The sequence below is a fragment of the Melanostigma gelatinosum genome, assembly GCF_949748355.1.
Source record: "Melanostigma gelatinosum genome assembly, chromosome: 10".
In the NCBI taxonomy this organism is placed as follows: Eukaryota; Metazoa; Chordata; class Actinopteri; order Perciformes; family Zoarcidae; genus Melanostigma; species Melanostigma gelatinosum.
The window spans coordinates 7718024-7790112 of record NC_136643.1 but is presented as its reverse complement, the minus strand read 5'-3'; the positions used below and the strand labels follow the sequence as shown (position 1 = coordinate 7790112).

The 72089-nt window shown below is 41.9% G+C and overlaps 3 protein-coding genes across 4 annotated transcripts; 1 reads left to right on the top strand and 2 right to left on the bottom strand.

Annotated features, from left to right (window-relative positions):
• Positions 1 to 23429: 23429 nt before the first annotated feature.
• asb1 (ankyrin repeat and SOCS box containing 1) lies at positions 23430 to 30132 on the bottom strand (the record flags this gene model as incomplete). Its single annotated transcript, XM_079276724.1, is given in 7 exon segments — positions 23430 to 25600; positions 25602 to 25645; positions 27118 to 27500; positions 28109 to 28423; positions 29309 to 29409; positions 29413 to 29447; positions 30036 to 30132. Coding segments are annotated over 7 exon segments (1062 nt in total). The 3' UTR covers positions 23430 to 25513.
• Positions 30133 to 32341: 2209 nt separating this feature from the next.
• On the bottom strand, positions 32342 to 58486 carry traf3ip1 (TNF receptor-associated factor 3 interacting protein 1). Its single transcript, XM_079276664.1, has 16 exons — positions 58061 to 58486; positions 56710 to 56778; positions 54014 to 54175; positions 52421 to 52549; positions 51839 to 52207; positions 51696 to 51767; positions 51229 to 51252; positions 50654 to 50729; positions 50198 to 50218; positions 42901 to 42988; positions 41887 to 41973; positions 41452 to 41587; positions 41332 to 41362; positions 41154 to 41230; positions 35061 to 35278; positions 32342 to 34641 (listed from the first exon to the last, which is right to left on the bottom strand). The coding sequence occupies exons 1-16, from the start codon at positions 58241 to 58243 to the stop codon at positions 34476 to 34478; spliced, it is 1908 nt and encodes a 635-aa protein (XP_079132790.1). The 5' UTR covers positions 58244 to 58486; the 3' UTR covers positions 32342 to 34475.
• On the top strand, positions 57494 to 64853 carry LOC306783138 (anterior gradient protein 2 homolog). 2 transcript variants are annotated; one of them, XM_079276665.1, is made up of 8 exons: positions 57494 to 57631; positions 59702 to 59817; positions 60050 to 60113; positions 60448 to 60500; positions 61239 to 61315; positions 61733 to 61796; positions 62954 to 63037; positions 64152 to 64853. In XM_079276665.1, exons 2-8 carry the CDS (start codon positions 59724 to 59726, stop codon positions 64199 to 64201), a joined length of 486 nt encoding a protein of 161 aa, XP_079132791.1. In that variant the 5' UTR covers positions 57494 to 57631; positions 59702 to 59723; the 3' UTR covers positions 64202 to 64853. The 2 variants fall into 2 exon arrangements, with proteins under 2 accessions (XP_079132791.1, XP_079132792.1); XM_079276666.1 differs by lacking the exon at positions 57494 to 57631 and adding an exon at positions 59053 to 59123.
• The last annotated feature ends 7236 nt before the right edge of the window (positions 64854 to 72089 follow it).

The following is a 72089-nucleotide window of genomic DNA, read 5'->3' as shown; positions in this document are numbered from 1 at the left end:
AGCCTGGAAAAAAAAAAGGCCAAGATGGAAAATCCTCCTCCTTGAACCCATCCATTTGTTTCCATTGAGGAGACAATGGTTGGTATTTTTACAGAGCATCCACTGGTGTTCTCTAAGTGATTTCAGCAGTATAGGCATTAATTACCGCCTAAAACAAAACACAGGAAAGGATGTCAAATACAGAAGATTTGTTGTTCAAATTGAGCTGCAAAATGTGTTCCCATCTGTTCTCACACAGGGACACATACTACATTAGTAGTTGCACTATCCACTCATTTGGTGGATGGTGCTTTATTTCTGACGGGGGAGACAAGACACCATAAGACGCAGCCAGGTCACGACCCTTACAGAAGCCAGCACTCTGCTGTAATTGTGTGTAGAGTTTTTCACTTTCCCAGGCGCTTGTTTCAATACCCAGACTTCAAAGAGCACTTGAAAAGGTAGAGATATCTACGCAACCCCACATCCACTCCCCATTCATGTAGGGTGAAAGCGGAGCAATGTGGTTCACATTATTTGATAAGCATCCCATATTCTCAAAGGTATTTTAATGACCTGCGGCGAGTGCTTTCATGGTCTTGCTGCAAACTCTCCAAAGACACTTATGGAGCCTGCGCATGGAAGAGTCTTTGGGTGAGAATGACACCGTGTTTCACAGTGATAGAATGCGACTTTGCAGATTCCACCGACACAATGACACCCGGCACGAAGACATCATTCCGTGTCAAGGAGAAGAAGATCGGTTTTCCTTTTCTTCCAGACCACTGGTATTCATTATGTATCTTCTTTTTCCGTCTGTCCGTTTATTTTTCGCTGTCTGGAGATGTCAGGGCAAGCGTGTGTTCTTCCCCTGCCGTGACTGTGCTAGTGTGTACCGATGGCCGTCAGGAGGGACACGTTGTGTATTGTTTTAGGCCATGCGGCGAGCCAGCTGTCACGGATGGCCTTGACCAGGTTTTCCTCCGGCCTCAGAGTTTCTCAGACGTTACAAGTGCAGCCTGTGAGGTCTCTGGCAGCCGCGTCAAACCGTACACTGATAAGTTTAGACCGAAAACAGGGGTCCAACACAACATCAGCATAAGGATTCATCTGAGCCCTGACGTCGGCCACCCAAGCACTGCTGGCAGCATGTTAGGAGTGAGTCAGTGAATAGATTTTTAAACGTTTATGTCTCATATATACGGTATAGCTAAAGTCATTCTAATGGTGTTAAAACTTCATATTACTTACTTTAATTTTTGTAGAAATAGAATTTATCCACCTATCAGCAGACAGGTTTTTCATAGAGATTGTCCATGTTGATCGTCAACAGATTGCTTCTATGGACAGTCCTTAAATGAAGCCAAGTGATCTAAATAACATCCCTCAGCTTTCAAACTGACAACCAGTGGCGGCTGGTGGATTTTTTTTGGGTAGGGCCATCCAATCAATTTCAGCAAACAGTATACTTCAATGCAAAAAAAAAAAAAGGTATCAAAAATGCATTAGTACTTTGCAGTTACATTGTTATCATTTATTCCAACACTGACATAATAAGGACATCTTATTCATACAATTCAGTATATTAATATATATATATATATATATATATATATATATATATCATATAACAATAATATTCAGTATAATATGATATATAAATACCATATAATCATAAATATACAATATAAATATCATGAATATATTAAAATAAAATATAAATATCATATATCATGTTTTTATGACAGTAAAGGAACTTTGCTCTTCTGAGTGGCAAACCTCTCAATGACCTTCTTATTGAAGTCAGGCATGTCCCTGACAAGTTCCTTCTCCATGGAGAGCATAGCCAGAGCATTAAAACACTCTTGTACGTTACCGTTAGCATCGAGTGGGTGGAAATGTCCGTCGTCTCGTCTGCTTGAATCGATCTGGCCCCAGCACGTGCACGCGCAGTAGAGACTTGCACGGGGACAGCTGAGAGGTGCACCAGCGGAGAGGACAAGCAGGGAAAAGCATTTATTTTGCACAGATATCCTATTTTACAAATATTACTGGGTATATTACATAGCTCAAAAACACAAATATTGACAATTTGTATAATTTATTAATATTATTTTTAATTTTTTTTTACAATATTATAATTCTTTTTTCTTTTTTTTGTGGCTCAAGGTGGGTGGGGCCAGGCCCCGTGGCCCTCTATTGACCGGCCGCCACTGCTGACAACCATCCTAAACTTGTGTCATCACCTTCGAGTTACACCAAAGTGATTGCACAAATACCCAGGGGCAGCAATGGCATATGACGAATAAAATGTACCATAAAACAAATGAATCTAGACATTTGACCTCGATGGAGCGTTGATGGGAAGTTTCCCAGCTACAATGTCTGGCTTGGACAAAAATTCTTGCCACTTTCCAAATCTCCTGTCCCGTCCTCTCGTCAGCATACAGCTGCATTGTTTGCCTTCATCAAGCTTAACCACAAAAGCCAAGTCTCACCCTTCGGGGGTTGGAGTTCGGCCTCATTTACCGACATCAGAGTTTGTTTGTGTGGATGAGTTATGGACTTACTCTGCTGGTATGTTCTTCTGTGGTGATTACAAAGGCCCATACAGTGACTGGGAAGCTTCCACTAAACTGTCACACAGCGACTTCTTTGTTTGAGAAAGACTTGCAGGAGGTGGCACTTTACACAGTAAACACCCGATGTCCCGACGGCTCCACTTACCCCCTTACTGTAAACCTGCCAATCCCTCAGGGCCACCTGACACCTCAACAGAGTCAAACAAACGGGCCTGCATCAAAACATGAGGGTTTTGCTGATAGATCTGGAATATGTATTTCTCACTCTTGTTCGTAGTGTGTATATTTTTTTGGGAATGGAATAATACTTCTGAGAATCCACATTTTCCTTTCCTCCAGGGAACTGCAAGGGCGGGGGAGCAGGAGGGGATACCGGTCACGTTGTGGTTTTTCAGGCAAAATTCTAAATTTTCTCTGCTCTGTTTCGAAACAGTGACAGTGCCCCATGTCTTTGCATGATTCCCTTCCTTCTTTCATGTCTGGGAAAATGTGTTGTGGGTTCCCCAGCTTCAACATATTTTAAATTGAGTGTAAAATGACAGAACCATGTGAATTGCGATGATCGATGCATCATGATCTAAATATGCATTTCGTGCAGAGTGCAGATTTGACTTGCTCTGTTTTTTTTAATGAGGAAATCTCTGTTCTAGTTTGAGGGAGATGAAACAGGGAAAGAATAGCAGTGCCGGAGCTGTAACCAGACATTCATTAGGCAAGGCAAGGCAAGGCAAGTTTATTTGTATAGCACATTTCAACAACAAGGTAATTCAAAGTGCTTCACATAAAACCATTAAAAGCATCAAAACATAAGGCAAAAGAAAAGGAGATTTAAAAACAATTAAGAACATTCATTAAAACATTAAAAAACAGTGCAAGAATTAAAATGCAGTAGTAAAATGCAGAAATGCAGGAAATTGATTAATATATGAATTGAATGTGGTTCAATTAAAGGCAGCAGCAAACAGAAAGGTCTTCAATCTTGATTTAAATGAGCTGAGGGTCTCAGCAGACCTGCAGCTTTCTGGGACTTTGTTCCAGATATGTGGAGCAGAAAAACTAAACGCTCCTTCTCCATGTTTAGTTCTGACTCTGGGAACAGAAAGTAGACCGGTCCCAGACGACCTAAGGGGTCGGGATGGTTCATAAGGTAGTAGCAGATTGGAGATGTATTTTGGTCCCAAACCATTCAGTGCTTTGTAAACCAACAGCAGGATTTTAAAGTCAATTCTTTGTTGGACAGGAAGCCAGTGCAAAGACCTCAGAACTGGAGTGATGTGGTCCACCCTGCTGGTCTTAGTGAGGACTCGAGCTGCAGCGTTCTGAATCAGCTGCAGCTTTCTGATGGATTTTTTACAGAGACCTGTAAACACACCGTTACAGTAGTCCAGTCTGCTGAAGATAAATGCATGGACAAGTTTTTCCAAATCCTGTTGAGACATAAGTCCTCTAATCCTTGATATATTCTTCAGGTGATAGTAGGCTGATTTTGTAATTGTCTTGATATGGCTGTTCAGGTTGAGGTCTGAATCCATAACTACACCTAGATTTCTGGCTTGGTTTGTGGGTTTTAACATCAGTGACTGAAGCTGAGCGGTGAGTTTCAATTGTTCGTCCTTGGTACCAAAAACAATTACTTCTGTTTTATCTTTGTTTAATTGAAGAAAAGTCTGGCACATCCAGTTGTTGATTTGTTCAATGCATTTACCCAGCCCTTGTATGGGATTATAGTCCCCTGGTGACATAGTTATGTAGATTTGTGTGTCGTCTGCATAATTATGATAACACACTTTGTTGTTTTCCATAATCTGAGCAAGTGGAAGCATGTAGATGTTGAACAGAAGAGGCCCCAGTATTGAACCTTGGGGAACACCACATGTCATTTTAGTCAGCTCTGATGTGTAATCAGCTACATACACAAAGTATTCTCGGCCCTTCAAGTAGGATTCAAACCAGTTAAGTGCTGTGCCAGAGAGTCCCACCCAGATTTTTAGTCTTTCTAGGAGTATGGCATGGTTGACCGTGTCGAATGCAGCACTGAGATCTAGTAACACTAAGACTGAACTTCTGCCATTGTCTATGTTCAAGTGGATGTCATTGAAGACCTTAACAAGAGCAGTTTCAGTGCTGTGGTGCTGTCGAAAGCCTGACTGGAAAACATCAAAGCAGTTATTTACGGCCAAGAAGTCGGTCAGCTGTTGGAAAACCGTTTTTTCAATTATTTTACTTAAAAATGGGAGGTTTGATATTGGCCTATCATTTTTCATCATTGCGGAGTCTAAACTAGCTTTCTTTAGGAGTGGTTTAATAACTGCAGTTTTTATGGCTTGTGGGAAGACACCTGAGAGAAGGGATGTGTTTACAATTTGTAAAAGATCAGTGCTCATGCAGTTTGAAATATTTTTGAAAAAGTGTGTTGGTAGAATATCCAAGCAGCAGGAGGATGACTTCAGATGTTGTATGATGTCTTCTAGGCTTCTAAGGTTGATTGAATGAAATTGTGTCATGATATTTGAATGGATGTTAGATCGGGACAACACATATCCTGTGGTTGATGTGGAGGCACTGACTGCTTGTCTAATTTTCAGAATTTTGTCAGTAAAAAAGGTGGCAAATTGATTGCATGCCCAGGTGGATTGGAGTTCAGTAGCTACCGACACTGGAGGGTTTGTTAGCCTGTCGACGGTAGCAAATAAGGCGCGTGTATTGTTCTTGTTTTTGGTTATGATGTCAGAGAAGAATGACTGCCTTGCCTGGAGATTAGTTTTTCGCCACCTGTGAAAAATATAATCACAAGAGATTTATTTTGAACATTAAAATAGACAGTATTACAATTCTACTACTCAATTTTTTCTGCTGTATGAATAAAAGTGAACCAATATTTTTTTTTACCTTGAACTGTTTTGTAGTGACATTTAGAGTGATTAGCACTTAAGATTTGTAAAATGTCTCATTTTACTTGGGTTTCTGGCAGCATTGTATATATTGCTATATATAGCCGAATTTGTTCTGAAAGAAAGAAAAACACTATCATGCATTGAGGACAGTTTAAAGGAAGCTAAACAAAAACAAAAGTATAGAAAGTCACCAAAATGAACCAAAATTACTTTAGAGGGTTAAAAAAAGTCCATGTCTAACTTGTATACTCATATAAATACAGATCCAGCGTACGAACAAAAAACAGAACCATACTCATGCAACTATGATGACAATACAAACATGAAAATAATCTCACTGACATCAAATTCTGAAGATTTGGTGGAGCAACCTACTCTGACCTAATGGCAGCTTACTGGTTCATTTTGTGCAGTGCTGTTTTTCAGCTTTCTATCAAACACTGGTGTGTGACATATTGAGTTGGAATATGCAAGGCAGTATGACTAGTTTGAGCAATGCACAAGTCTCAACACAGCTGTTTGATCATTACGCGCAGAAAGAGAGTAGGTGTGATCGACATTTGGAAGAGTGAGAGACATAAAGAAGCTGGAATGGAGGAGCAGGGCATCAATCAAACAGCAGCACGAGAGATGACCTTCACCATGAGATACAGAGTTCAGGCCTTTCTTCTGCTCCTCCTCTCCTCTTTTCTTTCTTTCTATCCCTTTCCTTTCTCTGCATCACCCTCTCTGTCTTGTCTTTGACCCTCTTTGTTTCATGCAAAAGCCGGCTTGTCCAGAAGGAATAGATTTGGAGGGCCGCTTTGATCCTTTTGTTATGATCCTTTTATTTGCCTCAGCCACATCCTTCTCTCTGCTGCAGCCACCCCACAATATGCTTTGAATTAGGCCGGAGGATGGGATGGTGGGAGAGGAGGTGGGGAGGGGAATGAGGGGTGAGTGATGCTCATGTCCAGTCCTGAGGACGGGACCTGATCGTCCTTAGTTTAACCTGGAATGAACCGGGGCACACAAGAGTCCAGTCAAAATTGTTCTCTGCCTTCTTACCGTTGCTCTTATTTGTCTTACAAAGTTTTCTATGTACTGTAAGCATGAACTAGATTGCCTCAAAATATATTGATTAATATGTGCTGATATGAAATAACATGCTGTGTGATGAGACATAGTCATTGTGCTGTTTGGATTTCTGAAGAAGTCAGTGAAGCTGAGGTGAAGATGTTCTTCTCTGTTGTGGTCACGTCCTACAGGGTTACCAGCCTTCTTGTCTATTTTATATTGTCTATTGCAACAAACAATACAACAAACACAGGACTTTCATGCAGGACACCACTGTTCATGTCCAATGCAACACTTAAAGTAAATGCTAGTCACGTTAGTCGCTAGTCATGTGAGTTGTTAGTCAAGTTTAGGTCTACCAGGCCCTTTCCTCAACCTATAGCAAAGTTCAGAACAGAGTTCCTCAACCTAACTTCCTGTGAAAACTGAATTTTATTTTGAAAAAACACGATGCAGGTAATGGTATAAATTGACACTCCGCCCCTGCCACATTACGCTAGAGGGGAACCTAGAGCGTCATAGTTTGAAGCTCAGGTCCACTGACCAAGCGTCGGTATTTGAAAAATTTGGAGTTACAATGTCTTGATAATTTATGTGGATGTAAGTTTTTTTCATCCTTCCCGAGTGCACGAGACTCTAAAGTGCTGCTCGGGGATAGTTAAATATTACATTTTTTTTAAGTTAGTCTCTTTCTCCTCATACATATCTTTTAGAGACATTTAATTAGGTGTGCTTTGTTGACAAACTTGGCAAAGAGCATCAGAGAAAAGGATTTGAGACATTGATGGAATATTAACAACACACATTGTTTCCTTTCAAACACCTGCTGCATGGACCTTTTCATGAGAATGTACTTTACAACGCTGTGAAAAGCACTGGACCATTCAGTGTCATGGTTCAACTAGAATGATTTAGATTGGCTTGAGATAATATGTGTCTGCCCTGGTCTGAAGGAGATACATGACTGTTGACTTGCACTGATACAGAGAGCAGTCTGTGATGGTGCAAACACTAATTACATGATGCAGATCTGCAGTAAAACAGAAAACCTGGATTATAGTGACATCATAATAATCAGATTAAGTGATTTATCCAGCCATGGCATATACAGTGTAAAACATCTGGAATTTCAAAAAACTTGCTTATTCACAGCAATCCGCCCTCAAAATTAATTTACCATTGCAGTTATTTTAGCAACTTGTATCCAAATAAAAAGCTGCACCTTCACCTCACAGTGAACAAGTCAGTGTCTCACTGGGTAAAGATACAATGTGAGAGAAGCAATGAACATGGCTCTGAGAAAATGTCTCCGTATGAAGGAGCCGCGGGGGCATTCAATTAAAATATTGTCGACAGAAATCCCAAAAGATTTTGCTGACATGGGGTGGTTGTTTGATTCCTTAAAACTGGGATGGGTACAGACAGGGCAGGAAGTATAAAACAACAATCCACAACCAAATGAGGTTTTATTTGTAGAGTTTTATGAATGTGTTTTTTTTTTATTTGGTGATGTTTTATCCAAGCAGTAATATAAATATTCACGTAGTAAATATATAGCATGCAGAAAATATATATCACAACTAAGACTTTCAGTAATTTTCACTTGTATTATTGTTGTCACAAAGTCAAATTTACCCAGCATACTGTCCTGTGATACCTCATCATCACTTACAGAGGAATGAGAAGGTTAAATCGGTATGAAGAGAGCATTTTAAGCGCTGAGTAGTTAAATTGGAGTTTTTTAAAGAGGAATTAGACATTTTAAAAGCTTAGAAAAATCATGCCACCACTTCTTAAGACTTTTGTTTGCACTTCAAATATGGGTATACCATTGTGAGATATTACTGATACTAAAATGTAGACATTATTTTACACGTTTCTAATCATAATTACAACGGTTTACATAATGCATCCATTTTAAACGCTTATATAAGCAGCCATATGACAATTATAATGGATATTTTCAGCTGCTATTATCTTTTGAAATAAAAAATCAAAGCAGTAGAAAATACATGCAGAAAAACAATATATGCTAGGCTATCACTTATCATGTCAGAACAAATACCTTTTGTCATGTTGTTTGTATTGAATTTTGTGCATGTAAAAAATGCAATCATACAATTCAATCATCTCAAAATGTATTTGGCAAAGACTATTTAGCTCCATTGCGGTGGTGGCAGGCATTAGTGCAGAGGAGAGGAAGTGTGCACGAGCTTAAGACCTTCACCCACATGTGGGACACATTTGACAGGGTAAACACACACATGCACGCGCACACACACACACACACACACACACACGCACACACACATATACATACACGTATCTGGCAGCACTACTGTCCATCAAAGACAGTGTCAGGAAAAAAAGAGCTTGCCACATTGCATGTGAAACAGCCATACACAGACCAAAGCACATAGTATACCCTCTACAAACAATCTACATAGACTCATACTGTACACACACTCCATCTGACACCTTTCCTATTTCTTTGTACAAACACACATTCACCCTATCAACAACTTCCTCGCACATGCAAACACGTCATACCCTTTCATCCAAGAAATGTGGCGGCTATTACCATAGGATGCGGATGTGAGCTGTGATAAATAAAACAGGATCAGAATCTGAAATGTTTATGTGGTACGTTTACTGTTATAAAAAACAACAGGCCTGTTTCCTACCTCCCGCTTCCAACGAAGACCAAACTAAATGTACACAAAAACAATCAGCAGCAAATCTTACTGTACCATGGAAGGCTGATAATAATCAGCCTTCACACACATGCTCCCACAGAACCACATGTACACACATTTGAACACCTGCAGCAGATTCAAACCTTACCCTGTGATCTCTAGCTGTGAATTCATAATCTTCATCACAACATTTCCATTGACAATCATAATATCCACGAGGTAAAACTTAGAGAAATCCAATCTCAGTGTCACTGCAGGCAAATCACTTTCACAGTCAGTCCTGCGGCAAACAGTGTTTTCAGTTCATGAAAGTTAATTGTTACATTTCTTCTTATTCAGCGTTCGCTTGTACTTTGCTCCCCCCTCTCGTGGCAATACTGGTTGCAAAAAGCAAAGGCGACAGCCAAACTCGAGGCTTCAAAACAGCAGGCCACAAACCAATTGGTGACCTCACGGTGACTACGTTCACTTCTGATATACAGTCTATCGTCTGAACTATGGTGTAGCTGCAGACCAGGGCTGGTTCTTGTCCCTTTAATAAAATAAGCTGTTTGCTGGCATTTACTTCGGTAAAGAATGAAAAGCATCTCTTACAGATCCTGCAACTGCACAGACTTGATGATCTTCACAGTAAACATTAAGCTTTAATTTTAAAATCCTAGTGTTTATTTCATGTTTCTTATACGCTGCGTAGTGATTATTGTATCTGTGGAGAGGTTTTAATTTTGTGTTGTCTTCCTGGCCTTTTCTCAGATTTGTTGTTGTGCCTCTGGACTCACATTTTAATGTTCAACTAGAGATTCTATTTGCACCCAATATCCCCAAGAGGACCGACACCAGAAATATGAACCAATAGAAAATGGTGATTACTAATATATTGATGCAAAAATATTGTTGCAGGGTAAAGATTATAAATACAAGCATTGTTTAATCACATGAATGCAGCATTTTACATTTTCATCCTTTGACTGCATTGGTGGTGGCTCCCCACATATTTTTAGTTGCACAGCAGCCACGGGGCCCCCGAGGCTCCCACTTGCGTTCTTGAACCACCTGTCCACCTGTCACTGACTCACAGATGCTTTGATGCACCGCAGGACTCTCCCACAGAGCGGGCGTGCCAGTGGGTGAGAAAATAAGAGAGGAGGCATACTGCGGTCAACAGAGCATCCTTCAGTACCTCCTCCAGCGGCTTGATTAAAGAGACGGGTTGTGCTAATGGCTGCCTGGCTCTCAGACCACAGGAGAGGACACATCACAGATAACTCAGCCCAGAGAGGGGAGATGAACTCTGCCTGTCTAAACCCCATCTTTAAGGTCTGTTTTGGGCTTGGTCTCCCTTCGATCGGATCCACTTCCAGGTCAATCAACTCCAGGGGTTGATTCTTTTCAAAACCTTTAACGTTGATACATTCCTATATCCCCCTCCCTCTGGAACTCCCTCGCCAAACACATCGGAGACTGCACTGCACTTTCCATATTCAAATCAAATCAAAACCCACGTATTCAGAATGGCTTTTAATGTGTGACCGATATTATGTGTATAGCTTTCTTTTATATGATGATTTTAATGTAAAGTGTCTTTGAGAATCACGAAAAGCATTCAATAAATAAAATGTATTATTAGGGCCCGAGCACCGACGTAGTCGGCGCGGAGGACCTATTGTTTTTGTAATGTTTTTTCTTATTAGGGCCCGAGCACCGACGTAGTCGGAGCGGAGGACCTATTGTTTTTCTTATGTTTATTAGGGCCCAAGCACCGACGGAGTCGGAACGTAGGACCTATTGTTTTTGTAATGTTTTTTCTTATTAGGGCCCGAGCACCGACGTAGTCGGAGCGGAGGACCAATTGTTTTTCTTATGTTTATTAGGGCCCGAGCACCGACGTAGTCGGAGCGGAGGACCTATTGTATTTAGATTGTTTATTATTATTAGGGCCCGAGCACCGACGTAGTCGGAGCGGAGGACCTATTGTATTTCTAATGTTTATTAGGGCCCGAGCACCGACGTAGTCGGAGCGGAGGACCGATTGTATTTCTAATGTTTATTATTCTTCTTCTTATTTTTCCTCTTTCATGGCAAAAATTGGGAATTTTGTGAAATTTGGCACGCAAGCCAGAATTTGCGAAAATTGCAGTCTGATTGGGGTGTCCAGCTGCGGTATGAAATATTGGCTCGCTAGCGCCCCCTATTGAGTAGCCCCAACATCAGGTTTCACCCAGCTGTATGAAATTTGGTAGGTATGTGGAACGTGATGAGACGCACAAAAAATCCTCTTGGAAGTTTTCTCTAAACCAAACAGGAAGTCGGCCATTTTTACTTTTATGACGTTTTTTGACCGTTTCAAGGCGTCATACTTTAACGAACTCCTCCCAGAGATTGACTTCAGATTCAGCTAGTCTGCTCTTGAGACCTTGGCAGTGAAAAGTTACTCAAAGATCAAAAAGTTATCGAACTATGTGGCCGTGGCGTCAAAGAAACACCATTCGCCACGAAACAGGAAGTTGTTGTAACTCGGCCGTACATTGTCGAATCTGCTCCAAATCTCTCATATGTCATAACATCCTGACCCGGAACACATCTATATGATAATTTAGAATCATAGTGATAGCGCCACCTAGTGGCAACCGGAAGTTGTACGCTGTGTACTTTGACATCCTGCTCCTCACAGATTAATCAGATCCCTCTCAAATGTTGTCAAACAAGCCTTAAGACCTTGATAATGCTTCATTGTGAAGATTGTAAGAAGTTACTGAAGGGCCTTCGCCATGAACGAATAAACTGATGTATCTCGACTCCACAGCATCAGATCTTTACCAGATGTCACGTGTTTGATTAGACTCCAGGCCTGAAGACATCTGCAGGCCAATTTGGAATCATAGTCATAGCGCCACCTACTGGTAACAGGAAGTTAAAGTCTTTATACTTTGGCTTGTTTCTCTTAGTAGGTAAATCAAATCAATGTCAAATTTGTTCCACACAAATACAAGAAGTTCATAATGCCAGATCATGAAGCTTTTGATGTTTCGTCGAACGCCGTTGCCGTGGCGATGCAGTCTTCGCCGTTAACAACGAAGGTCATTTTGAGAGGCTAAAAATGCTCGAAACATAAGCAAACTTGGCAAGCAGATTACAAGGCCGAAATGTAGTTATAGAATATGATTTTATTGGTTCAGAGTGGTAAATCGGCTCAATAGCGCCCCCTACAAAATTTCGACGAAGCAGCCCTCGCAGTATGTTTGACCTAGATGTATGAAATGTGGTAGGAACATGTATCACATATGGACTTCAATAAAAGTCTCTTGGGGCATGCTCGAAACCCAACCGGAAGTCAGCCATTTTGCATTTCTTATGAATTTCTAGTGTCGTTTTTGTCATTTCCAGGCGCTGCACTTTAACGAACTCCTCCTAGGGAATTAATCAGATCAACTTCAAATTTGGTCGGTACAGTCTAAAGACCTTTGTGATGAAAAGTTATTCAAAGCTTGTTGTTTCGTGAAAAGCTGTTGCCGTGCCGACGCATTCTTCACGAATTCTTCACGATTCTTCACGATTCTTCATGAAATATGAAGGTGTTTTGAGGGGCTAAAAATGCTCAAAACATAAGCAAACTTGGCATACACATTTAAAGCCCAAAATTTAGTTACATTTAGTTATATCATCATGTATCTGTACCAAATACTAAACACTGCCAGAATGGATTAATTTATTCGCCAATTACTAATGTCACTGTCATTTAGTGTTTGTTTTTTCACCTCATGCTATTGTGCTGGAAACAAGTGCAAATGTCTCACACCATATGAAGAATGTTGCACTCATTTAAGTTAAACCAGGTTTTATGTTTCAGTGACAGAGTGGAAGGCTTACTTTTTGAAGTGTTAGAGCGCAGTTTTTCTGTTGCCAAACCTATTTCCCTTAATATCCTTTTTGAACTATTCTTGCTCTTGCTTGCAGATCTGGGAAGCTGCTTATCAGTGGAGGAAATGCTCGATTTGATGTGGTGCTCCAATGTGGCCTAGCAGCCAAACCTGTAGAGGCAGAAACATGCAAACTGCTTGCAGACATCTATTTAAAGTGTAAGCATCAGCATGGCATTTAAAACATATATTATATAATATATTTAATATTCTTCATGGTACATTTATATTTTTTAGTTCATTGATCCCTCCACTACAATATTAAATGAGTCTTCTGAATGAGCAGCCAAAGGGAAAGCAGTGTTACCAGCCCATTCCCATCAGTACAAATATCGCAACCAGTTATTTTTGCAACTTTCCAACAGCTGAAAATTCAAGCAACTGGCTGGGTGTGAAAGTAAGGGTGTGAAAGTAAATGCCCCTTTATGCTGTGTAATTTCTGTAAGTAGATCTGATTTGGATTTGGCGCCCAAAAACATCCTGCTGCAAAATTCTGACACCATCAAAAACGATGCAGGTGAAATAAAAAAGACAGGTTTGTGGGACTCTGGAAAAGAAGACAATCTTGCTGAGCTGTGGCAGTAAAGCTGCACATATGGATGATGATGACATCACTCCGCTATCGTACACATTTTTTCTTTTTTCTTCGTAGCTGCAGCTACATCGCACAACCAGACTCGGCCCAAATCGATATTGAAATGTCTTACTCATATTGTGACCAAGGTTTTATTAGCTCTCCATTTTCTAATTATTGCCGTTGCACAGTCAGAAGCTCCTGAAGGCCTCATACAAGTACTTATGCCACTTTTCATTTGCACAACGGGGTGTATGTGTCAATTTTGAGTATTTAATTAAACACAAATGTATTCATACCTACATCATAACATAACATAAATTGAAAATAATGAAGTAATTTAACCAAATTTTTACTCAGGGCTCTACATTAGAAAAGGCCTTAGTATTTAGTAAGTACTCAACTGAAGGTCCTTCTCATTTCATTTCATTCATACATACATTAAGCCTTTGAGCATATTACCGACCAAACTGACCAAACTGCCACATCGGAATTGCCACATCTGAATATGCGGCCTCCGGGGCCCCTGAAAGTCTGTGGCCTAGGGGCAGTTGCCCAATATGCACAGTTGGTATGGGTCCTAGAGGGTTTAACTGTGTCGACGCATCTGCTCTGTAAGTCAAAAACCTCCTCATACTCTACCATAAAGAAAGAATACATGTTATTATGACTCTTTTCCAAGGTGCTAAAAGTGAAAAGCAACTGATTTGGTGGAGAGTACCTCTGTACCTCACTCGACAAACCTTTGGTCCTCTGTATTTAGATTGTCTGTTCTGTCAAACTGCACCCCTAATGCACAGTAGAGAAAGTGCGTCACTGTCAGCTCCCCCACACCAAGAGATCAAGTCTTGTTGTTTTGTATCAGAGACATCTCCTCTCTCGGGGGAGCCAGGCCCCGTTTTCCATGCCCGCAGGTTCCAGCTCTAGTGTGGGGTTCCCAAGGCCTCAGGAAAACCCAGTTTGCAACATTCCCACAGTGGTGACCACCGAACAACTCTCTTCCTCTTCTCCCCTCTTCTGCTGAACTGGGCTTTCTTTTTGCCCTTGTTTTTTGCCCTTGTCAGGCAGCGGTTTGGGAAGCTGCCCAGTGGTTCCTGGTTCATTTAGTGAAGGGGACAAGGAGGAGGGGTTAAGAGGAGGAGACACACAGTACCCCTAACTCTACCATCCACAGCTCTACTGCTTTGTTCCCCATCCACGACATCCCCTCCCCTCACACACACACACACACACACACACACACACACACACACACACACTCTCCTAACCACGGGATCTCAGTGGCGGAAAATCCTTCCCATGAGCGGTCCGGCTCGACGGAAGTAATTAAACATGGGTAGTTTGGTGTAATGGACATTGTCATGCTGTCATTAACTGATCACAGGCTCACAAACTCAGATACACAACATAATGTTAGTAGCCTACTTATAAGCTTAAAAAGACTATTTATACCTAAATGTTCTGTTTTGACATGTAGCAGAGCAACAATCAGTCCCCAGATGAATCAGCTAGCAGATTCATCTCAGTATTTTAGGAGTGGAAGCGAACAGTCTTCTTTTCTTGTTTCAGTGTCTGAAGACTGACATGAATGACATAATAGAAATAGCCCACCCCTACAACTAATTCACATTAAACTCAAAGCACAGCTGAGGCTGGTGGGATGCTTTTAGTCATAAACCAATGAGGCTACATAGTTACATTTTGACATGACGAAGCATCAGGGGATCACCAAACCTATGAGGAGAACTTGGATATCTGTACCAAATCCCATATTAAACCAATCAATAGTTGTCAGTCCGAACCAAAGTGGTGGACAGACCGACCTAGCCGTAGAGCCACACCACTAACTAGCATGACTAAAACTGCAAACAATTTAGAAACATAATTGTATTTTATGTTTTAGTGTCCTGTTCCACCCATCTGCTTGATTAGGTGTTGAACAAGCACAATTTTCATCAAGCTCTCATTCCAGTAATGAGCTGGTGATTCTTCATAAAGCCGAATTCGCAAAAACCTATACCTTATAATAAGTATTATATGATTAACAGGGCAGGGCCCTATTAACAGGGCAGCAAGAACAGAACCAGACAATCAGGTTCACAGTCCACTTCCTCCTTTCCCATCGTCACTGCAAACTAATAATTGTTAACATCACTTTATTGCAATCTGTCTTTTTTGGGGGTCAAAGATATCGCTTAATCTTTCTACAGCTTCATTGTTCTTGAAAGTCAGACCATGTGAGAAAAGCTTCAGCGTACATGCAACATGGATACTTCACTCAAATAGGAGGGAACTAATTAAGTATAAGAGCCAAGTAACAGACTGTGACAGTAATTACAGAATGACTTGACATCCTTCCTGCCCTTGCCACATTTCACGACTAACTCTTCTGGAAAACAGTCAAATTAAGCCTCATTAAGTCTGCTTAAATTAAAGCCCTCAGAGGGTAAGCCCCTAAGAGGGCTTTAATTAAAACTCACTTTTATAAGTAAAGATTTTTTTCAATATTTCCAACCATATACTCCTTAATTATATCTATAAAGCTGAAAGAATTCCCTGTGTATGCTGTGCAATGATTGAGTGGTTTATAGAGCAAGATGGCCTTAAAAGGGAAAACTGCTTCCTGATTTGCAGTTGGGATCCAAATCTGTAGCATTACAGTTTGGCTCAAAATTGAAGTAGAGACATTCTTGCATTGGCCGCGATGCTAAACCAGGCTAGGTGCATAAAGTGGCAGGGCCAATGGTCACTTCCTACTTACCTACTTCCAGCATATGCACATCTTTGAACTAAACCTTCATTTTGATGTCAACTACACATCTGTAAAGTTGAATGATTGCATTTTGTGGTCAAAAGATCTGTCCACAGACATACCTACACAGATTCACAAGATGAAAACAATACCAGAGTCATTGTCTTAAGTGGTAAAAATGTCATAAAAAGTCATAGTATAATATGTCATACAAAATTCATAGTATAGTGTGTAAAACAAATGTCAATAAAAAGTCAAAGTATATGTCGTAAAAGAGTCATAGTATATAGTGATCAGAATGCCATAAAAAGTCATTCTACAGTAGTATATCATTGAAATGAGACAAAAAGTTACAGTATAATATGGTGTAATGTTATAAAAAGGTCAAAGTATAGTATGTTGTAAAATCTAATAAAAAGTAATATTATAGTATGTAGTAAAATCTCATTAAAAGTCATAGTTTAGTATGTCGTAGCAATGTCATAAATAAAGTCATATTAGGATATGTCATTAAAATATAAAACAATCATAGTATAGTATGGCGTAAAAGAATTCCATTAGAAAGTTATCGTATAAAACAATAAAAACGCCATAGTTGAGTGTATCATCAAAATGCCATGAAAAAAGTCATAGTAATGTATTCTATAGCATACAGTATGTCATAGAAACATTTACAAGAATGTGATTAAAATTCCATGAAAAATGCAAAGTATATCATGTCATAAAAATGACATAATAGGCATATGTTGTGAAAAATAGAATAGTATGCCATAAAACACAGTAATATTTATGTATAATATTTCAAGCACAATATTTCATTAAAATGTAATAACTGTGGGGATGCTTATTCAGCAGAATTTCAACTGTCCCATTTCTTTATTCTGTCCACTGTCAAAACATTCAGCTCTTTGAGGACATCCCTTCATTCAACTGTTTTCTACTTACTTTATACTTATGTTTACACTTACTGTATATTTAGCTTTTTACACATTTGTTTTACAATGCAACTCCAAATTAAAGAATCTTCAAATACCCTTAAACCAATTCCACTTTCAACTTCCACTACTTCTGCAAACGTTCAGCTAGACACCATTTAAACTCTAAACTCTAAACTCTGTGCCTAACGTTTCTTTCGATAATCTCGAAGAAAAGCTCCCTGAAATTTCTATAGAGAACTTCTCGGAACATTCCCTGAAGCTTCTTTAGAAAACAAACGTTCCCTGAAGCTTCTTTAGAAAACAAACGTTCCCTGAAGCTTCTTTAGAAAACAAACGTTCCCTGAAGCACCAGTCACCACGGAGCTCCATCTAAAAAAATGTAGTCGCTGTTCTTTTTTTAATCAAAAACGCTTGCATTTATGTAATTAATGTAATATCACAATATGTAATATAACATTTTAAAAACTAAAATGTTTTATGTATATATGAACTCTGACCTTGTCTGAAGTCAAAGTTCAATATTGTGCGCATAAATAAATCGCCATCTCACTCTTTGCTGAGACAGGGAAGTGGGCGCAGCTACGATGGGAAGCTACAAAGCCAGATGTGGTTCTTACCCCCCAAACTAAGGAAAACATGTCAGAAAAGCGAAAGAAAACCTACTACTTTCACAATGATTGGGAGGAAGAGTTCTTTTTTACGACAGTGAAAGACAAATGTGTGTGTCTCATTTGCGGGGCAACTGTTGCGACGGTAAAGCGGCACAATGTGGAGAGACACTTCAGTACGTGTCACATTAGCTTCCATGCTAACTACCCACCTGGCAGCGCACTACGGACAAAAAAAGTGCGTGACTTAAAGGCAGCGGTTTTTGGCACTTTTGGGCGAAATCAAAGAGTTCATGCAATCCAAAGGGGAAGACGCCTTGCTGCTCGAGGACCCTGAGTGGATCCTTGACCTTGCCTTTTTAACGGACATCACTGGGAAACTGAACCATCTGAACTGTGAGCTGCAAGGCAAAGGTAAAACTGTTGCTGACATGATAAGTGCTGTAAACGCATTTAAAGCTAAGTTGAACATTTTCTCTGTGCATTTACAGAGAAACAAAGTGCTGCACTTTCCCTCCGTACAGTCAGTGTTGAATGACAATGCTTCAGCATCTGGGGCTTTTGACAAAGCAGTAGAAAAGTCCTGTCAAGTCATAAACAGACTAGGGCAAGAGTTTGAGAACAGGTTTTGTGACTTTGATCAACTTGAGCCATGTGTCATTTGTTTCATATCCTTTCATGCAAGTGGACATGACATGCATTGCTGAGCAACTAAGTGCTACTTTCAACTTGGATGCTGGACAGGTGGAGATTGAAATCGTAACATTGCAAAATGACCTCCATCTCAAAGCCCATCAGTCTGCACTAAACGTTTGGTGCCTTGTGGACACAGACAAATACAAAGGTGTATGCAGAGCAGCTATGAAAGTTGCCTGCCTTTTTGGTTCAACCTATCTCTGTGAATCAGCCTTTTCTGACATGAACTTCATCAAGAACAAACACAGACCACGCCTTACTGATGCACATCTACAAGACTCACTCAGAGTTGCAGTGTCAAATTATACACCAGATTACAGTGCGTTGGTAAATGGTATGCAGTGCCAGGCTTCCCACTAACATTTACAGACAAAGAAAGAGATAACATGTTTTCATTGAAAACACCATGACAACATTAAACTCAAATATTGTACAAAAATGTAAAAAATAATATGTTCAAAAAGTGTGTTCAAAGATTTTGATTTGTTAAAAATGCTACAGATTTAGTGATTAGTACTAATGTGATAGGATTAATTTAAAAAAGTGAAAGAGTTGATTTTTTATTATTGTTGGAATGCTGTTAAGCATTCCAACTATTGTTATCCTGTTTCTTTATTCAACTTCTTCTATTTCTTCCATGCCCCTCTTCTCCTCCTTCATTTTTTAAGCTACAGAAACCGTTCAACTATTAAAATGTTCAGCTCTTTCACCAGAGGTGTGCTATGACTTTTTATATTTCTAACCTTTAAACTTTTTGAATTATTAAGCTTTTTATTTTTTCAATAGGATCTCTATGGAGAATATTTTCAAATGGCTTCAGGCACACAGGTGTTTGCGATTGAGCCAATTAGTGATGTTGATAAACACAGACTCACAGACACACGCGCACATACACTCCTCTCCCTCTATCTCTCTGTGTCTCTCATACAGTCATTCAGGTCTTAGGGATCTTTAGAGGTCTTTCCACCCCCCCCCCCCACACACACACGCCATTTTAAAATAAAAGCCCCACAGAATGAATCCTAACTGAAATGCTTGTGATCAGCCTGTCATTTAATAACCGGTTTGTGTTTATCTAACATTATGATTCTGTCTCCTCTCCCCTTCTCCCCCACACCCCATTTCAAAATAAAAGCCCCAGAGAGTGAATTCTAACTGAACTGCTTGTGATGAAGCCTGTCATTTAATAACCTCTGTTTATGTGGCAAACATGATGATTATGTCTCCTCTCCCCCTCCCTCCCCCACCCAGTCCCACCCTTTCAACAGTCTCTTCACATACACTATTATTATTAAAAGGTGATCTGTGCAATTTTGTTATTCAGGAAGTTTGTATCAAACAAGTAGCCCTTCGTACTGCTCAGTACCCTTAAAGTAGCTCTCGGCTTCAAAAAGGTTGGTGACCCCTGGTATAGTATGTCACAATGCCATTTGAAAGTCATGGCGTAGTATGTCCTAAACTTTTTTAATAAATACCATGTCCATTTATTCCACGTACTGGCACACCGAATACTAGTAAGGATCGTTTGAAGGACTCGACTTGGAAGGACCTGTCCTACCAGGAAGCATCCTTGACTTTGAGAAACACCCACAGACTCGCAAGGTGAAAATAATACCAGCGTCATGGCTGCTAAAAATGATCAATATTTTCATGCTTCGTCATCCACGCCCAACCATTCCTGTTCAATTCATTTGACACAAGCTGAAACGGGGTGGTATTCTTGGACGAAAAACTCAGTTCAATGTGTGTATGTTTGGACAAATTCCACTGTGCTTGCTGTAGGGTGACACATGAGAAAAGGGAGAAAGAAGGAGCTTGAACTCGATAAATCTTGAATAGCACTGGCTCAGAATACCTGTGTGTGTGTGGTAAACACTCAGTGATGTGGTCATTGGAGGAAACCGAGAGTTCCGAAAAGCCTGAGGAATGAGATCATTCGAATTAAAGCATGTGGCAATTACCAAATGGTAACAGGCTACTCAGCAGTGCAAGTGCAGGAGAGCAGGCCGCCTGATAACAAGGCTGACACAAAGTGATCTTTGGTGGAACTCCTTAACAACTTACAGTAAACAGAGCAAACACGAGTTTTGATCGAAAAAAACATGACTTTTACTCTCCTTTACACAAACAGGGTCTATAGTTTGTTCACCAAACACCATAAGCGCACACACACAAACACCATGCAGAATTTTATATGAAAACACCAGATCCATGGAAACAACCTTTAATCCAAAAGCTGTGGTTGCCTCATGAAGCGATGTGCACTGCACTAAACATCCCTTTGCATGCTGGTGCCCACTTTAAGCGGTACACTGCGGTGATATTAGCAGAGGCTGTTGAGATTTTGATTGCAGCTTGCGGCGCAAATAAAGCTTGGAATGAACCACACCATTCAGCTTTTCTGGGCGGCCAGGGATTTCTTGGAGAAATAAACCTTTTACCATCTCCGTTTCCCCTTTGTTGCAAAAGCGTGACAAAAGGAAGTGACTTAAGTGTTTAAATACTGCTAACGCTGATCATGATTTGAGGTTTTCATGCGCAAAGCAGCCAATAAAACATAATTTGCTGATGTTTAGCATTCAGCCGGAGTGAGTCTGTCATCTTGTGCTATCATTTTGTTCAAGTTTGTACTTCAGCGGTGCTGTCTCACTGTAGAATAAAGCTCTTTATGTGAAATCATTCTAATAACTCTGCAGGGTGCCTTCCTAAATAAATGGTGACATAAAATAAATTTGACTTGAAAGAAAAGTCTCTTGCAATGGAAACTCCCCACAGGAAGATAGTGGTTTACCAAACTGTCCAATCTCTTCACTCTGCGAAGGGGTTGATTCTATGTGTGTGTGTGTGTGTGTGTGTGTTCTGTTAATGAAAGACTTGCTTACAGTAAATGAGTTCTGAAAGGTTGAGGCTCTTGAGGACACATGCTGAGGTCCACGGCTGAATACTCTGAAGCAAACTCAGAAGAGGCGGATAGAGAAAAAAGAAGAAGAGATAAAAGAAAGAATGAGAGAGACGGAGGTCAGAGATGGGACAGAAAGAGAAATGAGAAAAGACAGAGTGAGGGCAGGAGAGCTATTTGGGAGACGTTGAGACGGCTGCCACGCTTGAAAGGAAGACAGTGCCATCTAGAGACCTCATGTGACAGTTGTGAATTTTTTAATGCACAGGCAAACCTGTCACTTTCAAGCATGGATAGTGTTGGTATTCACCAATAAAATAATGATTAAGTTACATTCATTTGTTTCATGGAGAATTGAACTGTCCCATGAAAGCATAACTGCTTTTTACAGAATGATTATTTGAGAAATGAATGATTCTTTGAGAAATGAATGATTCTTTGAAACATGTTAGCAGAAAATCTTTAGTCCTGTCCCAAGGCTGTTTCAGAGCGTGATCCCGTCCGTCTTCTCGAGTCTTTACAGGAACTTTATCGGATTGACAGCCCTCTCTTCCCTCGGCCCCCTGCTGCTTCCACTCGTGGTTCCCAGGCTCTGTATCTTCCAAGGGGCCAGTTGGGTTTTCACCAAATTATGGTTCTCGCAAACTTCATAACAACTTGGCTCATTTATCAGCTTCACAACGATAGAAAAAGTCACTATCCAGAGCTACACTTGTATTGTACTGCATAACTCTCTCTGGAGGATGTCACAAGTTACGAGACAACAGGTAAAATTAGGCAAGAACAAGACAGAGATCAGTCGGTTGAGTGATCAATTTAGTGTGCAATATATTACAGCTGTTAATTAACATGGCCGAATAAAATGCCTTATTAGCACACAAGGCAATTGTACACTGATACATTTTGTCATTTGAGAGAAAGAAGCCCTCTTTTTCTTCGAGTTTCTTAACTTTATTTTTATTGTCACATCTAAGAAATTTGAGCTCTGCATTTAAACCATCCGAAGCATTTAGGATCAGTGGGCTGGTGTAAAGCACCCAGGGAGGAACTTGGGGTTTGATGTCTCTCTCAAGGACATTTCGACAGGAGAAGGGGATCGAACCGCTAACCGCTTGTGATTAAAAGACAACCCGCTCTGACTACTGTGCCACAGCTGTCCCGGCTGTCTCTTCATCTCAAGATATTTGGTTTGAATAAAGAACATCTCTTCTTCAATATCCACAGAGGGGCAGTCTGCTCACCTTGACAGTTTCTGTTGTATTTGGACATTTAAGGACACAGTTTTGGAAACAGATTCTAGACCTTCATCACTTAACTATCCCTGGACATGAGCCTGTAAAAAGGATACATTATGTACTTGAGATGGGGGGAATTTCCCTCAAGAAATGATTAACTATTAGTGTGCTGAAGCTTTGCTGCATAAAAAACAAAACATCTGCGGGTTCTGTTGAGCTGATATTGAGAGAGGGGAGATTTTCTTCCACTATATTTAACCAAATTTATCCTCCAGAGATTCTGTCCATGACACTGACTCATATATTTTAGACTAGAACAGAGCTTGTGACGGGTTGCGAGGAAACGAGAATGAATGTTTTTTTGCTAACAGAACAGGAAGCATGGAAAGTGATCCTACTTTTCGTTTCTGCTTTCTCGCGTCCGTGGAAGCCCTCCCATGTAGTTTTAGACAGTAACAACAAACAGGAGAGAATATAGAAGTAATCTACATGTACTGTATGCAAACAGAAATGAGACACACAAAGCAAAGTGGGCTGAAATGTTATGTTGACCAGGAACAAGGTTTGAGAAACGACAAAAAGCCATACAGCTGCATCTCAATGAACTGGAATATCATCGAAAAGTAATTTCAGTAATTCAATTCAAAAAGTGAAACTCATATATTGTATAGATTCATTACACACAATGTGATATATTTCAAGAGTTTATTTCTTGAATTTTGATGATTATGGCTTACAGCTGATGAAAACCCCAAATTCAGTATGTCAGAAAATTAGAATATTACATAAGACCAATTAAGAAAAGGATTTTTAATACAGAAATGTTGGCCTACTGAAAATGATGTCCATGTACATTATACAGTATGCACTCAATACTTGGCCGGGGTTCCTTTTGCATGAATTACTGCATCAATGTGGCGTGGCATGGAGGCGATGAGCCTGTGGCACTGCTGAGGTGTTATGGAAGCCCAGGTTGCTTTGATAGCGGCCTTCAGCTCGTCTGCATTGTTGGGTCTGGTGTCTCTCATCTTCCTCTTGACAATACCCCATAGACTCTCTCTGGAGTCTATAATTAAAAGACATAAATGCTTGAAATATATCACCCTGTGTGTAATGAATCTATGTAATATAGTTTCATTTTTTGAATTGAATTACTGAAATAAATTAGCTTTCGAAGATATTCTAATATCTAATTCATTGAGATGGACCTATATGTGCAACAAACGTACTCAGAAGCCAATAGGTGCAACAGACTCACAGAGAAGGCAGCTTTCTGGGCAATAAATACAAAGTTGATCTATTCATCATGAATAAGTTTCATTCACAGAGTTTTGATAAATATGACTCAACAGGGCATGTTTTCTACATGATGGTAACATGTACATAAGTTGTTAGACCCCAAATGCAGACTTTTCTCCTGCTCTGGTTTTCAGTTAAGATCAAGGACCTTCATTTTTTTATATTAAGCTTGTGTTAATTTTTCCTCATTAAATATCTACAATTCAATTTTTAGTATTTCTGGTCTGTTCAATTTTCGAGGCCTTTTTCCAAAAGTCAATGTTAAGGCACATGGGAAAAAATAAGAATCTATCTCCACCCAGCAACAAATGTAAACACAGAATGACAAAATGAAAGTGCTTAACGCATCAAAAGAAGCAGAATATGAATCTAATCTATAGAACACATCTTTATCCTTGTACTTCACACTGGTGATCACTTATAATACAAATGATCGACAGTGTAAACTTAAATACGCAATTTAGAGCATTTCTGTTGCCTCTCAACATGGCGATGGCTGAGCCGGCGGCTTGCAGCTAACAGTGCAAACAAGGGGAAAAGTGCTCACTGTTTACCTGGGGGTGGTGCCGGAGGGTGGGTGCTATGTATCCGCAACAAGCCGCTGTATGAGAGCAGTGCAGAGCGGCGGCAGTGAGCTAGCCAGTGGGGCACGCTCACGTGACATTTCATGTCTAACGGCCGGCTCGGAGATGTCATTATAGCAAGGAGAAGCTTGGATAAGAACACACTCAGAGGGAGGGCGACTTCACTCTCTGCTCAGGTAAACATTACTCCACTATATCTTCACATAGATACTAGTTGTTTACTGCTGTATCAATGCTCTGGATATCCAATGGAAAAGCTTTAAGAATGCAGGGTTGCTGCACATTCTTCCATTCACTCTGGCTGAGAGTTGGTGAAAGACCTGAAATCCAAGTTTACATAAAACAGACAAATGAGCAATTCAATCAGCTGGATGTGGGTAGTGTGTTTTTCCTTTTGAATGGAATATTTAATACATGGCATGCTAACTCGTAGCTTCTCACAAAATGACATGCTCACTATGGCTTTTAAGCTGAAAAGTGCTACTTGAAGCAGGACCAGAACATATCCGGTGATTCAGGAAGTCACAAGTCAAACACTTAGGATACACGAATAGCTTCCACAAGCCAGGACTTACTAAGGCTTCTCTGATAAGTTTAGAGGCATTTCAATAAATTATTATAATAACAGGAAGATAGGACTATTATTTAATTTCGAAAAATAATATTATGAACTTTCTATCTTAGCAATTAGAATACAGGGATCACAAAATCTCCTATTTGTGTTGGGTTGTGATATTCTGGGAGTTGTTTTTTCCCCAAGGTTTTGGGTCAGAAGAGCTCTGTAGAAGAAGAGAAGGATGGTTGTCAGTTTTGGTGAAACAGGAAGTTCTTGATGGGTTGTGGCAGCGGTAACGAGAGTATGTGATTGAGGCGATTTTTGCCCATCGCTTTTACGGATCCTGATGCGACACAGGTTTGTCAGCCTGCAAGGGCATCCTGAGAAGACACAAAGCAGAGGAGGATCGCCTTAGCAGCTGCAGCAGAACCACACTTTAGGGTTTAGGTAAACCCTAATAACATGGTACAGACCAGTTTATCTAACATATGCAAATTAACCTTTTTATGAGCATTTGTTTTTGGGAGGTTTGGGCATTTTTGCTTTTATTTTACAGATGTCAGTGTAAAAAATGGGGGAAGTGAGAAAGAGAGGGGTGTGGCATGCAACACAGGTCCCAAGGCCAGATTCAAATATAGCGTGCGATGTAACCAATCAGCACCACTAAATCTGAATCTTTTCACGTGTTTCTTTGACAGCCATGTTGTTAGTTATGTCAGCCTGTTGCTTTTGTTGTCAGAGCTGTGAACAAATGGTGAGACATAATGTATGAAATGCATTAAGGGGTACCTGTGGTATGTAAAGGCAGTTATGTGTCTGAGTTTATGTATATAATAACCAAATGGAATTACACTGGAAAGGTTTTCCAGTCCTACTTTGAACAACCTGTGCCGATTTGCCATATGAACCTTTTACACAGCAGGCATTTATATTTAAGAAAAGCACACGTGTCACTGATATCATAAATGATGGCTCGGCTCTATTCAAGTGTCTCAACAGTGTGACAATGAGCCAGCATGCACAATTCTTCGGGAATTTCGATTGCCTCTCAATGGCTTTCAACATGTCGACGGCAAGCTGGCGGCTCATAGCTAACGGTGCGCATGGTGCTAACAGTGCTGACAGTGCAAACTACTGCGACGATGTTATCAGCTGTTACCGCAGCATGAGAGCAGTGAAAAGCAGCGGCCTCGAGCTAACCAGTGGGGCACCCTCACGTGCACTAACATGCACTAAAAGCACACACTGCCAGACCTGCATCTACTTTAGAACGTCAAAATGTCTTATCAGAAAAGGACCAATGGTGCATGTCAATTAAACCACAGTTGCAACTAGGGTTGGGTATCGTTTGGGTTTTTTACGATACCGGTGCCTAAACGGTGCCTGTTCAAATTGAACAATGTATTAACTGTTTAAAGTATACTATAAATATAAATAAATACAAAACACTTGGCTTCAAACTACAGCTTCGAAGAAGAAGCTTTCGCGTGCCTGTGTTGTTGTGCTTATGAGCGACAGCGCGAAGTACCCCGTTGTAATAATACTATGAGTGAGGCGCGGGGGACCGAGTCCTGCTGCCAGGACGGAGTCATCAGAGTAGTGTAAAAAAAGTATTTCAATCGGCTCAAGCAACGAAAGGAGGCACCGAAATCTGCGTTACGTTCCGGTCCGGTAGATACCGGACGTATAGGAACCGGTTCCATATTGGCACAGAGTTTCGGTACCCAACCCTAGTTGCAACACAAGTTATTTAATTACTAGAAGGCTGTGGATTGGCAGTTTTCAGGTGTAAATGTTTAGCAGTGCTTGGCTCAGCGAGGCCGTTTGCTCTTTATTCACAGATGTTACTCACTCCTCGCCTCCAGGAAGACCCGCAGCGCCTCCGGATCCACCTTCCTCCGATTCGGAGCCTCCAGCTCCAATCCGTCCCAGGGCACGAAAGCCGGGTCTGCCCCGTGGTCCAGCAGCAGGTGGATGAAGGCCACCTCACATCCGTGTCGCAGCACAGCATCCAGCAGGCAGGAGGCCAGGCCGCGGGACAGAGCCTCTTGGCAGACGGGCCCCGTGTAGTTGAAGTCAGGCTGAGCGCCGGCCTGGAGCAGCAGCCGGAAGCAGTGGAGGTGGTGGTAGGCCGCGCTGATGTAGAGAGGACACACCACCAGGGTGTTGAGGGTGCGAGCGCTTAAGAGGAGCCCGGGACCCAGCTGGTGGTCCATGTTTACATCAGCTTTGAACCTGGACGGGGGGGAACCATGGACACGGTTTAACTTTTTTTTTAAACCTTCATGCCCTCTGAAGAGAGTACACATATAGGTTGATTGCAAAGAAAATCATCTTGAAACAAAACATTTTGAGAAGGAATTCTTTACTACAGATGTATGGTCCAAATTTAGCCAATATAGTGTGCAAACAAGGTATGTGTGTTCATCAAAACGTTGAGGGTCAAATTGAGTTTCAATCCGCTCAGAATGTTTCTTCTCATTAAATATTTATGTGTCCATGTGACTGCTGTCCCACGTGGGCTGCTGCTGTTGACTGGCGGGACCCTATGATTTGTTTTTGCGCATTCTGGGAAAGTTTAAAGTCGTAAAATAACCAAACTGCTGCCTGAAGCAATGGAACATATTGCATCACACAGCCAGTAGTAAATCAAAACGCTGACCTTTAGATAATCCACTGCATAAACAAAAGATAAAACTAATACTGTAAAAAGAAATAAAATAAAATAACGAGGAGGCTCAAAGATGGACTAGTTTGGCATGGAGAGCAGCACCAGTAGTGGGAGAGGAGAGAAAACAAAGGAAGGACAAGTGACAATACTTACGATCCTCTCCTGCCCTCACCTGATGAGCTCCTGCAGTACGTCCATCCTTCCCACCCGCGCGGTGTGGTACAGCGGAGTGCTGCGATGGTGGCGACTTCCGTTGGGGTCGGCTCCGGCCTCGAGGAGGATCCGGACACAGTCCAGGTGATCGTTCACAACAGCTACATAGAGGGCCGTCTGACCTTTCACGTCGACCAGGTCCACCACGGCGCCCTGGCCGATCAGGTAGGCCACGCAGGCGGCGTGTCCTGCCGTAGCGGCGATCCGCAGAGGGGTGCAGGGCAGACAGCCACAGCACCCCAGCACCAAGGGAGAGAAGGGAGTCGTTATTGGTCTTAACCCGAGCTGCAACACGCTGGATTTGTCATGCTTGCACTTACGTGAAGTTTTATTTTTAATTTTATTTTTAATAATAGCAGGCCAATGACCGTAAAACCACATTAAAAACAACAAACTTAGCAAAGTCTTAAAAATATCATTGCTGTGTGGTCATCACAAATTAAATATTTACCACAGCTACCTGCTAAAATGAACTGCTTTCAACACCAGCAAGTTGGGTAAGGCGGAGCAGGGAGAACCCAATGAAGGAAAAAAAAAGAGTTTTTTATTGAAATAACAGCATGTTGTAAACCATGGAATGGAGATGAACTGCCCTAAGCCAGTAATAATGGGTTGGCTGGGTGTGGAGTATGAGTGCTGCATACAACCGCTGTGGGATTGGGGTTGAACGAGTGCTGACCGCTCAACGATGGTCCCGCCTGGCTCTGATATTGTGAGCATTTACACGTTTCAGTGTTTCACGTATGGACGCTCTCTCTATGCCAGAGAAGTATTACAGCCACACCGTGGCCACCAACAATAAACCACGACGCACACATTGAGGAAAAGGACGCGTTTGGTTGTAGCACCGTAAGGGCAATGAGGATGAAAGCTCAGCGTGCGGGCGTGTGTTCTGCAGAGACTGTTTTGTGGCAGAGACGTGTGAGGGCATATTCTGTACGGCATGTGCTTCTCTCGGGCCATCACTCAACAAACCTACCGAACAAACCCACACAACACCACAAACCAGTTAGTGCCACACATGAGCACTCTGGACAGAAGCTTCCACTTCTGAAGAAAGACGGAGCACGCAGCGCGACGGTTGAAACAAACAAAACAAAATACTTCGATGTCAACAAAATCGTATTAGATTCATATCACGACCATCACTCCCTCCCACCGTCTGAAGCTGTCTTCCTGCAGCAGGTTCCTGAGGGTGTCCAGATCTCCAACATAGGCCGCATTGTGCAGCCGCATGTCATCCTGCTCCAGGGGTTTGTCTCAGAACTGCTCCTGGAGCCATTCCTTCAGGTTACGGCCTGGGGAGGACACACAGGTAAGGAACTGCTGAACAGTGGCTTGTTGTGCAACCAGCGGAAACGCCAAAGCACTAATGCTCTGACAATTAGTCATCTTTTAATACTTATTCATGCTGAATGACTGATGAGCATATCCCTGGTACACAACCAAAACAAAACCGTTTTACAGATCTGTCGATTAAGTCAACTAATTGGGTGGGTAATCGACAAAATCGTACGAGTGTTAGTCTACTCAGAATTTCTTTGGTGGAGGACAGCCTTAGTGTTTGATGTTTCAGACTGTACAGGATATTATGAAAATACACTAATCAATTATTCGTGAATCATGCATTTGACAGTGCTTTTCTCACTGCATATTAATTGGTTGCATAACTGCATAACAGGTGTCCCTGATGAATGTGGAAAGAATCAGTAATTTTGTTGTACAGTGCCGCACCTAATTAAAAATGGAGTCAACCTCAATAACAACACCTCTGTGTCACTGTTACTGAAGTCTTCCTGTTGTTGTCTACTGCCGTCCTGCACGTGGAGGATGCACGCAGCACCCCTCGAGAGGACCGATGAATCACTGGGCACATTCATGGGTACCTGCAGCAGTGGCGCTGGGCAGATCGGAGACAGTGATGAGCGGGGGTAAACTGATACTGGGCGGGTCGTCAACATCAGCCTCCGGACCGTCGGCCATGCTCCCGGAATGTCACTGGAACTGGCGGTTCTTCAGGCAGGAGATCGAGACCGGTTTCTCAAAACACGGTTATAACAAACAAACAAGAGAGTCAGATAAGACACATCAAAACACACTAACGTGACTTGTGTTGACGACGGAGTATTGCCTGCGTAACTTCCTAACTGCGCTCGGCTGAGCGGATTTAAAGGGGAAACGTCGCTTTAAATGCCCGAGCCTGAAACTGTTCAACACCTTATAAAAAGTAGACAAATGGTGTCAAATATGAACAATTCAAAAATGATTATGTGAAGAAATACTTTCCAATGATACATCAAAAAAAGGAAACTAATATTGCAGGAAACACTAATGTCAATGTAATAAAATGAGGTTCTTTAAAATAGTCTGAAACAAGTATAATTTAAATATACAGAGTCTAAGATACTGGAATCGGCCAATGAATTACCTCGTTAGTTTTTTGATGTTGTAAAAATGTAATAAACACAGGACATGTCCTCATCATCATCAATAGTAGTCCTTAAAGTAACAGTGTGTAGCTTTTAGGGGGATCTATTGGCAGAAATGGAATATAATATTAATAAGTCTGTTCCCTTTAGTGTATAATCACCTTCAGATAAGAATCGTTGTGCTGTTGTTGCCTTAGAATGAGCGCTTTATATCTACAAACAGCGGGTCCTCTTCACGGAGCCATCCGCCGGGTTTTCTCAGTTGGTTATGACCTGCAACCTCACCGCCACATCCCTCCAAATCCTACACACTGCACCTTTAATAGAATGGTGTGGCTGATCTTTAGTAATGACAACTGCTATGAAGCAAGCCCACCTCCCAGAAGGTCATTTTATAAGGTCATGGAGCAGTACCGAAAGAAATACCGGATCCAAGGAAAGGAGTTTAGCCTCATCAGCTACAGCTCCTACATAAGGGTTAGGCATTCTGTTTAGCTGCACTGAAAATGCTGTGTCAACTGTCTTTCTGACTGTTGATCTGTGGTAAGTCATATTTGAGTGGGTAACATACACCAGGGAGGCATGCAGCCACTGAGTGGTGGTGGTGCTCTAACAATGCATGGACAGGTCAACACCTGCCCCGTGTCCCTAAAAGTGGACCGGTCGCTAACATACTGCCACCTCTGTAAAGACAAAGCTGTTTCATGGAGGAAAATTCTGAAATTCAGTTGTATTGATCATCAGATATCAGTTCATGGAGCAGTGATTTGCAATTATAATTTTGAGACGGACGTCATTAGTTATTATAAGCTTGCAGCCAGATTCAAACCCATACTATCACAAGACCTGGGGTCATAGTACGCAGCTCATCCTACTGATTGCAACCATCAGAGTAATGACCATTCAATAGTAATTTAATTAAGGCTGGACAATGTCAGATCGGAGAGGTTATGTGACCGCTCCCAACCCCGGCATTGTGTTTTATCCACACAAAGTGTAGTTTAATTATTATTAAAGTTTAAAAAAATAAAAGTGATTGGGCCTAACATAAGGATTAGTGGGTAAGTGTGGACAACAAAAGTGAAAGTAAAAGATGTGGTCACTCATTAGCAGCCAGATCCATTGTAAAATTCAAAGGGTAAAGTCAACAGAGTCTTTTTTAAATAGTGAAGATTAAAAGGGAAACGCAGATGGAAAATGGAGCAGTCCTTTCCTCGGACTGCGCTGTGGCCTTATCTTAATCCACCTGTTGAGACTGGGGCCAGCATCTTTGTCCGTGCCTTCTGCTCTGGGGCCTTCAGATAAATCTCTGACTTGCATCACAAATGCTCCGTCCAAACCTTGCTCAATAGCTGTTAAAGGGGCTTCCTAATACGCTTTGTGCGTGTTGCAGCTGTTTCATGGCTTGCCAGATGGAAAAAAAAAAAGTTGCTGCTAATGTTACCTGAGGTTCTCAAAAAGAAAAGTTAAATGTTTTACTTCTGTCATGTCGGTCTGGGCTTCAAAAGAAAAGGAGTCCCGTTGAGAGTGTGACTTGGCCGTGCCAGACGCCTCAAGGACTTCACATGAACTCGTCAAAATCGTAAACCAGGGCCGTTTATCATTTCGCTCACACTCCAGCGATCCAGACCTCTCATTAAGTCTCCATTATAAGGCCAACTTTTCTCTCAACTACTCTCAGCAACAGCCGCCACTCTCTGTTGACTCTTAAAAACAACAAGGAGAAACAAGTATTTACTGCAATGTAACCGTTTATTTCACTCCACTACAAAATGATATAATTATCTGAACTATGATACAATCTCCACATATACATAATGTACAGTTGAAAGAGAAACAGAGATTATGATGAAAGTACTTTACATTGTTTCATATAAGACATATAATCACGCAGGGCCTCACCTTTCCACAAGTTTTGTATGTAGTTTTCAATAAGTTACTTTGATTATAATTGATGGACGAAATATAATCCTGATGTGAAAAAGATGTAAAATCTGACGAAATGAGTTTTTAACTTTGGAATCCTCATAGTGACTGGCTCTCAAAAAGATCAGTCAAATGAATAGAATTAAAAGTACCACAGAATAAATGCAGCTTTTGAAAGATTAATCAGAGTAACTTTGCTTTGTTTCCTGTAGCTGTTGATGCCCATGAACATTTCTTCCCACTGGCAACTTCTGGTACTTGCTGTCTGTTCTGCCAGAGTAACAGCTTCCAGCTGTATTGAGGTGTTGTGCCACCTATCCTCTATTGAGAACACGTTGGTCTGACGAGGAAGTGGAAACCTGTGTTTGGGCAGATGTTTTGGAGTCTTGCTACTGTATGTATGTTTGTCACATTAACATCTGGAAAAAAAGCTTTGTGAATAAAAAATAAAATAAAATAAAAATAATGGATTCATTAATCCAAACAAATGTTTTTTTTACATTTTGTGTAAACACGGAGTCGATACCTGAAGTAGAACTAGAGGTAGCAAACACACTTGTGCAAGTAATAACAGCAATGTGAAGTTACATCGGTACTACTTAAATATGTTATTTTCAGAGTGAGACAGGCCACTATGCAAGGAATCACGGCTGACTAGTCGAATCTTGTTTTGTTATTTGAATTTCATTCACACATTATTGGAATTTTAAGGAAACCTGGGACAGTTTCCAACTGCAATTATCAGCTGAGTATTGCTTCAGATTGTCATATTTGCTACATCTGTAAAGCACATTTCTTAAAGTCACAACAGGAGCTAGTAACATTATGGTATAATTATTTTTTTCCGTATTTATAAAGAATAGGAATGAAAGTTTACACAAAAAGTTGCCATCTGACCAAACATTGTCTTCATCCCAAGAAAGAAACAATTTGGCAAATCCTAAAGTAGAAATAGAGTGCAGGGATCTCCACAATGGCGGCCATCTGAGTATTTCCTTTTACAAGACGGGATATGGTTGTTGTAAGCAGGAAAAGGTTGCTGAAAAACAGAATCAATCTTTTTTTTTCTTAGTAAGAGTAGCTTGAAGAAGAAGGAAGCTTATTGAAAAATGTTTGGAAGCAAAAGTAAAGCTCAGTATGACATGTAAAAGGTCCCAGGACACCACATCATGTCACATACATTTCAATCAACTAAACCATTAGGACTCCCACATAAGTCCTACATTTCTCCATGCAAGCCCCAGGAAATTTATTTGAACACAGGAATACTTCATTACTCATGTATAGCTAGTGCAATAGCACTATAGCAGATGTAATATTCATCTTGGAAACAGCACGAACTAGATCAAAAGACTGCTTCCTAAGTTCCCCACAGCCAGGAAAAATGAGAGGTGAGGCAATGAAACCAAAGCAGCCAGTTTTGTTTTGCTAGGTAAATAAAAATACAAAAATAAACAAGTATATAGGTTTTAAAATTAGGTCCAGGGATTGCCGAGTGTAGAACGAATCGTTTTTATGTTTTATTATTGTGTATTTTGGAATATATAGGGCTATTGATGAAATCACCCAGCATTAAATGTAACTATTACGTCTAACTGTGCACTAACTCATTCCATAAAGGCACCATTACAGAAAAAGGGTAAACGATGGCTAAGGTTAGTGTGCAGAGCAGGAAGATATTTTTATTATCAATTAATTCAAGCATCCATCAGTGACAGCAGATGTTCGAGTAGAGTCAGACCTCCAAGCCATCATACGGAGCTTTTATTTACCAACACCTGACTGATATGTTTGGGTCCATCTCCTTTTCTGACAAAACCCCTCAAAGTGCAATGTTTGGTCCCATCCCACATCACCTCCAAGAAAAAAACGAAATGGTCTTACCATCATTCTGAATGAGACACTGTTCATCCCTAAATCCTCAGTGCATTTATTTAGTACATGTTTTCTTTGTAGACCTTGTTTCTCACTTCAGGGCCTGGAGGAGAAGTTGATTCCCGTCACCATCTTCTGGATCTTCTCCTCATTCCTTAGTATGTTGGACCTCACAGCACAAATCTTGTCTTGCTGGTCCTTAATCAGCTGCTCCAGCTCAACGAGCTCCGACTTCAGAGGCTCCACCGCCCTGTCTGTCTCTCTGCAGCATTAGCATGCAAACGCACGTACAAACACACAGAAAGGATGAAGAATTTGCTAACATGCAATAACATAAACAACAGGTTGAGATAGTGTCCGCCGTGACCAGAAAACACAGTAACGGAACAATTAACTGTTAGAAAATGTTACTCAAGCAGCCACCTTAGAGTTGCTCATCACTTTTAATTTAAGATAACAACGAATCACACATTATTTAAAATGACAGTGTGATTATATCCACACATGACCTGTGTTTTCATAGAACAAATGCCATATGGTAGTAGCTTAATATTAATTATGATGACTTTCCTGTGAAACAGCAAAACAAAAACAAAAAAACAGTAAATTCAATGTTAAGATGGCTCTCTGCATGAGAAAGCAGCTCAACTTTTCAGCGTGTTGTATGCGAGCCGACCTCACCTCTGCTCCTGCAGCAAGGCCTGTGCGTGCTGCTTGTTCTCCCGCCGCCAGGTGTGCAGCTCAGCCTGCATGGCGTCCATGTCCTCCTGTATGTAGTCCATGATCTTACCCAGGGGCAGGGCGCTGCGGCACACCGTCTGGATGGATGAGCGGAGCCGCTCTATCTCCCGCGTCACCATGTCCCGCTCTTTATTCCTTGCCGCTTCAGACACCACGTTCTGGAAGAGGAGGAGGAGAATGCAATGGGTGGGGGGGGATGAAATCGTTGGTGCTGTCAACTTACAAGAATTTCTAGGAGTGCGCTGTACATGTTGGTATTTGAGGAATGATTCATTCAATTTTAAATGCAGATGCAAGGCTTAAAAGGCATAGAAAGAAGTTTTCAGTGGACAGCGGCGGCTCACCAGTGTGGCAGCTCACATGCACTAAAAGCAAGCGCGGCAAGTCCGGTTGTGTGAACAAAGGATGGAGAAGCTCTTATAACAACACACACACTGAATTCAGTCTCAGGTAGACATTACCCCACTATATCTTTACATTGCAAATAGTTGTTTGCTGCTATATTAATGCTCTGAATATCAAATGTAGCACCTTTAAACCAAACCGTGTATCAAACAGCTGGAAGAACACACACAAAAATCACTTGTGCTTCCTGAGACCAAAACATAACAAACCCTCTTTAAGAATTCTACCTTTGCCAGCAGAGGCTCAAATGTCCAGAACCAGAGCAAGACTGCATTTAGTGGTTTAGTATTTCAAGGCTAGAAATGTTAGGCAGGAATTCCACCAACTTAGCTATATATATAAAGATCAAAAGGTGCTGCTGAATTGTGTTGGCCAAAACTGGTTGATGAAGGCCTCCAGTGTATGGTTGTTGGGGGGGATGGGAGGGTTTCACCATATCCAAATTACACTCTGTCCCTCAATGGCAAAAAGGAGGGGGGAGGTATCAGGGATAGCCCTCCCTTGGCAGGGAGCAAATCCAAGGATGTTTGCTCAGCTGGGCTTCGCAAGGCCTCCGAGTGTGCGTATGCGTGTGCGTAGTGCGAAAGCAGTCAGTATCGCAAACCTAAAGCCACACACACACCAAGCGAAGGCTGAGGCGAAGCATACAGTTGGACACGCACAGCCCCTCTGCACTCTCGGTCTTTAAGTCTTGTTTATTTTAGTAACAAGCTGTGGCAGCGGGGTTATTTTACTACAGTATAGAGTAACAACTACTACACTTATGGCTCCTTTCAAGTTCAACCCGTGGGCCAATTTATACCGAGCACCTGCCCCCGCGAGGCAGCGGGAATCATATTCACGCCGGTGTGTAAACCGAGTGACAGCTTCCTCTTCAAAACACACAGGCTGTGGCACACGCTTGGCGTGGCTGGCACATACATCCTTATCGAAGCCATCTCTCAGAACAAACCAAACAGCTCAGCAATTACAGTTTGAGAAGGCGGCTTGACTGGACACGACCACGCTGCAGGAATGACATCAAGCGTCACCGTTTTGCCATCATGTATTTTACAGGAAGGCAAGTACAAATTTCCGACAGCCTCGCTCTTTGTTACCTACTTGAGGCGGTTCAAGAGTGCGAGGGGTTGAAACGCCTGGGCCCGGCGCTCCCCATAACAAGGTGGGTGGCTTTCCAGTGGGCGCTCTGGACCCCGCAGCTAGACAAACACTCCACGGCTCATTCGGCCTGCCTGGCTGCGGTCTGGTCTGCGCGGCCCAGACGGGACCCATGGCTTCATTCTATTTGCCGTCCTCTTCACTACCCTGCCCCTCAACCCCCCTCCCTCTCCCTCTCTGTTGGAAAATAATAATAACAAAAAACTCGGAGTGAAAACATGACCCCTAGTTCGTGTGCACTCTGTCCAGGTGGATATAAATCACAGCTTTATGGAGGTCTCTGTCAGAGTCTACGAGACCTGTGTGCTCCTAGTTTTCCTTTTTGTCACCCAGATCACAGAACAATATTTAGACGTGGTGACCGCAGAGGGGCAGGAGGTGAGAGAGAGGAGGAAGGGGTGGAGACGGGGAAAGGTTTTCACATTATCTCAGACAGTGATGAAAGCCCCAGGCAATGGGGAAGACACAGCCGCTGGCTGGAGCTAGAAAGGGCAGGTGGACTAAAAAAAAGGGGGGGGGGGGGGGTTGTCGCTTGTAAGAGTTTTATACCTACAGAACTGTCTTGTAGATTGAGATGTCTCCATCTTGTGGAAGTACATAAATAAATACTTTCATCTTGTTTTCATCAGTACTTACTGTTTGTTGTTGGACTGCAACCAAGTTGTTGAGTTGAAATCTTTCATCTTAACTACAACCGCTCTGCTTAGGTCTCAGTCAAAAGGAGGGACAACAGGATGGAATTATTTCACCTGGTTATCGCACGTCCAATCGGCATAATTTGGAAGTTCGTGCAAATATGTGATTGATGGACTGGCGGCAAGAGGAAGACATTCCTCAGTCTCCTTTGACAAGAAAAATGGCACGCATGGACAGAAGCCATCAGTGGCAACCTCTGGGGTATTATTAGCTGGGAAAGCAATCATTTAGACAGTAGGAGATTAGCCTCCATCATAGGGAGAGATGCTTCATTACTGGACATTAATCCGCTTCACTTGGAGGACGAGAGACAAGTGTACAAACCTCTCGTTAGAGCCGTTTAGCAAACAGTTGAATCAATGTAAGGTCAAGTTATAGTCGTTACAGATTGTGCTCAAATATCACTCTTTATGAACTGCTCTTCCATCGTCACAAACACACAAAAACATACAAGAGCTTCAGAGCTTCTGGGGAACAATTCTACTGGCTACTGGTGACCATTTGAAGACACTGAAGCGCATCCCAGTGGTTTTTATAATGTGTTGCCCCGTAGGAGATCTGGTTAGCGAAGCACAGAGTGAGTATGGGGCTCTGGGATGTTGTTTATGGGCTTCCTCGTCATTTTTCATAGCGGGCCGCTTACAAGTCTAGCTAGATCATAAAAATAGCTTGGAGTCAGTGAGGTGAGGAGAAAAGCTCACGGCCACTGAGGTTACAGGATGTTGGGCCACTGTAGCCCCTTGGGGAGACAATTGAGATCACCACCCCGGGCTACAAGGTGAACTGACAGAAACCTTCCAAAAGGGTCCAACTGCAGTTACTGAAAATGTAAACTGGATTTCTCGTCTTTCTTTTTAAAGGGAGTTGCTCATCATTCAAAACATTTTCGTGGAGAGAAAAAGCAATTTTGAAAGGTTGGAAGATACTACTCCCAAACATAACTGTGCACAGATTGTGGGTGCTTCAGGTAGGTACTCCTCATAAACCTGACCCCACGCCTCTAACGAGTCAATATGACCTCTACAAAAGTAATATGACTAATGGAATGCCACAGGGCCATTTCCTTATGTTTCCACAAAAAAGATGTTTATAAAGACACAGAGGTCTGCAGAGAGGAGTATTTATTTTCTTGACAATTCTGCAGAGAGTATTCTGGCCCTTCTGCTCCGTGACTCTCACTCAACAGCAATCCATTCGTATGCCACAGGGTTTATTTATACATTACAAACCATCATCAAGGCTAATTTGGTGGGTGGAAAAGAGTACACAAAAAAATCTTATGAAAACGCAGCTGCTGCAAGGGGCAGATTCTGTCTAAATAAAAAGAGAGCTATCTTGGAATAATATACAATACCGCCGAGGGGGTCATGAGGAAGGGCATCCCCATAAATATACAGCAAATTCTTCAGTCACACACACCACTGTGGTGGGACACGGCGAATACAATCATTTGCCTGTTTAAGAATTCCCTGTATTTACATTAGCGGCAATGTAGCAACTATGCACTGGCTTAAACAATAGCTCAAATAATTCAGAAATGATAAAGAACATAAATTACAATGTGGGTAAGAATGTGTAGTTTGGATTTTCATGAAATATATATGAAATGGTGCAAAGGTCGTAATTTCTTTTTTTTTAACGGAACGTGATGCCAGATCTTAAATTAGGGTGGTTTGTGACTCAGTGTTTTGATAAACATCGGCCTTTAAGAAAATGAATAGCGGCAGCTGAAATCTCAAACCCGTCCGTCATACCACATTGAATGAGGAAGCTTAATATTTACATTTTTGACCCTGCGTGTTTTCCCGTGATGACAAGAAAAAAGAAGAAAAAAAACCTACACAATTAGGTTGACCTCTCCACCCTTTCATGTCAGGAAGGAAGTCATTACAGTTCTTTATACAGCTGACGAGGTAAGGCCAATAATGATGGAGGGCTGGACTGAACAGTTCCTATGTCCAGACATACCTGTTAGAAGCTGCGTGTGCACACCGTACAGGATACTCTGAAATGGAGTTCTGAAAACTGAGGAGGCTCCATTAAGAAAATTAGGATAAACTCTACGAGGCTATGCAACGCTCACGTTCCACAAAGAGCTCTTCTATTTTGGATGTTTTCCTGTGTGTCTGTGCATGTATGTTTTGGTGCATAGATACATTCTTTTTAAGAGAAGAGTGGGTCGTATGGAGTGATGTGAAAATTTCACGTCATGGCCAAAGTAATTGCGATTCACAATGTAATCCCGATAATCATACAAATATGCTTAATATGGCACGAAAACATACTGGAATCACTTTACCTTACATTTTGTTAAGAAACAATTGTTTGTCTTGCTTCACAGGTAGGCTACACATCCTTTTTATGTGAGGAACAAACTCTTGAATCAGGTAATAATAATAAATCATATGGTCCACCTTCATAAATTAAGGATGCATTTTTAGAAAAAGCAACATTGCAGGAGTCTGTTCTTTCTTACATATTCATTTATTTTTGTAGGCTCTATTTTTCACTTCTTCATCATGATAATGAGCTCGAGAGCTTTTTCAAGTCGTGACGATATTCATGACTATCCCAATAATGGAAGTTTACCCCAATCTAATTATTATGGGTATTTTATTATCGCGATCCACGATACAAAATCCTACATCATCTCATCCCGAGTGGGTAGAGGTATGTAAAAAGTACTCTCACGCACACACACACGTAAGGTTGGTTAAATGCCTGGCCTACAAATTCCCGTCAAGCTATTTCAGTTTACTGGTGGCAAAGCTTGAGACAACTTCAGGTGTGAGTTACGAGGGATGCTGTCTGAGGCCGCCGTTAGGAGGAGATGGATCGGGGGATTTCTTTTTTTTGCATGAGTGACAGTCCAAAACAGAGCATCCATCAGAGTCAGGGTGGTCAGCTAGAAAGGGATGCCGGGAGAGTATGCTTCAGTGAAGAGGACCACCCAAAGCAAGACAGCGTACACCGCCTCACACCATGGACTGCAGACCAAACTGTAAGCTTCACACTGATTCAAACTCAAAATAACAATGAGAGACGGCTCTCTCTAAGGCTGATGAATAAACTGACGGAGGGGACAGCATGATCAACAGCACTAATGCGTCACTTTGAAAAAAAAGAAAGTATAATATGAAGTCTAAATCAAAGAGTTGAGAAGAAAGGAGTTTAAATGGAGGACTGAAACCTCACACTGGTTGTGCATTGTCTATTTTCTGGAATAACCGAAGTACACACTAGGGGAGGGAGTGTGAACAGCCAGAACAAGATTGCTCTGAAAGCTAGTCTCCAAGATGGCAGATACCCCTTAAACTGTACACAGAACAGAGAAGTCTGTAATAATACAACAAATCAAGCATACCTAAGATACTGAGCAACCCCAGAAAACAGGCTCCAGACATCTTGATGTGTGTTTCAATTGCGTGTGGTCTGTCAGAGGCCACACTTTCTTGTCTGGTTGCTTGTCTGGTTATTAGCCCCTCGGCCTCACCGAAGGAGAGCATATTTGTGGTTACGAGGCGGTGCAATTACACCTCTCCACTCCATTTGTTTATATCTTTCTTTTGATAATAACCAGTGTTGCACTGGGCCGTTCACTGTGGTTCAAACATTTGCACTGGAGAGCAAACCTCCGAGAGAGACCAGCTGATAGAACGAGTGGCGAGGTTTAAAGGGAGCTCCGAGTCACTGATTAGGGTGAGCGGAAGAGAACTAGGCTGATACTGCCCTCTAGAGGAGAAGCAGAATAACTACTGCAGTAACTGCACGTACCTGCTCTTTAGACTTGGGGGAGGACAGGGACAGTTCATAGTCTTTCTTGGTCTCGAGGATCTTTTTCACGAGGCCACCTACAGTGAGAGAAGCAGTGAGCGGAACGGTGAGAAATGTGTTTCCTCACAGCGCCAGGTGATTAACTCAGCAAGAAGACAATCAGGATACGACCGCGTACCATGTTTGTCTTCACTGTTGAGCTCTTGCCCCTGAAATGGAAAGAAAAAATATATTACGGTAGATAACTATCTGCTGTAATCCCATTGTGTTTGAACAACTCGCTGTTGAAGTCACATACCACCTCCACCTCAGGAGCATCTGAGGGCGGAGGGACCGCCTCCTCCACGAGAAACTGCTCGTCTTCATCCTCCTCATCCTCAGACAGCATCTTCCCATCCATGATGACTGGTGCTGAGGGCTTGGCACTGGACAGCCTGGTAGGCAGACAGAGAGCGTGACTCATTTCTAACTGAAAACTAAGCATAGCATTCACTGTGAGAAGAGACGTGTGTCATCTTATAGACACCTTTGTCCAGTGTAACTGTTGACTGGTTAGACCTGCTCTATTATAACACAGTTACAAAACGCTATCTTCATTCGGTGCGTTTCCTGCATTTTGTTTCATAATGTAAGTAGTGATCCATGTCTCCCGCTGGCAGGGACGACACTGAAGAATGTATTGAGGAAGAAGAGGAGGACGTATGACATTAGTGAGCATGTGTGGTAAAGTCACCTCTCAGCCGGGGTCACTTCGGAGTAACTTTCCTGTTTCTTGACTCGGGGGGGTGCTGGACGAGCACTGCCGGGCCGTGGAATTCGCCTGTTGTTGCAGATTAAAAGGATTACACACATAACTGAAATAAGATGTTACACTAATCATTTTGGAAGTAAACATGGGTGCATTTATACAAGTCATTTTCCTTTGGTTTCACAGGCTATGTTTTTGTTTTTTCTTGACTTCCTTTACAGGACAACTCTTCTGTTAGCAGCTCTCTGGGATTTGCCAGATTTGGACTTTGTGACAGCTGCACTGAGTCGATGATAATTGTTGCTCGGAACACAAAACACTCACAACAAAAACAGCGATAATACAGCTGCCAAGCCAATAGACTGTCTCCGATTAGTTGGTTAAAAACACAGAACATTCGTAATTATCAAAATTAAAAGGCAATGATTCAACTGTGTAATCTACTGGAACAGGAACAAACCAGCCTGAACTTTAAATAAATAAAGAAATTGTATAAAATGCAATGCAATAAGATTCGTCCCACACACCTACGTCTTCTGGAACAGATGACCTACTGTATAATGCTCCAAAAAGAATTGGAATAACAACGATGGGAAAAATGGTGTGCTGATTTAGCCAATGAGACAGATCCTTCAGAATTATTGTTCTCATCAGGTGAAAAATTGTCATAAACAAAAAGGAAAAATAAGAAACTACCACATAATTGAAATAATATCTTAAATCTTCTTGACAAAAAAAGTTTCATAAATGTATTATTTATTAAATGGCTATTGTGCAATATTGCATCACATTTTGTTGAGCCTGGTATACATAGATGTACATGTTTGACAGATGATTGTGAGAGCAGCTTAAATAATCAAAGTGAGATTTCTTTTATTGTTTGACAGTTAATGGGAGCTGTCTTTGTTTTTTAAAGTGAATAGTAATGCTAGATCAGTACCCTGTACCTCAGCAGAGTGCTGGTAAAATGAGTAAAGGTTGAGTGTTGACTGTACAGACCTGGAGGCCATGTCAGACGGCACTGAGTAGCCTGTAGTGTCTCCATTTTCCTGGGGAGCAGGTCTCTGGGCTAACAGAGCATCTCCGTCTGTGAAAGGACAGCAACGCCTTATAGTTAGCTCAGTGTAATACAGCAAAGGATTAGATCTATCCTCCGCATGCTGGACGCTGACACTAATGTACATACCTTTACAACAAGTTCATACGGTACCAATGTTATTTCTATGGCTTAAATGCTACCAATCTGACAAAGCTCCAGCTAGTTCAAAACACTGTTGCAAAAGGACATGTGCATTTAGCATTGTAACTTCAGCCGTACAGCCGTGCATCGACTTTCAACCCATTAAGGCTGACTTGTGAGTTCACCTTCTAAAACTCCACACAGCCCTTTACATACTCTAAACTCTGAGCAGGAGATTTGTGCTTGGAAAGATTGGCTCATAAATGGATGTTATCCTTTTGGACTTAACTCTTAACCTATCTGGAATTTCAAACTTTTTGTTTATTTCTGCAAATGACCTTAACTCACCTACTGCTTCTACTTGATTGTTCACCTCACTGTGTAAAGAGGGGATATTTCATGTGGTTAGGGCTTCTTTGAGGATTTTCTCATTGTCTTCTAGGACAGTGGTTCTATTTCATCCTTACTGACCGCCAGAGGCAGTGCTTCACACTGGATATCTTCCGGCTCGCACATGCGCAGGTCGAATATTTATATCAACAAAGTCACGTGTGACCTTGGATGACCCCCGTCGTCTATAAGTTCCGGTGTCATCCTGAGCTCAGTCCTTTTTCATCTTCTCGCTACGCAGGTTAGCTACCATGGTAGCATAAACAAGGATGTGTCTATGATCAAGACATATTAGAGCTCGTCGCTGTAGCCTTGTGACCACCGGTCGGAGTTGCGGTTCTCTCGCCCTCCAAAGGCTGCGACGAGCTGTCCCTCTTCGGTTGGAACGGTGTGTTCGCCGTTCGGACATCGAACCCCGGACTGGCGGACGCCCCTATCATCGGTCGTCACCAGTCTGATAAGGGCCACCTAAGTCGTGATGACAGCAATTGGTAAGATCGATTAACATTGTTTTCTATAACAGTTGTTTGTTCCACGGTTGGCAGAGCGCTTCCGCTCTAGTTAATCGAGTGGCGCGCTAATGAGAGCGTAGAATTACGCTGTCGGCCCGCCCTTCACAGTGTTACGGCTATCACAGTTAGCAGAGTGTTCCTGCTCAGGCAAACTTGGTGAGACACTAGACCGGTATTAGCGTTGTGTCCATTGAGATTTAATCTTTACATCTGACGTAATTCGCAGTTAGCAGTGTCTTCACTCAGGCTAACTTGGTGAGATGCTAGCTGGGACTGCGTCCATCAACTTTGTAAACCTTACGGCCGTCACAGTTAACAGAGCATCCCCGCTCAGGTTAACTCAGTGGGAAGCTAGCTAAACAGCTGATACTGGGGCTGTGTCCATCAACTTTGTATCCTTACGGCTGTCACAGTTAACAGAGCGTCTCCGCTCAGGTTAACTCAGTGGGAAACGAGCTAAACAACGCTGATACTGGGGCTGTGGCCATCAACTTTGTAGCATTACAACTATCACAGTTAGCAGAGTGTGCTCGCTCAGGCTAACTCGGTGAATGCTAGTTATACTAAATCAACATTGAGGTTGTGCCCATTGATGCTTTTACGCATTACGGCTGTCGCAGCTGGCAGTGGCCTCACTCAGGCTAACCTGGTGGGACACTAACTAGACTAAGTTAATGCTGGATTGTGTCCATTGATTGCTGTAAACATTACGCCATATCAGTTAGCAGAGCGTTTCGCTCCGGCTAACAAGACAAAGCTAATACTCTGATTGTGTCCATTGATTGTTGTAAACATTATGGCCATATCAGTAGCGGATATCAGTTAGCAGAGTGCCCTCGCTCAGGCTAACTGGTAGCACACCAAGAGTTACAGCAACTGTCCAAGTGAAGAGAGTGTCCTCGCTCCCCTCTCACGATAAGGACTGTTTTCCTGACCTGTTTCCACAGTGGCAGAGTGCTCTCGCTCAAGCTAACTGGTGGGACACAAATATCTGCAGCAACTAGCTCAGTGAAGAGAGTGTCCTCGCTCCCCTCTCACTATAAGGACTTTGCCTGACCTGTTTCCACAGTGGCAGAGTGCTCTCGCTCAAGCTAACTGGTGGGACACCAATATCTGCAGCAACTATCTTAGTGGAGAGTGTCCTCGCTCCCCTCTCACTGTACGGACTGTGTTCTTTTTTGTCCGTTTTTCACAGTAGCAGAGTGCTCTCGCTCAAGCTAACTGGTGGGACACCAATATCTGCAGCAACTAGCTTAGTGAAGAGAGTGTCCTCGCTCCCCTCTCACTATAAGGACTTTGCCTGACCTGTTTCCACAGTGGCAGAGTGCTCTCGCTCAAGCTAACTGGTGGGACACCAATATCTGCAGCAACTATCTTAGTGAAGAGAATGTCCTCGCTCCCCTCTCACTGTAAGGACTGTTTTCTTTGGGTCTGTTTCCACAGTAGCAGAGTGCTCTCGCTCAGGCTAACTGGTGGGTCACCAATATCCGCAGTGGCTGGCCAAGTGAAGAGTGTCCGAAGGATCACTCTCCTCTGACTGCCCCCTGCCTGTTCTCTCAATATTCAGCAGAGCACTCCCGCTCAGACTGATTTGGAATTCCGCATCAACTAGTGGGACAAGGGTTCCACCAGAATCGCGGCCATGTTAAACTCTCCCGGCTGTAGGACCTGTATAGCTCCTCTTCAGCCTGAGGACGGCCCTGACCTCTTGCCTTAGCCTCGAGCTTCTGAGGCAGGGCCTCTCGGAGAACCCAGGCAGGACCTGCGGCATCACGCCTTGAGCAGTAAGGTCTGCTAGGCTGGCCGAAGTGGAACACCTGATGCGTGAGGTCTACCTCCCCCTGTCAGGGCAGCTGAATCCAGCTCAACCTACCCTGGTCATTTGTATGGCGCTTGCATGCCTGGCATACACAGCAGCTGGAACATCCACCTGTGAGTGCCTTCTTCAGGTGCCTTCCCGCCCTCACCACCTTTTCTGTTCCTCCCTCCGAGGAATATCTGAGGGAGTTGCATGCATGCTGGAGACACCAGGGATCTCTCCCGCCTTACATCAGACCATGCAGGAGGTGGAAAATCTGGCCTTGCACGTATGCTAGCCAGTTAGACGACTATTGCGTCCATCATAGTTTCCCCCGAGGAGACTGAGGCCCGATGCCAGGTGCCCTCGACCCAATGTCGGGTCAAAGATGACCTGCTATCCAGGGCTTATGACACAGCAGCGCTGTGCACCGTATCGACAACTCCCTCTCCCACCTCATGCTTTCCCTCGCAGATTCTCTGCAGCAGGCTACTTCGACGCTTCCGCTCAGTGATGCTTCATTGCAGGCATTTGCGCTCATGTCGAGGGAACTTGGACGTTGGATGTCCACCCTGGTTCAGACTCGCCGCCAGGTTTGGCTGGCGCAGTCACCCCTATCTGAGACATGTAGGAGGACCCTCCGTACTGTCCCAGTGGAACCTGATGAGCTGTTTGAGTCAGCTGCTATATACGGGCGCTTCAGCGGACTGTTAGAGCTAGCCAGACCAGGCAGCAGTTCTCTGGGCTTTGCAGGGACATGCCTTCACCCCCAGACCTAGGGGTCCCACTTTGGTCCCACTACCTATACAACCCTACCTACAGTTTCTACATTTCGCCTTTTAAGGCCGCCACTTTCAGTCCTGGGTGCTTTCATTCGGACTCTCCCATCTCCCCAAGGTGTGTTACTGCTGTCCTTTCCCCCTGCAATCACAGGGCGTGAACATACTGCCGTACTTAGACTGGCTGACCGAGGCGCCATCCCGGCTTCAGGCGCAACAGGACACTGCTCGCCTTCTCTCACGTGGCCCGGTGGGCCTCAGGGTGAACATGGAGAGGAGCTATCTGAGCCCTTCTCAGAGCATAACCTTCATTAGTGTGGCCCTATGAGGGCCTGTCTGTCGCCCCAGCATGTGGACAACAACCCCCACAACCTCTCCCCCTTCCGAGGGGGCAGACAGTTGCCCTACATCCTTTTCTCTGACTATTGGGTGAACTGACAGCTGCCTCAACTGTCGTTCCCTTGGGTTTGCAGATGGCTGAACAGCCTTCACTTGGATGCCAAGTGGCACAGATACAGGGCAATAATATTATCAAGACGGTACCTATTCACTATCCCCATGGAGGGAGTGCATATCTGGCAAACAGGGTCCCAGGAACCGAGCCCCAGGGGCTCGGTTCCGTTCCACCAGGAGATGGTCACAACAGATACCTGCCTCTCAAGGCGGGGTGCAGTGTGACAGAACAGGACAGCCTGGGGGCAGTTGTCTGCTGAAAGACCGCAGGGGCAGGTCCAGGTTCTAGAGCTAGCGCTCGAGCACTTCCTTCCATATTTGAAGGGAAAGCATGTGCTTGTCCGGTGGACAGCACCTCTGCTGTGATTTCCCATGAACTATCAATGGGGCACCAGATCTGCAGAAGTTGCTACGGGGATCACCGTGGCCTTCTGACTTGGGAGGCCCCTCGCCTGACCAGCCTGTGGGCAATGTACCCACCAGGAGAACGGAACCAGGTTGTGGTTTTCCTGTTCCGTCACAAGCCTCCACCGTGAGAGTGGTGGCTGCATCCAGACGTGTCGACCCACTGCCCCCACTGGGTCTCCCTGACGGAGAGGACCAGCCCTCTGGGTCAAGATGCCCTGGCTCACACGTGGCCAGAGGATCTTCTTTATGCCTTTCCACCATTCCCTCTGATTTTGCTATAAGCTTGTCAGAGTTCTTCCCCGACAGGAGGGATCTCCTGTCGCAACTAGAGGGTCGGATTTGGCATTCCAATCCCTGCCGCCTTCAACTATGGGTCACGGGAGGGCCCGACCGGATGCTGAGTGGCTGCATAGAACCAGTCTGACTGACTATTCTGAATGCCAGTGCGCGGTCTACCTGCCTGCAGTACAAAGAACAGGTGGAAGCTGTTCTGACTGGTGTGCGGCTTAGAACAAGGTCCCAGTACAGCGCCCCGTGCCTGCTGTACTGAGTTTCTACAGTCCCTCCTAGATAAGGGCCGGTCTCCCCTGCATGGGACCTACCCGTGGTACTGGACACCTTATGCTTGTCTCCTTTTGAACCCCTGGCACAGGCGGAGCCGAGATGGCTATCGGCAAAACGGTTTTCTCCTTGCCGTCAATTCAGCTCAATGTGGGGGCGAGCTGCATGCCCTGTCAGTGGGAAAATCATGTCTGAGGTGGAACTCAGATGGCTTGGGTGTCACTTTCTGGTCTAATGCAGTGTTTCTCCCAAGGGTGTGGATACGTTCAAATATAAACCGGCCTATCCAGCTGGCAAAGTTGACCCCCCCCCCCTCCCCATTGGGAGAGGAGCTTATGTGGAAGCCTCAGAGCTTATGTGGAAGCCACCGCCTGCATAGTCAGTTATGGTGAGCCTTAGCAGGGCTGTGCTCCTTTTAAAAAAAACAGCACCTGTCCCACTGGATAGTGGAGGCCATTGCCTATACATACAAGGCGAGCGGCTGTGCTCGGCCATCCGGGGTGAAGGGTCACTACCAAGAGTGTCTCCACACCAAGCGCAAGCCTGAGTGGTGTGCCTGTGGAGGATATATGTGCCTCATGGGCATCACCGAGCACATTCACCAAACACTACAGAGTTAACGTTGCCACCCCTCACCCAATGGGGAGGGTTCTTTGGCCAATTTTCTCTGCCGGAGCTACGTAGTTACTGTGCTTCCTCGTGACTCTTTTGGTATAAGTCATCCAGTGTGAAGCACTGCCTCTGGCGGTCAGTAAGGATGAAATAGAACGAAAGTTACGAATGTAACTACGGTTCTATGAATCCTGGATGACCGCCAGAGTTCTTGGTCACTCGGAATCCCGTGAACTCGCGAGAAGATTCCATAGGACTGAGCTCAGGATGACACCGGAACTTATAGACGACGGGGGTCATCCGAGGTCACACGTGACTTTGTTGATATAAATATTCGACCTGCGCATGCGCGAGACGGAAGATATCCAGTGTGAAGCACTGCCTCTGGCGGTCATCCAGGATTCATAGAACCGTAGTTACATTCGTAACTTTCGTTCTCAACTGGTCTAGCTGCGGGACCCACCATCACCCCTTAATGACAAGCCGCGACCCACGACCCAAATTATATATATATATATATACATATATATATATATATATATATAATTTGGTTCTATCTATATTCAAGAAGTCTCGTAGTAGTAACGTCTCTGTGTGGTAAACTGTCAAATCAAATAAAGAAAGTACACATCAATTATATTTTAACAAATATTATTCTCATTTTTCAAATTTAACTGGATGGGTTATAAATAATACATAGAAATACATAAATAAATGTTCTTCTCATTTCAAGTAAAATAACAGCTGGTTTAAAAAATAAATTACGGAACAAAATTAATTTTAGAAAAGTTATTTTCACTGAATTGCTCTGCAGCTTTAAATTCAGTTCATTCAGGGTGAAGTGAAAAAGCCACAATATTGTGTTTTTCTCATCTTCCAAAAAGAGAAATTATTGTTGGAAGAATTCACCTATATGAGTCTGTCCAGTCAGTCTAATGACTCTGGTCTCTCTGGCCATTTTTCTCTTTTGGAAATCGTCCTATGATTTGACTTTCACAACAACAGTCCTGCTCTGCTGTCTATATCCTCGTCTCTCCCCCGTGTGTCACGGTGTGTGTACATCTCACTCAAGTCAGGAAACTCCTCAGAATACCCATATTTGATTGGCTGAGCTGCATCATGTGATGTGATTCACACCGCATTGGTCAGTGTTTTTCCTGCACCGCTGAACAAGTGCCGTAAATGCTGGAATAATTCCGCTGCATAAAAAATGCCCTTCAAAATAAAATCATAACTTTTTTTTTTTGTCAGGCAAAGGCCCGCGACCCGCTGAAAACGGGTCTGCGACCCGCTTTTGGGTCGCGTCTGAACTCAAAGGACCACTCTGACTCATTGGGGAAGACACTTCTTTGTCCCCTGATCCGTGTGCTTTCAGTACTGTAGTAGGGCGCTTACTTCAAAGTCACAACCAAATATGGGTTATTTGGTGTATTCATGGTATTGATCAATTTCAATACTGTCTTTTTCTATTGTTGAAATTTACCAAGCCAATCCTCAAAATGCATTTTAGATCAAGCGCACCAACTCTCCTGTCATGTTGACACTAATTCCCACATGGAGAATTGTTGTGTGAATGTTAATGAGACAGATAGAGAATAATTACCTCCCTCACTGTCAGATTCATCTGTTGGAGAGCAGAACAAGAGGAAGCATTGTTAGTTTCATTACCAGTGCAACTCTGGAAATAGTTACAGATCAATGTGACATGCAAATATGGAGTGTGAAAAACCAAACCAATAGGCTGTTTATCTTTGTAATATTTTCACGGAATTTTTTTTTTCTTAATGTCAGTTCCTATGAAGCTTTTGTTGACACTGCCAACAGTAATCCTGATGAGTCACTACTACCTCCCGCTAAGTGAAACCAGTCAGTGATTTTATTGGACACGTGGAGTGCACATAGAAAGCCTTCGACTGTAAAATCGATTTGGATGCACTAAGAGCCCCTTTGTCAATAATTAAAGTGCAGTTACTTTAGACAGCTGGTTTACCTATGTGAGGTATGCCTCATTGGTGTAGCTGATTGAAATATGGTGATGGGGAAGAAAGGAGGGGATTACCTTGTCCTCCAATTTTGGGTCTCCGCCTCTGCCCTTTGGCAGATGCAGGCCGAGGTATTCTAGCTGGACTGTCAGACTGTGAGAGAAGCAAAGACAAGCAGGCAAAGGATACAAGTTGAGGACAATAAGCACTGAAAAGCCACACATCACTCACTGGCTGTTGGGGTGATTTGGAGGAGCGCTGTCTTGGACCTCTCTCTATTGTGCCATCAATGATCATTCATCATTTTCTTTGGTAAGCTTGAGGTACACTGAGGTACGGTATAGTGCAATTAAGCCCCAATAAACATGGAAAATCATTGTTTAAACCATGCATACAGACAGACCTCTACATGCAAAATACAAAAGTTAAAAGCTATAGGAATTCAGTTGGTTGCAATCTGCAACCCCACCACTAGATGCCACTATATCCTACACACTGGTCTTGTAAACTACTGACAAATATACCCTGACGTATCATACTAATAATAAAAAAACATTGGAATTGAATGAAGAAGTGAAGTAACCCCCCTCAAAAAAGCAACAAAGCGAAGATAATGAAAAAAAAATCTGTGAATGGCAGATTAAGATCTTACCTGGTTTTCAACTGCTTCGACAGGCTGCACAGGATAAGAACACATTACATCACACACACACCAAGTACTCACATTTAGCAATTATACAGATAATAAGAGGAAACAAGACCTCACATGTCTGCTAAATACTATAGCCCAAATTAGCACTAAAACAAGTAGCCAGCCACCCCAACGCCATAGCAACCAATAGTCACTGCATTCTAAACAAAATGCACTGTACTGTAAAGCTCTAATGTTCTATGCATTCTGTTTCTGCAGGGTTGAATACTTCATCATCTGGTTTTGGTTCCTTGCAAGAATAAGAGGCACAACATTAAAAAGTTTAACTTAACATGTAAAATCAGATCAACTCTATGTGTCTGAATTGACTGACAGGAAGCTCTGCCACACCACAATTACAGATGAGATAATCAGTTGGATCAAACAATGTATCATTGATGAAATTCCTGCCAAAAGATGGAACTTACCGCTGGCACAGGTTTGGCTGTTTTGCTGGGCTCAGGGCTGGCTTTCTGCTGTGGTTCCTCTGACACTCTGGCCTATGCACAAGCACACACACAGAAAGTAAATAATGGCATTTGAGGTGTGAGTGGGGTTACGGTGGGCATACCTTGCTATTGCCACTCTCTCCAGTTTTGTTTCTGTCTTCCGGCTCTTTGTGTCGCTCTCTCTCTTTGTCTCTGTCTCTCCGCTTTTCCTTGTCTCTTTCTCGGTCTCTGTGAGAATCTCTCGTCTTATCCCGGCCTTTGTCTCTCTCCTTGTCTTTTTCCTTCTCTCTGGCTCGTCCTTTGTCTTTGTCCTTGTCTCGGTCTCGGTCTTTGGCGTGGTGGTCCTGTTCACTGCGGTGGTGCTTTTCAGAGCCCTCCCTGTCACGGTGTTGCTCCTTCTCCCCGTCTCTGTGGCGGCTCTCCTGCTCTTTGGGCTGGTCTGGGTCCTTCTGGTCCCGGCTCCCACTGCGCTCCGTAATGGTTTTCTTCTCCTGCAATAGTTCATGCCAACACAAAGGGTGAGGAGGACATAACGCCAGCCTCAGCTACATCCTGGGAAACTCATCATTTGAGCATCTCGTTTATTTTTCAAACCAAGCCTGCAGCTTGCCAGGCTAAATGCTAACACAGACAGTATGTATTACACTAGATGTAGGATTGAGCAGTGTTTAAATACATTATTAGAGTGGGCGGAGGGCTCTCACCTCTCTATCAAGATGACGTTCACGTCCCTCCCTGTTTTCCTTGTCCTGGGACCTGGAGGTGCTGGCCTTGGTCTTTATGTCCACCTTTTCTCCTGCAAGCACTCGCTTCACTGCATCGTCACTGGACATCTGTAAACCAAGAACAGGACAATCCTTCAGTTTGCAGCTTTTTTCTCATTTGCTTTGGCTTAATTTATTTTGAAAACAATAATTTTAGATCTCCGGATCTTTCCGAATTACTTTGGTCACAACAGATCTGAATTTCTCATTCATTCAAGCAAATTGCATGTGTTTTGGCACACGTGCACAAAAACTGTCAACAATTTGGACAAGAACCACTTGCACATGGCTTGCTGATCAAAACTTGGTATTTGATTCTCAGAAACATTGTCGTAGTCTTTCTAAATATTATTTCATCGTATGAGCAGCCACATGCAAAATGAATCCATATCTGTCAGACATACATGTATATGAAAGATCAACGGTGAGCTTTCTGTTTACTGTATATGTAAGAAGTTGCTCCACAAATGTATTTACTGTATACATACAAATGTGTATATAATATGTTTCTGTACACAGTATTGTGTAGTATTGACTTTTCCCTGTAAACTTTTCCCCACTGTTGAAGCTCAGTGGGATACACAATAGCATTCAGCTAGATAAAACAGACATTATTGTACAGTACAGTAAACAGTTGGTGTCAACAAAAACATCTTGCAGGACGTTACTGCCACGGTGAAAAAACGTTAAACATTTTGACCAGTACAGCTCACACGATGACAAAACAACTTGTCCTTTTGGTGGCATTGGCCAAGTTACTGACAGAATAACTAGGTTTTGAAGCATGGACGAAATGCTTTGGGAGAGTTACTACCATTTGCAGACATGCAATGCAGTTGTGATATCCTGTGAAACAGCTGTGACAATTGCACTTCCAGTTTAGATATGTTAAAAAAAAAACTGAGCCAAAGCGATTGAGAACAACTTGAATACAGCAATAATATCAACGAGTAATATTAAGTGATGTTTGAAGATTTGTAAAAAGGAGGGTGGCATTTTTTAATGGATTTGGTTTCTTACTTTCAGAGCTTAATGAACGTTCTCATGTATTTGTGAGGTTTGCATTTGCTTTTACTTTATAGTTAAATAAATCTAAAATACTATCTCAATTAAATCTTGGATGTCTTTTCAAGAACAAGAACAGGAAGAAGAAGTAGCATACAATCAGAGAGGAATATGTACATTCTACATGACGGGAAATCAAAACACTGTTTAAAGAACAACTATCCCTTTGGGACCAGCTCCATCTCCAGGGTTCAATTAAAATACTTCAAAGCTTTCCCTGGAGTGGCTGGACAATATTCCCAAGAGTACACCATTTTGATGTGAAACATAACACACAGTGAAAAGTATTTCTTTATAAATGTAGTGTCATAATGATATTGCGTCGCAGGAATGGAGACTGGAGACATTGGAAAGTGAGCGTTTTCAATTTCCCATTCATCTTCTCTGTGTGTGTGTGTGTGTATGTGTATGTGTATGTGTGTGTGTGTGTGTGTGTGTGTGTGTGTGATATCTCCCAATAACACAGACCTTGTTGATGCAGCACTTGGCCATGGCCTGCAGCAGCTCATTGGTTCTCTCAGGCTCATGTCCGGCCACAATGCGTGCTGGCTTTGCCACCAGGGGCTCGCCACTCACCAGCATCACGACATCTATCGCTTTCTGGAGGAACACGATCTTGGAGTCCTTCTCCTAAAAAGGAAGAAAAGATGCTGCGATGAACAGGAGAGATAAGAGATAGGCTGTGGTTATGAAAGCAAAGGCACTCCAGTGGGAGTTAGAATGATTACACCCTTGAGAGGTGCATAATCTTTGCAAACTATGTTCTACACTATGTAGAAGTCTACGTAGTGTGAATAGTTGTGCGTAGTGGACTCCGATTCCTCTCCTTTCTTGGCCAAACTATTTAAACAAACACATATCTTACCTTGAAAATTTAAGTTTTTAAATATTAGAGATAAAGAGAATAAGGTTATTAAGGGTGATGTGCTTATCACATAACAGATGACAAGAACACACAACAGTGTGATCTCCAGAAATACGATGTTAGCGACCGCATCCCGAAATTCATCTTCAAATAGGAATGAGTACAGTGTTATCCTTGCTATGCTCAACCAGGATGAAAGTGAAGCCGTACTTATAGGTTGTAAGGAAGAGGAACTGGACACAAAAAACTATTCTTGAGGATTTATCCCCCAAAAAACAGAGGTGTAACTTTGGTGTCATCTCCAAATCTGCTCTTTATGGTCTGAAAAACACATCCAAAGTGAGACCGTTCTGAGGGACAAACCTCTATTCAGGAAGCTTTTAGCTTTTATGCTCCAAGCTGCTGAAGCAACCTGCCAGAGGGTCTGAGCATACAGTAGCTGACTGCATTTGAAGTCTTCAAATGCATGCATTAAGACTTATTTTTAAATAAAATGTGGGCTTAATGTAACATGACATTTTATCGGCGTGGTCCAGCAATTTAATTGAGATTATGGGAGCGCATGCCTGGGAGGGCTTGTGGTCAACATGATTAACATATTTGGGTTGTATTAATGTTTTTCTTTCTTTTATTCTGTCTGCTTGTCTCTCTATCTGAAATACAAATACATCCCGACATAAAAGGCAGTAAATTAGATATAAAATTGATCGAATACAAGAGCCCAGGGCAGGAGTTTCAGAAAGAAAGTCATTTATAGAACAAAATTGGCAGCAACAAATTAACTTCTTTTGATCCGTTGATTTTGGTACAAAATCAAAGAATTAACAATAAATATGTTTTAGAAGGCAAAGCATTCAATATATGAATGATACATTATTTTGGGGAAGGGGCGGACTGTCCCGTCAGTAAGTTTGGGAAGACTCCCGAAACAGCTGATCCATTGCAGGCGGAACAGTTGGTGCTGTTTATGCTCGCATAAAAGGGCCTCGCCAAAGTCCTGGGCTGAATCTCAGTCCCAGTGCTTCCCTGTTTGGGAGGTGTAGGAAATTTGAGTGTAGAAGTGTGTTTTAAGAAATTATAATAGAAGTGTTTAATGATTCATAATTAAGAATTCATAATTAGTCATAATTAGAGGTGTTTTGGAAATACATAATTAGAATAATCATAATTGTAGAAGTGTTTTAGGATTAGTAGCTAGAAGTGTATCTTAGTAGAATTTGGAGCACATTCATTTTCTGTGAAGCTTTTGTCAAAAGTTGCAAATCCTTATCTTTATATAGAATGTTTATCATAGAAGGGTTAAGCCATAACAGACAGTCATTGAATGTATTTAGAGTGAGCCTTAGGGACAGAGAGATTTTCTAGATAGCCCAATTCTAGGTTCCAAGCCTGAAGCCAGGAGGAGGCAACCAACATTAGCCAATGGGAATAAGGATGGACAAAAGGGGGGAGGTTTCAAACTGTATGAGGAAGGGCTTCGAAAAGTGCTTCTTCCTTCTTGCTCGGCCCTCAGCTTGGACACATGTCTACGTGCTGAGGCGTTAGTGAATAGCTTCTCTGCGTGGATTTTATTTTGTTTTATATTCTGTTAAGTAGTGTACTTCATTGTGTAATTGTATTAGCTTCAGTAGGATTAAATTATTTTTAACTGTAAACCAGTTTTGGTAGATTTATTAAGAAGCGGCACTGCGGTAGACTTCAGTACCGCGTGTGCTCAGGCCTACTCTCTGTGGGGTAGATTCAAGCCTCAACAGAGGGGGGGGGGGGGGTCTCTCGCTACTCAATTCACTTGTTGCACCTTCTACAAAAAGCCCTGTGACAGACATGAATGAGGAAACAATGTGAAATACTAAATGCAACAACCACAATTTAACTACAGCAACGCGCCTGTTGTGAGACATCCAGTTTCAATCGGTGACATTTATCAAAGCCCATGCAGCATCTTTCTATCCAGTATTGATTTGGGGTCAACTGTCAAGCAGCAGACTTGAGTTGTGACACTTGAAGGCCCTCTCAGTCATGACCTTCCAGATCTTCTCCCTCAATGAGCCACAAAGGCAGCGTGTAGAGTTACTCCCACACAGAACTCAGACTGCCCCATGTAAGGCACAGGTAATCTCGTATAAAAAGGCTGCTGCTGAGGACATAAATGCATATTCTGTGTACAAGAAACACATTCATTGAGACAAACAAATATGAGGGGAACACTATTAACCAAAAACAGTGATATCAATTTAGTGTTGCAGGAGGTCAGAGGGTACAAAATATCAACCAGGAGGACAGAGTGTGGTCAACTTACCTTAACATTATCTGACTTCATTTCATTATCTCCATACAGACCTTTCATAAAACCAGTCGTCTTGATGACCTGAAAGTGGTGAGAAATGAAAGTTTTTCACTCGGTTGTCAGATTATTTTCAGTATTAACTGTTTCGTATACCTACAAAACGTAAATATATAATGTGGACCACTATTAGGCTCTATACCTCAGCATGTTTGATAGCCCATCCGTGCAGGCGAACACATTGCTAATCAGAGGAAAGGAGTCGCACATGCCGACATGCTTATCAAATATACATGAACCTGATATATTAGACTACTTAACGGGGGTAGAGTGAGAATGAGATCTCACATCGGTTGAGAAAGGTTAAACAGATTTCACCGTGCTTCAAGCACGGTGCTTGACACCTTGTATCAAAGGATTCATGTCACTAACAACAGATGGAGCCTTAGATATGAAGCAGTGTATTATGGATCACAATGTTGGTACCAAATCTATTTCATCTTTGTTACCTATAGCCTACTACTAGCACAGATATTGTTCTGCCAGTGTTTGAGTTGATATTAAAGTGTTGGTTATTTGAAGTTTAGTCTGATCCATCTCAATGATATCAATGAACTACTTTAGAACAACAGTTCCCAGTCACGATTACTGCAAGTATCCAAAGCTGAAATGTCCCGGAGTGGTACATCAACTCTATGTTGTAGATCAAGAAGATAATAGCAATACGCAGTGATTAATCACAGCACAGCGTCACCCTCGGTGTTATCAAACAGCCCAGCTGCAGTAAGCTGCTCAGCATCCGGGATCTCAACGTGACGGACGCATTTAGCTAACCTCACAAACGTCTCACTCTAGTTAGTTAATAGTGGACAAAAAATGGTTTGATCCCTGCGTGTGCCTGGGTCGTGCCTAGCAACTACACGACGCCGTAGACACGGTAGGCTAACGTTCGCTGACTAGCTAACCCACTGTCGTTAAGCAACTTAACATTGAATTGCTAGTGAACGTTAGCATCTCTTTGCTTTGGTTCATGTCCGACCTTAATGGTTTAACTGCTTAATTAATCGACCGTACTCGTAACACGGAAGACGGATTGACGGCTTGAGAAAAGCTGCGGAGGAAGTAACGTTAGTTACTGCGAAGTTAATGTTAGCTGAGTTACTTGGTTAGCATAGTCCATGCTAACGTTGGTCAGGTTATATTAGCAGGATAACTGGCTAGCTTGTCTGTGTTTTTAAATTATTAGATTGAACGGACCGGTTGGCGCTAGCCTTTTCATATATATGGACACAAGTGGCTAATGGTGATAGTTAAACAAACGTATAACTTGCTAACGTTATCGTAATGTTATTATTATCAGTCTCACCTCGCTGAAGATGTCGTGGAGGTATCTAAACGGTGGCTTGGTGAGCAGTTTGTCCGTGAGTGGCGGTTTCTTTATCACTTTGCCGAGCGCGTCCTGAGTCTTCTTCACCACGGCCCCGTTCATAGCATCAGTCCACAGTGACGCTAAGAGGCTTGAACGCAGAAAAGACAGCAAAACTATCATGGAGTGTAAAAACTAACTGCTGGCTCTGTCGCCTGGTTGCTATGCCAATATTCAGCAATCCCACAGTGCATCATTGATGAAGACTGCGCCTGCGCAGAGAGTTATGGTTGCTAAGCACCGCTTGTGTCCATAGCAACAGCTAACACTGCAAGACTGCTGACGGTTTACTAGTTGGTTGGTTTGATGGATACAGTAGACAGACAGACAGACAGATAGATAGATATCACACAGACAGATATATAGATGGATGGACAGACAGATAATATATAGATAGATAATAGGCAGATAAATAGACTTGACACATTTTGGCTGAAAGAAAAATCGAATAAGACGGGTATGAGAAAATGTTGCTGTTGCTGAAAACTGAGTGCCCTTTTGATCTGAACCTCCTTTAAAAGCCCACGAATGTATGTATAAGCCGATATGTTTTCACGAACCCCTTAAGAAGAGTGCCATTTATTGTTCAGGTCAGCAATCAGAGCAGTAGTTTAGATAGGGTTAAAAAGATGTTGTAGGTAGGCCTAAGAGGTGTGCCACATACAGTGTTTTGCTGAGCCCTCTAGTGGTTTGTTGCTACGATTTGATTGCAAACCACACCGGTCCCCTTTCCAACAACATCAAACATTCACCAAGTGTGAGACAGAATTAACAAGGTGGTTTTCGATGATTGCCAGCTTCATATCAATCAGTCTGTATCACTCTGTATCTCAGTTCTACTTCAAACAGTGCGTGCGATTCAGTGAGTGACTTCCTTTCTTTAAAGCACACTGCTCTGATCTACCTGTTTGGTGAGTTCACTTAAAAAGAAAACACCTGACAAAAGAGAACACACAGTATATCGAAGGATAGGTACAGGCACTTGTTGCTTCGTGCTGTCAAGGTAAGACATTCAGGGTCAGAAACACTTGAATTAGGAATAACTTTTTCTGTAGAAATGAACATAGTGTTTTTATAGAAGACAGAGGCCTATAATTAGAGACTGTGTAATCCTGCTTTTTGACACAAATGTGTTTTTTTAGTCATAGTAATGGGACAGTGATAGATCAGCGTTTTTTATTTTCATTACAAAAATGTATGTGTATGATAATAGCTCACAAAAATTGCCATAATGATCATAACGTGGTAACAGCTGGAGCTTTTAATGAGAAAGATTTTACATAAAGACAGCATCTAGGAATTATTTGTTAACTATTTCTACGGTTGCTGCTGTTTGGTGAGTTGAGCAAGGAAAACGTGAACAGCAGAAATCTGTGCCGGCTGTTCTTATGGAATGAGCGGGAACTTTAAACAGGTTTGGTTGATTTTCGTAGGAGAACACACAGAAAATGAATAACTTTTTCGTAAGATATAATAAGAACAGTTTATGCGGACACGTGTGATGTTAGTAAACCCTGTGATTGCAGTGGGTCTAACATTGTCTGAATTTCCCTCTTATCTAATTGCCAACTCTCATTGCAGTTCTCTCAAAGGACGTGTAGCGATGCTTCGCTTGGTCGTGTTTGCTATGTTCCTTGGTATCTGTGCAAGTGCTGGTAAACAGAAAAAGAAAGAGACGCCTCAGTCCTTGTCCAGAGGTGGGTGATGCTCCTTTTTTTGAAGTTTGTACAGCTTTATCTTCCATCTCAAGAGTCATTGACTCACTGAATGTAAAGCTGTGAGCTTGGGTTTGAGTCACAGAACAAACAAATAAAGTTTTGAATTTGAACTGAGCTTGTCAGGGAAGTGATTCAGTTAATATATAGGAACCATGAGGTAGTGTGCCATATTCATTCGTTTTTGGCTTTTTCTTGCTGTTTTGTTCTGCAGGATGGGGGGACAGCATTCGTTGGGTCAAAAGTTATGAAGTGGGCCTGTCGGAGATGGTCAAACGGTAAGACTACACATTGATAGCAGCCTCGAATATTCATTGATTCTGTTTAGGAGGGACTTTTGACATATTTTCTTCCTAATGCATAAGGAGTGTGACTCACTGGTTCACATTTGTGTTAAAACAATGTATAATGCAGAAGACCATCTGATCTATTACTAATGGCATGAAGGAAAATAAAAGCATAAAATGATTTATTTGTCATTATTCTTTTAAAATATGTCCTTGGGACTTTGATATCTCAGGGATCCTGTTGTGTAATACCGCATCCACACCCATCATGCTCATTGTGTTGAGGAATGTGTTGAGTCGTTTCTCTGTGGTTTTGCTCTCACAGTAAGAAGCCTCTGATGATCATCCGTCATCAAGACAACTGCCCGCACAGCCAAGGTATGCAGTCACTCTGGTTTGTCAAAGCGGAATAAGATTGAATATAACAATATAGGCTTACATACCCCGCACTGTCTCTCTAACACAGACCTGGGCTTGGTTTCATGGGGAACACAATGGGTGCATTCCTTAATAATACCTAGCCAACCAAGCAGGTCATACCCATCAATCACACAGCTGGTTTTCAGGAAGTAAGCTCAATGGAAGTCTCCGCTGGCATTTTTGAACTCATAAACAATAAAGGCCACCTACAGGGCGAAATCTGGCTTTTAGTTTTGTCAGGTTTGAGGAATAAAGCAGAATATTTGACAGCCTGCCTTTGAATGCCGGAACATACCAGTGTTCCTCATATATAGTTTGGTTCACGACTCAAATATACTTACTTGAGGACAGTTTAAGTTGGGCGCAGCCTGTTTGCGTAATCTCTGGCAAGAAAACTAGACGTGCATACTCTGTAGGTCCCGCCTGCAAAACTTGTTCCTAACTTGCCCGTCTGTCAAAAAGTCAAAAAGTTAAACGCGTGGGCCAGAAGTTCATGAACACAATATGTGTTAACTGAAAAATGGTTGAACACATTTACAATTCCTTGCACACATCTTTCTTTTTGAATCTCTATTGGTGGGTTGTTGGGTTGTTGCAACCACATTAATAGTACATAAAGTATTTCTATATTGATGACTTTAAAGCCAGTCCTGTTTTCTCATCACAAATCCAAGCTAAACAGAATTCTTTCAACAGCGCTGAAGAAGGCATTTGCTGCTGATAAGTCCATCCAGAAAATGGCGGAGAAGGACTTCATCATGGTCAATCTTTTGGTAAGTTCATTGGGCACATATGAGGACATGTTTTCGTCAGCGTAAAACCGTGCACACATGTACAAATTGCAGCAAGTGTTGAAAAATGCTGACTGAGTGACTGATATAAAGACTAAAGAGGTAATGTGATGACATGATAGAGTTCCTGTAGCCCAGTACAACGAGGCGATGTTTCAACTAGTATTTTGGTCCCTTCTTTTGGTTGAAGCATATTATTTTTTGTATGCATTATTGTAAGCACTACTTAAATGAATATACAATATAAATAAGTCAAATATCTCACGGTGAATCGTGGGCACTGTAACAAGCTCAGGCATAATTGATATTTATGTGCAAAGATGAACAGCATCTAGAAGTAACCAAATACTTTATGCCCACTTTTTAGTACTACAAATTTACTAATTGTGCTTTTTACAGGTAGAGACCACGGATGAAAATATAGCCCCCGATGGCCAGTATGTTCCCAGAATCCTCTTTGTTGGTAAATACTTACACTATTTATTAGGGGTGTGGGGGGGGGGGGGGGGGAATCGATACAACATGGTAATGCAATGTTTTGAATGGCAAAATTCTGTAAACAGATGCCAAGTATTGATCTTTTATCATATAAATAATTAATATTGCAGATACAAATGAAACCTTTTGGTAAAAATTGCTTTTTCGGTCCACTTCATAGTGCCTTTTCTTTGTCAGTGGGATTGGACTATGTAGACTGTGATACAAACAGGTGATTTGTCAGGTGCATGATGCAACATTTATGTTTTTAGTCAGTCTGTCTGCTTGAATGGCAAACCCATTTTTGCTGCAATTAAAAGGATTAAAGTCACATCAATCAAGTGAAAACTTTGTCTTTAATGGATAACAAATGTTTACAAACTGCATAATTTGCAGGTGGAAAGAGGTGATGAATTGCATTGGATTATTGCTGTACTCAGCATATCACAAAATGTTTAAAGTCGCAATAAGATAAAATCGTGGCTCAAGTGTTGGGATCAAATCGTATCGTGGGTCCTGTAATGATTCCCACTCCTACCCCATTTATCGTGATTTAGAATTGATTTAAGCAATATTTAATCTAATAGGATAATCAATTGAAAATATCAATTTCCCCTTTAATGGATCACTCTCCCATCTTATGAGTTAAACAAGACTATATTTGAAACTACTTAGGACAGATTTTTGCATCCATTTGAGAAGATTTTAAGTATTTTTAGCAGAATTCAGGCACGTCAGTATATATAGCACAGATGAGAAGGAAAGGAATACAGGCTAACAGACTCAGTAGTAGTGTATTCTTAATAATGTGTAGGAAGTGTTGGGTGAACTAGGACTGGAGATTCTATTTTTCCCACCAAGTCCAAAATAATCACAAATTTGGCTGAGATGTCACCACATGGCTCCTGGCTGAAACTGACACCTGCCATCTGTTTGCTTCTCTTTCACATGTCCTCACTTTATATTTTTTAACCGTCACCGCTTGACCTCCCTCCTTTTGCCATTTCATATCTTCACTGCTAGTTGCTTTAACGGCTGTTACAGAATCACTCGGTACTACCAAAGTGAGCAGCCCAACACTTTTGCAATCATCAGATAATGTTGATCCTCAGCCGTCTATGTGTGTGGCATGTCTTTCTGCAGATCCATCCAAAACTGTGCGCACTGAAATTGTAGGAAAGTTCCCGACCCACCTCTACACCTACGAACCGGCTGACATGATACTCTGTGAGTGACTGGGGGGGATGTCACCTGTCAGTAGCGTGAAGACAGACTGTTTTTAACGCTCATCTTCCTCCCTCTATATTTTGACAGCGAGTTGGGAGAAATCTTTCAGCTTCTCTGCTCTAACGGCTTTTCGAGATTTTGTGTAATTTTCAAGACATCCATGTCCAATTTGCAGAATAAAGTTTTATTTCTAGAAACACAAGGTAGGTCACTTTTATAGAAATTATGATCATTAATGAACAAAATAGGGACAAAATCACTCAAAAACTATTTGACATGGTGCATTAAATGTGATTTTGCCAAAATGTAAAAAAAAGAGATGAACTCAACACTACTGCACAGAGGGGCACTTTGAAAAATGATTTTGAAGTAAAGCTGCAAGCAGCGATGTGTTTTGTAAAGCTCTGCAAAAACTATATTTCAAAGTAAGTGTGATTCTCTTCATACTGACTATACAAGGGCTGGTTAACTTAATTCAAGTACATGTCTTCTTTGTCTTAATTGGCAATTCTATCTTATTTGCGGTTCAATTCAGATACAAGGGACATGTTTGTTACAGATCCTCCAGTATGCTTTGATACTTATTCTAAGCTCTGAAGTTTCAACACAAAAACATCTCATGTCAAATTTTTGTGTTTTGTTGCGAGTTCATCACAAGTTCATACATTCAACCGTAACCTTTTTAAATAATTGAGATTCACCCTCTGGGGACCATGAATATCTCATCCAAATTCAGTCTCAATCCATCAAGCAGAAGTTGAGATATCTTCCTATAAAAGTGAAAACGTTGACCTGCTGGTGGTGCTAGAGATAAACCTAGGGAATCATCAACGTCAATAAGATTCATCCTCTGGGGACCATAAATAGAGGTACCAAATCACATGGCAATCCTTCCAACTGTTGGTGAGATATTTCAGTCTGGACAAAAGTGGTGGACCCACAGATTGACATTGGTTAGTGCTATGGCTAGTTGTACTTTCAACCATAGCTCATGTCTAAAATGTTTTTTCATTTGATTTGATGAGCCATTTTTGCAATGAGCCTTTTATCAGCAAAGAGAAAAGACTGATGTTGCATCTTCTAATGTCTCAAATTGTCTCTTCTCTTTCAACAGTGGCCAAAAACATGAAGAAAGCCAAAATAATGTTGAAGGCTGAACTCTAACACGTTTCAATCTGAGATCGGACTTCTCTCCACCCCGAGTCATGCTGGACCGCCTGCTCAGTGTTCAGAGACTGACATTTTTACCTTCTATTCAGAGCTCAATAAAACCAAAATAAGTAATTAGAAAGTAAAGTGTCCATTTTATTATACACCATAGTAATTGTGCCAACAGTACCCTGGTGCTGTTGAAGCTTGCATGCAGGATAACTTATTAACTCATAATTGTTAAGTTCAATTTAAATTGAATTTGAAAAAGCATGGAATATTGTACTTAGAGCTTTTAAAGGATGAGTCATTTTGGGACATATGCTTATTAAGCAAAATTAAACTCTTCCTCTACTGTTCTTTTATCAGCTGTCAGTTGGCCATTTCTTTACATTTAATTAAGAAATGGATCTATTTAAAACAAAGGAGATAAACTATACGTATATTGAGTGAAAGTGAGTGTTACCTCAGAGAGTCTGGGTGTAGGTTCTCAGAAGAACTCTGTGGACTTCCATCAAAAAATGCTGTGTTGTTGACCTGAATAGTTAATTTTTAAAGTGAACAACACTGAAATAATACGATCTCAGTGGATACTGAGTGAAAAATCTCCCACAAGGTGGCATGTTTCCACCACTAAGGGGCAGTATAATATAGATGTACAAGGTCCTATGGCCTCTTTCACTGAAATCGTATTTGTACTATTGTCAATGCTAATTAAATTATACTTTACGTTTGATTATATGAGTTGTATGCAGTTTTTAATTAGAGCGTTAGCACAAGTTCCATAGGCTACTGTATGGTATTACATATAACAATTTTTTGCATTGTCTACAGTTTATCTTCCTTTTAGTGCACGTACGTTTAATGTATTCTCCGGTGTGTTCGTCAAACATCTCCTACAAGATGAGCGTCAGTTCTTGAAGCTTGTCTGTGATTGCGTTGCTGCACGTGTCGTGCTTATTGATCCGTAGTTTCTAGACAATTCTCCAAAGACGTGCATGTGGGCTGCATATCTGTTTCTCCCGCTAAATGGCCCTCCCTGACAACTGCAAAAATATCATTTATAAACAGCTCAGGCCTCGACAGAATGAGACCGCATGCTGCAACGCCACAAATAGCCCAGATGTCGTTTTCTGCCGTCATATAGCTCGGATTAATGAGCTGTTTTTAATTGTTATGGCTGCACTGTGTTGAGCATTCTTGTACCACCTTTTGAAAGAAAAACTACACCTAGTGGTGCAGACATATATCAGCAGCGGTGACTGTTCTGCAAACTCAAACCCTTATTATAACTAATAAACTGCATCCTTTTAACCCAGAAAAACAAGAACAGCAGAAAACAGAGAGCATTTAAAATGGGTCAGTGAGTTTCATTCCTTAACAATATTAGTTTCCTTAACATCTACTGAAGGAACTGATCACTGAGGAATGATTAAATTATTCACACTTGTGTTGCATTTCCCCCCCCCCCCTTTTTCCTTGTGTGCCTGCTTTTCCCCCCAATGTTTTTCAGTTTTCTGTCTTTCATTTGGACCCCAGATGATTAGTCAGAAACTCTTGAGATTTTCTAACTATTTCCCCCCGATGTTTTTCTCAAGAAATGGGTTTCATAAGCTTACACTCCTGGTTTCATAACAAATGTGTTTTCTACTCACACGTTATAACCTTGGCCTGACAATTCCCTGTCTGGCTCATTGCAGTGCTGTTTCTGTGCTCTGTGAAAGAAATTCTGCTTCCAAAATCATTTCCAGCACTTTATGCCTCCAAGAAACTGTCACATTTTGCTTTAGGTATATGAAGCATGTCTACCATTAATGACAAAAAATACTAATCATTGGGTGTTAGTTGAAATAAAACAGAAAAAAATGGTTATTTACAAGAAACTACCTAGACAACCTTCCTAAAAAGAAATGTAATATAGCGTATGTGAACACAAAACGTACTGTGAGACCATATTTCTGTATTCCATGCAGACAAAACTGATTTAATCATGTCTAAACTTTCCCCCTAACACACAAGGTTGTTCCACACCTATACTGCAAGTCTTATTTGTCTCTTTCCAATTTACAGTGTCGTGATTTTTACTAATGGTACACCATTCAGTACATGGCCTACCAATAGGTACAAGGGAATGAAAGCATTAGAGAACAAGGGGCTAACAATGTGCCTAAAGGCTCTCTATACGACATTCAAGGCATTAATGTAGCATCAAACGGCTAATAGCTATATGAAGGTACAGTGTAGTAATGTCTACCGTGGCAGAGATTTAAGTCGCTCTCCCGCTGCGTGGTTTGTCTGATATTCTCTGTGTTTTTTAACATTGGTTAATTCTGAATTATGAAATATTGTAACAATGTTGATGGTATAAAAAAGGCAACAGATTTTGTGAATTTGTCTTACAAGCATTGCCTAGTACTATTCAGGAGATAAACAGTATACAAACGGTACACACTAAGATACTGTATTCCATGGAAGAAGCTAAGCTGAAACTGAGACCAGACGTTGAGGGTGCTGGCTCCTCATGGCTTGTGTGTCCGACTATTTCTTGGATTAGCAGCCTGATATTATCCCGTTGCAGATGTGACAGGATCAGTTCTCGTATCATTTATTTGCAAACACAGGGAGGACGCCTAGCACACCTCTAACTGTCGCAGGGACAACCGGAAGTCACTGCCATAATTCATCATCACCATCATCATCATGGGGCTGAGATTAGTGTGCAAAAGTTGTCCTTTTAACTACTTTCCTAAAAGAAGACATACCAAGGTGGACATTATAAAAACAAAGCAGGAACCCTTGCATTTACAGAAACACTGTTACATGCTGCCAAACACACACACACACACACACACACACACACACGCACACACACACACACACACACACACACACAGACTCAGGTACAAGGTTCTTCAGTTTGACTTTGGGTCCGCCTGTGACAAGGGCACGGGGCTATTAGTGCTCATTTGCACACTGCTTGGACAATTTAGCTATTCAAATAGAGCCCGCTTACTGGAAAACAGCTCCTTAATGAAGAGATGGGCTGGGTAATATGCCATGAATCTATTATTTTATTCCTTCCCACACACTCATAAATACACACTGCCTGTACGCATATATAGAACCATTACGTACGCCAACGCATATGCACTCTTAAACACAAACTTAAACGCATAGTTATACACACACACGCTTCACACACATATACAGGGGCGGACTGATATTATAATGTGTTCTGGAAGGGACGGGGAGCAATTTTCGCCACGTAAATCAAAAAGGTCAAAATGCAAATGTCAGCGTTTCATCCCCCTTTCCTTTTTAATTATTCCGTCAGGTTCAAAGAGCCTTCATCAGAAAGGAGCTGCTCTGACAAAGGAAGGCCTGAGCTCACAGATAAGCTCAATCTTTGTCCCCTTTTGACACTTTCTTCTCCATACTTAGCCAATCTACACTCCTCTCACACACGCAGCGACACTTAGCGTCACCTCAAAGTAAATTACAACGTATCGGTGTGAACGCGGTGCCAAAGAGATGCTTCAGCAATTACCAGCCAACTTGTGTGAATGTTGTCAATTAATTTACACCATGGGGAGCGGTCTTGTTAGCTGATTTAGAAAACTCAAAAGTATAGTTGGTTCAGATCATATACTTATAGATTTGCTCTCTATTATTCTGTAAAGATGACAACAAAAGAAAGGACCCCCTGTGCTATGGCGTTTGACATATATTTCATACTCGTTAGTTTAGCAGGTATTAAGATATTTCAATTTGATGCTCCCAGACGAAGGCCACAGCATGGAGAGAACGCAGGAGTTATTTTCTCATATTTTCAGTGGACACTTTTTGGAGCGCACTGTGGATTCAGACTCCCAAGGCTTCTCATTAACATTTTGTTTTTCATGAAGCAACAAATCAAAAAATAACTGCATTTTCAAATACATCCATAGAAAAAAGATAATAATTACATTTTTTTTAAAGAAAGCACTGCAACCTTCAATTAAATCATTGATTCTTTGCAACCAAACTGTGTATAAACACACTGCATAAAGCATACACGCCATTGGGGCTGTACTTGCTTGTTTTCTTCACTCCACGAATCATCCTAACATGGACAACTTTGCTTTTTCTTCTGTTTATGGATAGTTTCAAAATCACAACTTGTTAAAGTGTACCTGCCTGTGAAGTAAAGTCAAACAAACTTATTTTCACTTGTCAGAAAAGGTTGTTTAATGTTGTTCACCTATCATGGCGTTTTTCTAAACATTCATAATGCTTTATAACAGTAATCAGTAACACTTTATAATAACTACACACTATGAAGCAGCAGTTAAGTATGAGTAAACACTTAATTCATCATTTATAAAGCATTGTTCCTACATTAACACTCATTAGTACACAATTCTTAACAGTTATAAATGTTTTATTCTTGATTAATAAGCTCATCTATTATTGTTTCATGATTGTGTTTTCATACTTTATTAATTATGGACTCCCATTTGTAAATGAAGTGTTATATATATTACAAACCAATTATTAAGGAGTTGTAGATGATTAATAACATCATTTATAATGTGTAAGTAAATGATTAAGAACTTATTTAGATGTACATTATTCATCCATTTATATATGTATATGATTTAGATATGCACTAATGCTTAGGGACTATGTTAATATATGCTTTACAAACACGTATTAATACTTCAATTCATGATTAATTCAGGTAGTTACTAGTCATTACTAATCTTCTCAACAGAAAAGGGAAATAGACACAACACAAGTGATCAAGAACATTTCAATATTTATTGCAAGATGCAAACAATATACTCTTAAATACAAACCTCTCAGGCATTCATTCATGTAAAAAAACAAAACAAAGACATTCTCCTTCAGGAGAGGCATCAGATCTGAGAGCGCACACACACACACACACACACGGAGAGGTTTGCATTGACGGGGCTGTTTCAACATATTACAGTACAGACATGTGCAGGACCTCTATCCACGCGTAACCCTACGCCGCTAACCCTACGCCCCTAACCCTAAAAAAAAGCACTTTTATTGTTATTATTTCTTTGGAATGATGCAGTTGCAAGTCTAAAACCTCTCCCAAATCATAGCACGATATGTGAACAGTTTCTGTCCAAAGTTTGACTTTGATAAAGTGAAGCAGAACAAAATTAGAGAGGTTTTAGTTCAGAGAGGTCAGGCGAGGTCACCAAAATGGTCATTTTGGAAACATCTGTTCCATTTTAATTTGACAGACTATATAACTATATTTCACTTGTTTTATAACTAATGGTGTTCAATACATCCAAATACAGCAGTTTGGCTTTATTTTGAGAGCCAGAATCCTCTCTGAGCCCTGTCTGTGTATCACTGGGTACTTCCCAAGTCTCTTAATTGTTGTTTCCTCGCTCCTCGATCCTCGCTTGAACCGAAAGTTGTTTCTGCGCCGTCATATTGACGGCCGTCCCAAAGCTCTAGCTCGGAGGAGCAAGGATCGAGGATGGAGGAGGGACCTCGGAGGAGCCATGAGCGAGGAACCACAAGAACAGACTTCCAGGAAGTCTTTTAACGGCCAACACGCCCCCTCATTGTTCATCAGTCATGTGATTGGACGCTGCAGCCGATCGGACTGTGACTGGAGTTTCATACCAGAGTGAAGACAGATCACAGAATAAACTCAAGCTTTATATTTGATTAGGTTTCTGATTCACCATCTGGTTTAAATAAATGTTCATTGTAGACTGAACAATAAAACAACCACAAACAACTTTAATTTATTAGAAAGATTTGTGTTTTCATGATCTGATATTTCCCTCAATAACTTTTATTATGAATACAATTAAAGTCAGAGAGAGCTGGAGAGACTAAACACTTTCTACATCATTCCTGAGTGTTTGATGAGTTTTATCATTTAAGAGAAACAATAATCATATTCTGGGTTGTTTAATAATGACGCCACAGTCACAATTTCAAAATGTACAGATTCATAAATAAGACGATCGCATTCCGCCAGTAGAACTCTGCGCTTATAAACAGAACACAGAACACAGTTTGTTAACAGACTACAGAGAGAAAACACCTCTACACTGATGATAACTGTCTTAATTAGTTATTAATATTATTGGTTACTATTATTAAGTACAGTGATCATGTGAACAGACACAAACTTATCAAAATCCTCTCCAGCTTAAAGCCGACTGACAGCTGATCCAGCTGTTATCAGAAACAGACGTCGCTTCACGTGATACAACTGAGGAAAGGACGTCTTATGTATCTTAAAACATATTTCCTCGTGGTCCTCGTGGTCGTTCCTCTCTCCTTGCATGGTTTCCTCCATGCATCCCTGGTGGGAGGGACTAAGACGCAAGGAAAGGACGCAAGTGAGGGAAACGGGGATGCAATTAAGAGACTTGAGTAGTACCCTCTGTCATCATGGAGCTTGGCTGACTTCTGCTGCTCTGTGTCTATGCAGACCTGTAAGTCACCAGCCCATTGGTCGATTCAATGAATGACCCCTCTTTTGTTAACCAATGATTAACCTATAATATCACCAGGCCTTGGCATGTAGTTAGAGCCAATATAATTGAGCCAACACCACGAGGGAAAGATTGACAGCACTCTTAGCCAGTCAAAATCCAAAAAGCGCTGTCTCTCGCGAAGCATAAAATCCGATACGCCCATAGTAAAATCCCTACCTCCAGCTCCCTCGGGCTCAAATTCAGCTGTCTTCACGGAATCAGGACATCCGTTGAACAGATATCTGAGTGAACTTACTGGGATTTTATCCTTTCTTTTCATGAAAACAACGATGAGGTGAGGTGTGTTTCTGATAATTATCGATAAAGCGGTTTGTGGTTCTGGTGCTTGTTGGCTCATATATCTGTAATGTTTTCACGGAGAGATATATTGAAGATATCTCCATAATCTGTGTCGAATTCTCTTGCTTTCTGGTATCTCGGTTTTCCGTGTTAGCTTCTTTCTTGGTAACTACGACCAGAGCGTGGAGCATTTGGTAATTCTTTTCGTTGGTTGTTTTAGTTGTGTATAATTATGTTTGGTGTATAAAAATGGCCTACATGATCTTGTAGCCCAGACTTTTTTCTTTCATGGGTATACAACATGTGTGTAACATCATTGTATTCGTTCCTGAAAAGGGCATTGTACGACACGCTGTACGCTTTGTTTTCTCCGTAAACTCGAGAGCCCCCCACTTGGGGGGCTTTTGGGCTAGAAGGCTACAATTATTTGCAGAATTGTTATTGCATTAGTTTGTGTCATTACCTTGCCCCCCTCACTATTATTTTCTGGTTATTATAATTTAAATCGCTTTGTGTGACTTTTAAAAGGTCAGGTATCATTACAGATATGGGCATTATAGAAAGTGAGGCCAGTTCCATCTTCTATTATCACTATGTTTATCTATCTTCATCGTCAGCTTGTATTATGAAAGATGTTTCCCTTCAATGGAAACATCGATCTTATTTTCCCGTGTTGGAAACATACTTCCACCCAGAGACTCGTCTGTTTTGCGGTGGACTCGGTGACAATGGGTGCGACGCCATCAGTGTATGAAGCACTCGAGAGACACAAGGTCACAGAGACACTCCCACCGGTGGATAACAGGAGGCTGGAGCCGGGGCCGAGGTGGGGAGTGGTCCTCGCCGTGTGATTCGGCACATATATCAACTCTGTTGAGCAGAAAATTGAAAATGGAAATCTGGGCCTTGAAAGAGTGTGGCTCCCATTTACCCCTGGACCAGAGATAATGATTTGTCATTTCTCTCAGGGGCACAAGCTGCCGGCCTCGCTCTCACCACAATCGTACTGTGCCGCAGCGCTGATGCAGCCTTTACCATTCCTCTATACTGTACTGCATGTATTTACATGTGTGCTTTCT

What these genes read in the sequence shown, in the direction of transcription:
- traf3ip1 (XM_079276664.1), bottom strand. Translation starts at nt 58,243, where the DNA reads ATGATAGTTTTGCTGTCTTTTCTGCGTTCAAGCCTCTTAGCGTCACTG. An exon ending in ACCCAAAATTGGAGGACAAG is followed by an intron (nt 50,219 to 50,653) that starts GTAATCCCCTCC and finishes GCTCTCCAACAG; the next exon opens with ATGAATCTGACAGTGAGGGA. An exon ending in GAAGTGACCCCGGCTGAGAG is followed by an intron (nt 41,588 to 41,886) that starts GTGACTTTACCA and finishes TCTGCCTACCAG; the next exon opens with GCTGTCCAGTGCCAAGCCCT.
- LOC306783138 (XM_079276665.1), top strand. Translation starts at nt 59,724, where the DNA reads ATGCTTCGCTTGGTCGTGTTTGCTATGTTCCTTGGTATCTGTGCAAGT. An exon ending in CTGTCGGAGATGGTCAAACG is followed by an intron (nt 60,114 to 60,447) that starts GTAAGACTACAC and finishes TTGCTCTCACAG; the next exon opens with TAAGAAGCCTCTGATGATCA. An exon ending in CAACTGCCCGCACAGCCAAG is followed by an intron (nt 60,501 to 61,238) that starts GTATGCAGTCAC and finishes TTCTTTCAACAG; the next exon opens with CGCTGAAGAAGGCATTTGCT.